Source organism: Monodon monoceros, unplaced genomic scaffold (assembly GCF_005190385.1).
Source record: "Monodon monoceros isolate NGI ecotype Baffin Bay Population unplaced genomic scaffold, NGI_Narwhal_1 Super_Scaffold_10, whole genome shotgun sequence".
NCBI classification, from domain to species: domain Eukaryota; kingdom Metazoa; phylum Chordata; class Mammalia; order Artiodactyla; family Monodontidae; genus Monodon; species Monodon monoceros.
Genome location: NW_021703766.1, coordinates 56,723,189 through 56,784,136, shown reverse-complemented (window position 1 = coordinate 56,784,136; position 60,948 = coordinate 56,723,189). Strand labels below are relative to the sequence as shown.

General features: G+C 44.2%; 2 protein-coding genes, 2 long non-coding RNA genes and 1 pseudogene across 7 annotated transcripts; 3 read left to right on the top strand and 2 right to left on the bottom strand.

The window, feature by feature from the left end:
- Positions 1–4,295: 4,295 nt before the first annotated feature.
- On the top strand, positions 4,296–15,208 carry LOC114887778 (zinc finger protein 416-like). Of its 3 annotated transcripts, XM_029209646.1 has the most exons (5): positions 4,296–4,360; positions 4,874–5,071; positions 5,641–5,679; positions 6,106–6,232; positions 10,920–15,208. In XM_029209646.1, the coding sequence occupies exons 2-5, from the start codon at positions 5,039–5,041 to the stop codon at positions 12,488–12,490; spliced, it is 1,770 nt and encodes a 589-aa protein (XP_029065479.1). In that variant the 5' UTR covers positions 4,296–4,360; positions 4,874–5,038; the 3' UTR covers positions 12,491–15,208. The 3 variants fall into 3 exon arrangements, with proteins under 3 accessions (XP_029065479.1, XP_029065471.1, XP_029065487.1); XM_029209638.1 differs by lacking the exon at positions 4,296–4,360 and having other exon boundaries at positions 4,831–5,071; XM_029209654.1 differs by lacking the exons at positions 4,296–4,360; positions 6,106–6,232 and having other exon boundaries at positions 4,831–5,071.
- A 6,031-nt stretch (positions 15,209–21,239) lies between these two features.
- On the bottom strand, positions 21,240–31,314 carry LOC114887764 (zinc finger protein OZF-like). Of its 2 annotated transcripts, none has more exons than XM_029209617.1 (4): positions 29,902–31,314; positions 27,695–27,733; positions 25,624–25,750; positions 21,240–24,322 (listed from the first exon to the last, which is right to left on the bottom strand). In XM_029209617.1, exons 1-4 carry the CDS (start codon positions 29,977–29,979, stop codon positions 22,764–22,766), a joined length of 1,803 nt encoding a protein of 600 aa, XP_029065450.1. In that variant the 5' UTR covers positions 29,980–31,314; the 3' UTR covers positions 21,240–22,763. The 2 variants fall into 2 exon arrangements, with proteins under 2 accessions (XP_029065450.1, XP_029065458.1); XM_029209625.1 differs by having other exon boundaries at positions 21,241–24,322; positions 31,035–31,314.
- A 194-nt stretch (positions 31,315–31,508) lies between these two features.
- LOC114888003 lies at positions 31,509–36,968 on the top strand. The gene is made up of 3 exons (XR_003791681.1): positions 31,509–31,561; positions 36,339–36,435; positions 36,818–36,968. It is a non-coding gene; the product is annotated as an uncharacterized LOC114888003 (long non-coding RNA).
- A 159-nt stretch (positions 36,969–37,127) lies between these two features.
- LOC114888001 lies at positions 37,128–57,535 on the top strand. The gene is made up of 3 exons (XR_003791679.1): positions 37,128–37,336; positions 39,744–39,863; positions 56,448–57,535. It is a non-coding gene; the product is annotated as an uncharacterized LOC114888001 (long non-coding RNA).
- Positions 45,065–45,825, bottom strand: LOC114887963 (annotated as a pseudogene).
- Positions 57,536–60,948: the final 3,413 nt, after the last annotated feature.

Sequence of the window (60,948 nt, the reverse complement as noted above, 5' to 3'; positions counted from 1 at the left end):
ACAACGTATTCACCCTTTTGTTCCACTACCTTCTGCCATTTTTCAGGCAACTTCATAATTCCATCTTCTCAAAACTATTAATCTTTTTGAGCAAAGACCTGTTCCAGGTGCCTTTTACAGTCTTCCAAGGAACTGAAATTTTTTTCATTAAGAGAATTTTGTAAAGACCGAAATAAATGGAAATCCGAAGGTGCAATGTCTGTTGAATAGAGCGGACGAATCAGAACTTCCCAGCCAAGCTGTAACAGTTTTTTCCTGGTCATCAAAGAAACATGCAGTCTTGTGGTACCCTGATGGAAGATTATGCGTTTCCTGTTGGCTAATTCTGGGCGCTTTTTATCGAGTGCTGCTTTCAGTTTGTCTAATTTGGAGCAGTACTTGTTGGAATTAATCGTTTGGTTTTCCGGAAGGAGCTCATAATACAGGACTCCCTTCCAATCCCTCCATATACACATCACCTTCTTTGGATGAAGACCAGCCTTTGGTGTGATTGGTGGTAGTTCATTTCGCTTGCCCCATGATCTCCTCCATTCCACATTATTGTACAGTATCACTTTTCATCGCCCGTCACAATTTGTTTTAAAAATGGAACATTTTCATTATGCTTCAGTAGAGAATCACATGTGGAAATATGGTCAAGAAGGTTTTTTTGCTTAACTTATGTGGAACCCAAACATCAAAGCGATGAACATAACCAAGCTGGTGCAAATGATTTTCAACGCTTGATTTGGATATTTTGAGTAAGTTGGCTATCTCTTGTGTGGTATAACGTTGATTGTTCTCAGTTAATGTCTTAATTGATCGCTATCAACTTCAACTGGTCTACCTGACCGTGGAGCATTGTCCAGCAAGAAATCTCCAGCATGAAATTTTGCAAACCACTTTTTTTTTTTTTAAAGAGGATGTTGGGGGTAGGAGTTTATTAATTAATTAATTTACTTTTTTTTTTTTGCTGTGTTGCGTCTTCATTTCTGCGTGAGGGCTTTCTCTAGTTGTGGCAAGTGGGGGCCACTCTTCATCATGGTGCGTGGGCCCCTCACTATCGCAGCCTCTCCTGTTGTGGAGCACAGGCTCCAGACGCGCAGGCTCAGTAGTTGTGGCTCACAGGCCCAGTTGCTCCGCGGCATGTGGGATCCTCCCAGACCAGGGCTCGAACCTGTGTCCCCCGCACTAGCAGGCAGACTCTCAACTACTGCACCACCAGGGAAGCCCCTGCAAACCACTTTTGACATGTTCAATCAGTCACAGCACCTTCTCCATACACTGCACAATCTTTTTCTGCATTTCAGTTGTGTTTCTACCTTTCTTGAAATAATAAAGTATAATATACCAAAAGGTTGCCTTTTTTCTTCCATGTTCAATATTCAAATGGCTACACAAAAATTCACCAATTTCGATAAGTCTTTCTTAAAATGCATACTGATACGACAGCTGTCACATAAAATCTAACAACATTGTTTCGAATGAAGTTAAAGACAACTAAGTGCTACTATAGCCATCTTACAGAAAAAAACAAACGAAATTTTTAGCCCACCCATTATTTTCAATATTTTGCTTCTACCACCCCAGCTTAAAAAAAAAAAAATCAAACCAAATGGAAAATGTGTATCCATTGAGAAATAATCCCCCATTCCCCTCTCCATCCAGCCCCTGGAAACCTCTAATCTACTTTCAGTCTGTACAAGCTTGTCTATTCTAGATATTGCTTACAAGTGGAATCATACAATATTTTTCCTTTCATGTCTGGCTTTAATTGTTTGGCATGTTTTGAAGGTTCACCATATTGTGGCATGTATCAGAACTTTATTCCTTTTCATGACTGAATAATATTCCAATGTATGAATGTACCACATTTTTAAAATCTATTCATGTGTTAATGGACACTTCAGTTGTTACCACCTTTTGGCCATCGTGAATAATGTTGCTATGAAAATTGTTGCACACGAATGTGTTTGAGTGTCTGCTTTCAATTCTTTCAGGTTTCCCAAGGAGTGGAATTGCTGAGTCCAGTGGCATTTCTGTATTAAGTTTTTGAGGAGCTGCTAAACCGGTTTTCATATTATTATACTGTTTTTCACATTGCAGCATTTTACATTCCCATCAGCAATGTGCGAGTGTTCCAATTTCTCCACAGCCTCATCCCTACTTGTTATTTCCCCTTTTCCCCTCATAGTCATCCTGGTAGATGTAGACTGGTATCTCACGGTTTTGATTAGAATTTCCCAGGTGTATAATGATGTTGACATTTTACTGAAAAACAGGAGTATTTTACTCCTGTTTTTATTGATCCTTTATTTTACAGTAATTTACTCCTGTTTTTCATGATCCTTTTCCTCCATTTTCCCCTCTCTTCTGGCCTCCCATCAGTGAACAAACATGGACTGATACCAACTTTCTTAACGGGAAAACTCCCTTTCGCCCACCACCTCCTTAACGCTTTATCTGTTCCATTTTCTGAGGCTCCCTGGCTCCTCTTCCCCCGTGCCCATCCCAGCCGCGCTTGCAGCCCACATGTTAAATTCCTTTCTTCATAGTGTCTCTTCTATTCCCCAAATAAGTCAGGGAAAGCCATCTTTCTTTCTGTGAGTAAACTGCGCATAGCAAAACTGATTCCAACAGGATGTAGGCATATCCTATTAGGAAGAGAGGTAGTATATAATATGACTTGAGCCTGTCATTTTGGGATTTTCCTCCCCTCTTATTCAGCTCAAAAATTAATTTCCCTAACTCCAGTAAGTCTCTTTCTAGAAGGGGCTCCTACTCAAATCATATTTCTTCCAGCCTTTAAATTATTTGGAAGTTTCATGCTGTACTATGTGGATTTCCATGCAGTCAAAGCTCAGGGCAGAGGAGGACGATTGAATTCCTGTGTGGACCTGACCGAAAATGGTATGTGAGCAATAAAGATGCCTCAGAAATCTGCATGGGTCACCAAGGTGTCTGGAAGAAAGCTAAACTGTGCCTGTTCAGCGTGAGACTTCACAGGGATGCACAGAGAACTGCGGCTAGGGCTGGGAACCAGCCGGAGATTGCACAGGCTGCACAGCGCCGGTGATATTAGAATCCTGACCGACCAGAGTGGGGATACCTCCCTGAACACCTTAGGTGGTCAGTGGAGACCCCAGAAAGGCTTCACCTAGGAGTAACAGGGTGCCCTAATATATATGCTCCTACCCTGGTCAGGCAGCATTGCAGCAGCTGGTGGAGGGGCAAAGAGGGAATGAGAGCAGCAACGATCCCCTAGCTGCCTGCATTTAGGCTTTGACGGTGTCCTACCTCCCCATAGGGGTTTCCTAGTCTAGGAATTCTCTTCAAGTACTTTACAACCCTCTCTTTTAATAACGGGATGAGTTATGCTTCAGCAGAATCGCGCATTGAATTGTGTCGCTTTTCCAGACACCCCGACTCTGGGAAGACGTGCAGGTGGGGGCGATGGGGGAACCACTGCCAGCCTACCCCATCCGCAGCAGGGCCTCCCTCAGAAGGACCCTGGCCCAAGCGCAGGCTGGTCTAGGGTCCTCCCTGTTCTCCACGCTGGGGGGGTGGTTCTGTGACAATCTCTCCCTTCTCCCGTGTTCCAAGGGAACGCCGTTAGTTCTTTTCCTCCAGGAACAGATGCACTTCAAGGCAGCGAAGCCATGTGTGATCTGAGGTCGCATCTTGGAGAGGACAATGAGGCCTAGGCACAGTGGGTGTGGCAGGAGGGACAGGCTGCAACTCCGGACGCTACAGTGCCCGCTGGCTGCGGGCTCACAGTGACTCAGGCAGAGAGGAGGGGGGCGCGGGAGCCGGAGGAGACATCCAGGGAGAGGGGGCACCTCCGTGGACGTCTTTAATGGCACCCCCCTTGGGGTTGAGTCTCCATTCCTGGCCGCAGAGTCTGCGGTCCCCCCTTTTCACCTAAGGGCCGAATCCCAACTTTCACACGCAGCCGCCAGGGGGCGCCGGCCGGTCCAGGAGAGATGCGGGCTACGAGTTGCCCTGGGGCCTTTCACCGGGGGAGAGCAGGGAGCTGCAGGGACGCTCAAAGGGCCTCCAGACCCCGCGGAGGTTCCCGGGTTCACCAGAGTCCTCCTGGGAAGGGTCAACCTGGAGCCCCCTGACGGTCTCCCCCGGCCCCTCTGGGCTTCAGGCGCGAGGTCTCTACTGCTGGTCCCAGGACGAAGGTCCTCAGCCCTCCCCCTACAGAGGTCAAGCGCACACCCCGGTCGCCAGCGACAAGTCCGCGCTGCTCTCCGGAAGCCGAGTCCCCGCCTGACGCCCTTGAGGCAGAGTCTCAACTTTTCGCCTACAAAGTCAACTCCCGACCTTTCCAGGCGACACCCCAGGAGGCGCAGCCAAACCTGCCAACCCTGATCTGGTCAGATCACGAGCCCGTTTTGCGGTCAGGGGTCGGAGAGGGGTGGGAGCGGCTCTCACACCAGGGAGGGAACTCAGGACTTTTCGCAAAGGGTTCTGTGTCTTCCCCCAACCCCCGCGCCGGGGGAGACCTCCCATGTAGCCCGCGACCACCCGGGTCAGCGTAGGGGTTCCCATATGGGGTCGAAGCGTCGCCGACCCCTCATCCGGACATTTTCCGGGCAACCTCCGTACAGGCCCACAGGGTAGACCGCCGCCCGGGCCATAGAGCCCTAACACGGCCTCCGGGACTCTGTGATCTCGGTGTGGGCGCCCTCCTCTGTGGCTGGTGGGGCCATGGGAACTACGCTACCCACAATGCCGGAGGCCGAGGGCCAAGACTAGCAGCCAATGAACGCCCGAAAGCAGGGCGTTTTTTCGTTCGGACCAGAGGATGTGGGTGGGACTTCCGGCGCCGCTGTTGTGGCAGTCACTATGGCTGCTCCAGTGTCCAACAGCGATACGGGTACTTTAGGAGAGCGGAGTCAGGATCGGGGTGACCAGAGCGAGGAGGCTTTAGAGGAGAGGTTGTCCCCACTGCACAGCGGCGAGTCTGCAGAGCCGCGGCGGTAGATGACGATTGTACACGAGTTCCGTCTCTGTCGCCCACCACCTAAGACCTCGCTCCTCCCAGACTCCGATGGCGGCGGCCGCGCCGAGGGACCCGCCTCAGGTAAACGCTCGTCCTACGGGCCTTGACCGCCCTCACCCCACCAGACACTATAGACCCAAGTGCGGGGCGCCTGCTCATGTCTATGCAGTATAGATCCCTGTGTCCAGAAGAGTGAGGATCTCATGGGTGGAGTCCCCATATCTAAAAAACAGTGTGATGAGATGTTGGGAGAGTGTTACAGGCAGAGGGACCGGTTTATGTAAAGATGTGGAGGGGTGATTGAGCCAGAATCATTCCCACTTGGAATGGCAAGTTGAGGAGTTTTAATCTCAGGATGGTATGGAGGGTTGTGAATAGAAGAGGCACATGGTGTGACTTAGGCTTTTCAAATTTTCCAGAAGTTGCTCAGAGTAAGAACAGACTGGAAAGAGGATGAAAACACTGAGCCACAGGGCGGTTGAGTTTTTATCCAAGATCATACAGTTGTAAGAGCACGAAGAACAGAGACTCAGAGATAATGCAGTCATCCCAGGTCACCTTGCTCCAGGGCTGGACAGGGGTACAGGGAGACCTGAGCCTACTGAGCCTGCCATGATTACATCCCTCTAATGACCTCCCTCTTCCTACAGACTCCCATGACTACAGAAGTGCTTATGGACTGTACAAAGGTGAGTGGAGGATATTCCAGGCCTTCAATGGTCCTGACCAACCCTTTGTCTCTGGGATTGTGTCCTGGGATTTTTCCAGTCCATGGACCTGGAGACCCTGAAGAAACCCCAAGCCCACATTTGGTTGTCTCTGGGAGGCACAATTTGGGACTCCAGGGGAATTACCTGACAAGAGGACATATGCCCTAATGCCAGGCTCAGAGTTTAGATGGCGTCTCCCTGCCCACGTGCTTGTTGTTGGTGTGAGCAGACACAGTGATCTTGATACCATGAGAAGAGAGCAGGTATCTGAGGCCCCAGGGCCTGATATTTCCTCTAAGGTGGGAACACTGGAAGGAGGATGAGCAGGGGACGGATGTCTGGGTGAAGGAACTTGGGTCCTAGAAGAGAAGTTGATCATGGAATGATCTGTCCTCATCCTGGCAGGGCTGTGTGACCTTTGAGGACGTGGCCATTTACTTCTCGCAGGAGGAGTGGGGGCTCCTTGATGAGGCTCAGAGACGCCTGTACCACAAGGTGATGCTGGAGAACTTTTTACTTACAGCCTCAATGGGTAAGGCCCTCACCCAAGGGTCCTGGTCTCTATCTTACCTTCTGTCCCCCAGAGGCAGCCCTGCCCTTTCCACAGACAGACCATGGGCTCTGCTAACTTCCCCACTTTCTTGGCATATGTGTTGTGGGTACCAGTGCTGAGCTGTGTGCACTGCCCGCCCCAAGTAGTTCTAAATCCTGTTGCACCAAGCTTCCAGGGAAGGATCTCGGATTTAGGAGTCTTGCAGTCAGCCTAAAACAAAGCATCTCACCTTGTTTGCCCTCACCCTGGCAGAATGAATGTGTCCAGATCCATGACACCTGGTGTCCCGAGTTCTGATTGAGTCGGTAATTTTAATAATATTTATAATTAGTATTTAACAATATGTATATATGATATATAATTTTTACTGATGTTAGATATGGGGTCCTGATGGATGGGACCACAATATTATAGTAATCCACCATGAGGCACCTTTAATTTTTCCAGATTTAAGGACAGACATAATTGGGCTTTAGAATGGAAAAGCAGTGAGGATAATCACCCCTTCATTTATTAGATTTTCTATAGTAAGTTTTAATCCTTGAAGGCCCTGTTTTAACATACATTGGGCTATATTACCTATTTTAACTGGGTGGCCTGTGAGGTACCATTTTATTAAGCCAATTTGTGTCAAAGACTTATGTTAATTTAAAATTATTATTCAGCATGTTAGAGCAGCTGTGCCCAATATGGGATAGTTTTGGGTGCTATGACATTGGAAAATTTAAGAAAGGCTACAGTTCAAGTGAGACATACCTATTTTTCTCTGTTTTGTATTTAGTTACATTCCTAAGAGTATACAGTTATGGTGTGTAAAAATAGTGTAATCCTGGGATTTCCCTGACTGTCCTGTGGTTAAGACTCTGTCCTTCCACTGCAGGGGGTGTGGGTTTGATCCCTGGTCGGGGAATTAAGATCCTGCATGCTGTGTGGCCAAAAAAGTAGTGGAATCCTCACATATAATTTGAGCTCCACTAATAATTACGTTTACGAAGTTTGACCATTGGTCCCTTTTAGTAAATGTTAAAAGTTATTTATTTATTTATATTTAAACCATTATACTTAAACCATTGTACTAAGGAATGATTGACATTTAAAAAAGTGTACACATTTCCTGGATACAACTCAATAAGTTTGGGAATAAGTATATATCCTTGAAACCATCACCACCATCAAGACCATAAACATATCCACCGCCTCCCACCTCTTTATTATTATTATCATCATTATTAATTGGTGTGTGTGTGTGTGTGGTAAGAACACTTAGGTTGCTTCCATATCTTAACTATTGTAAATAATGCTGCAATGAACAGAAGGGTGCATATATCTTTTCAAATTAGTGTTTTTGTTTTGTTCAGAGAAGTACCCAGAGGTGGAATTGCTGGATTGTATGGTAGTTCTATTTTTAATTTTTTGAGGAGTCCCCATATTGTTTTCCATAGTGGCTGCAACAGTTTACATTCCCACCAATAGTGCATAAGGGTTCCCTTTTCTCCACAGCCTCACCAGCACTTGTTATTTGTTGTCTTGGTAACAGCCATTCTAAGAGGTGTGAGGTGATACCTCATGTGGTTTGATTTGCATTTCCTTGATGGTTAGTGATGTTGAACATTGTTTCATGTGTCTGTTGGCCATCTGTATGTCTTCTTTGGAAAAAAGTCCATTTACATCCTCTGCTCATTTTTTAATTGGGCTGTTTATTTGTTTTCTTTGATATTGAGTTTACATGTAATTTTTTTGGTTTTTTTTTTACATGTAAGTTTTTAATCCATTTTGAGTTGTTTTTGTGTATGGTGTAAGGTAAGGGTCCAATTTCATTCTTTTGCATGTAGATATCCAGTTTTCCCAGCACCACTTATTGAACAGGCTACCCTTTTCTAGTTTGTATTCTTGGCCCCCTTCGCAAACATTAGTTGACCATATATGCAGAGGGTTATTTCTGTGCTCTCTATTCTGTTCCATTGGTCTATGTGTCTGTTTTTATGCCAGTACTATACTATTTTGATTACTGTAGCTTTGTAATATATATAATTTGAAATCAAGAAGTGTGATGGGGCTTCCCTTGTGGCGCAGTTGTTGAGAGTCCACCTGCCGATGCAGGGGACATGGGTTCATGCCCTGGTCCGGGAAGATCCCACATGCCACGGAGCGGCTGGGCCCGTGAGCCATGGCTGCTGAGCCTGTGCGTCCGGAGCCTGTACGCCACAACAGTGAGAGACCTGTGTACAGCAGAAAAAAAAAAAAAAAAAAAAGAAGTGTGATGCCTCTAGGTTTGTTCTTCTTGCTTAAGAATGCCTTGGCTATTCAGGGTCTTTTATGGTTCCATATGAATTTTAGGATTTTTTTTCTACTTCAGTGAAAAATGCCATTGGCATTTTGAAAAGGGTTGCATTGAGTCTGTAGATAGCTTTGGGTAGTATATTTAAGAATATTAATTTTTCCAATCCATGAACAGAAGACCTCTTGCCATTTAGTTCTGTCTTTAATATTTTTCATCAATGTTTTATAGTTTTCAGTGTAAAGATCCTTTCACCTCCATGTTTAAATCTCTTCCTAAGGGTGTTTTTTGTTTTGTCTTTTTATCATCATAAAAGGAATTGGTTCTTAGTTTCTTTTTTTTTTTCTTTTTTTTTTTTTTTGCGGTACATGGGCCTCTCACTGTTGTGGCCTCTCCCATTGTGGAGCACAGGCTCCGGACGCGCAAGCTCAGCAGCTATCTGATTTTTATTCTTCTTTCTATTAATGTGGTATATCACATTTATTGTGTTTGCTGAAATGTCTTTGCATCCCAAAGGTAAATCCCAGTTGAACATGCTGTATATACTTTTTTTAAAAATAAATTTATTTATTTATTTATTTTTGGCTGTGTAGGGTCTTTGTTGCTGTGCGTGGGCTTTCTCTAGTTGCGGTGAGCAGGGGTTACTCTTCGTTGTGGTGCACGGGCTTCTCATTGTTGTGGCTTCTCTTGTTGTGGAGCACGGGCTCTAGGCACGCAGGCTTCAGTAGTTGTGGCACATGGTCTCAGTAGTTGTGGCTTGTGGTCTCTAGAGCTCAGGCTCAGTAGTTGTGGCACACGTGCTTAGTTGCTTTGTGGCATGTGGGATCTTCCCAGGCCAGGGCTCGAACCCGTGCCCCTTGCATTGGCAGGCAGATTCTTAACCACTGCACCACCAGAAAAGCCCTGTATGATACTTTTAATGTGCTGTTGAATTTGGTTTACTGTATTTTGTTGAGGATTTTTGCATCTATGTTCATTAGGGATATTGGCCTTTGATTTTCTTGTGTTGTAGTGTTCTTATCTGACTTTGGTGTAAGGGTGATACTGGCTTTGTAAAATGAGTTTTGATGTGTTCCTTCCTCTTCAGTTTTTTTGAGGATTGGTATTAAATGTTTCATAGAATTTACCAGTGAAACCATCAAACACTGGGATTTTCTTTTGGGGGAGGTTTATTATTACTGATCCAATATCCTTACTCATTATTGGTCTTCTTTGATTTTCTATTTCTTCAAAATTAAATCTTGGTAGGTTGTATATTTCTAGGAATGTATCCATTTCTTCTAGGTTATCCAATTTGTTGGTGTATAATTATTCATAGTAGTGTCTTATGATCCTCGTATTTCTGTGGGATCAATGGTAATGTTTCCTCTTTCATTTATAATTTTATTTATTTGAGTCCTCTCTTTTTTTTCTTAGTCTAAGAGGTTTGTCAATTTTATCTTTTTCAAAAAAATCTTAGTTTTGATCTTTTCTATTGTTTTTCTAGTCTCTTTTTTGTTTATTTCCACTTTTATCTTTACTGTTTCCCTCCTTCTGATAACATTGTGCTTAGATTGTTCTTTTTCTAGTCTTTGAAGTGTGAAGATAGTGTGTTTACAATCTTTCTTTTTTTCTTAGTGTAGATATGTATCTGCTATAAAACCTTCCCCTTTTAGAACTGCTTTTGCTGGGTCCCGTAAGTTTTGGTATTTTGTGTTTCCATTTTCATTTGTCTCAATATATTTTTTGATTTCCCTTTTGATTTCATCTTTAACTTATTGGTTGTTCAAGAGTGTGTTATTTAATTTCCACATATTTGTGAATCTTCCCATTCTCCTCCTGTCATTATTTTCTATGTTTATCTTATTTTGGTCAGAAAAGATACTTGATATGATTTCAGTTTTCTTAAATTGGTTAAGACTTGTTTTGCAGGCTACCATATGATCTATCCTGGAGAATTTTCCCTGCACTCTTGAGTAGAGTGTGTTCTGTATTTGATGAAATGTTCTATATATGTCTGTTAGATACATTTAGTTTATAGTGTTCAAGTCCACTGTTTCCCTGGCCGTGAAGGTTTTTTGTTTTTTGGGGGGTTTTTTTTGGCGGTACGTGGGCCTCTCACTGTTGTGGCCTCTCCCATTGCAGAGCACAGGCTCTAGACGCGCAGCCTCAGCAGCCATGGCTCACGGGCCCAGCCGCCCCGCGGCATGGGGGATCTTCCCGGACTGGGGCACGAACCTGTGTCCCCTGCATCGGCAGGCAGACTCTCAACCACTGCGCCACCAGGGAAGCCCGTGAAGGTTTTTTAAGATGTCAAAACATCATATTATACAGAAAGCTTAAAAAAGAACATGATTAATACTCTCCCACCATAATCAGCATGATTCACAAATATTTCTCTTCTTTCAGTTTGTTTGCATGGAACAGAGAAGAAAGAGACACCTTCTGAGCAAAATGTTTCCCTAGAAGTTTTGTCACAGGTCAGGACTCCAAAGGTAGGTCCAATCAGCCAGAAGGCTCACCTCTGTGAGAAATGTGTCCCAATCCTGAAAGACATTTTGCACTTGGCTTGCCTACCTGGGCAGAAACCATACTTGACTGGGGCATGTGCAAACCTACGACAGCTTCAGAAGCATTTCAGTGCAAAGAAAAGTGACATGGATAGGGCATCATTTGTAAAGATTTGCATATTCCATGTGTCAGGGCATCCCTTCACCTGTAGGAAGGTTGGAAAGGACTTCCCAGCTACTTTGGGTCTTCTCCAGCACCAGATCACTCCCACTTGTGAGAAACTCAACAAAATCACCAAGTGTGGGGAGGCCTTTCATGGTAGGAAAAGTCATTACAAGTTGTGTGAATGTGGGAAAGCTTCCAGCTACAAACAGAGTCTTGTTTACCACCCAAGTGTCTCTACTAGGAAAAGGGTTTATGAGTCTAGCAAATATGGGAAAGCCTTGCGCTGTAAGTACTCACTTGTTCAGCTCCAGAGAGTCCACACTGGAGAAAGGCCTTATGAGTGCAGTGAATGTGGAAAATCTTTTAGGCAAAGAGCCACCCTCATTATACACCAGAGAGTTCACACTGGAGAAAGGCCTTATAAATGTGGCGAGTGTGGAAAATCCTTTAGTCAGTGCTCCAATCTTATTGAACACTGCAGAATTCACAGTGGAGAAAGGCCTTATGGGTGTGAGGAATGTGGAAAAGCCTTTGGGTGCAAATCCAATCTTGTTCGGCACCAGAGAACCCACACTGGAGAAAAGCCTTATGAGTGCAGTGAATGTGGGAAATTCTTTAGACAATGCTTCACGCTTGTTCAACACTGGAGAATTCACACCACAGCAAGGCCTTTTGTGTGTGTCCAGTGTGGGAAATCCTTTAGCCAAAGAGCCACTCTCATTAGACACCAGAGAGTTCACACTAGTGAAAGGCCTTATGAGTGTGGGGCATGTGGGAAAGCCTTTGGATCCAAATCCAAACTCAATCGGCACAACAGATGTCACACTGGAGAAAGGCCTTATGAGTGTGCTGAATGTGGGCAGTCTTTCAGACAAAGCTACAGCCTCGTTGAACACCAGCGAATTCATAGTAGAACAAGGCCCTTTGAGTGTGGCCAGTGTGGGAAGTCCTTTAGCAGAAGAGCCATCTTCACTAAACACCAGAGAATTCACACTGGAGAAAGGCCTTATAAATGTGGCAAGTGTGGGAAATCCTTTAGTAGAAGCACCAGCCTTATTCAGCACTGCAGTATTCACACTGGGGCAAGGCCTTATGAGTGTGGGCAGTGTGGAAAATCCTTCAGGCAAAAGTCTGTCCTTATTCAACACCAGGTAGTTCACACTGGAGAAAGGCTTTATGAATGTGGTGAATGTGGGAAATCCTTTAGCCAGCACTCCAGCCTCAATCTCCACCGAAAATTTCACACCAGGGAGAGGCCCCATGAACACAGGAAGTATGGGAAATCCTTTACTCCAAACAGCTAACATTGTTTAGTACAAGGAAGTCCACACTCTGAGAAAGGCCTTAGACCTCAAGGAATTGCTGTCTCCTCATTCATTATAATAGCACTAGACAGCTTCTGTGAGGGAGCCGTCTGCCTTGAAATTGAACCTCATACCTCCCACTTTCCAGAGGGGTGAAATTCCCAATGAGTTCCAGGGACCTGTGAAGCTTACAGGAGCTACATTCCATGTTCTAAACTCCCCAGGGCCCTTGTCAGAGTTACATCTCTGATATTTTCTCTGGTAGAACCCACCTCACCTCTCCTGCCTTGCACAGTATTTCATTGGTCACCCTGATGTGCTAACACAAGGCAGATGTCTGTGCTCTCTCCTATTCCCTGGAGGAAATCTTGAGTAGTCTGTGCCCTTACATTTTCCTATTTCCAGTTGATTAAGTATGAGTCTGACCCTTCATCAAAATTGTTGGTTTCACATGACATTTCTGGTTGATATTCCTGCCTCAAAGTCACCAACTGGTAATTGCCTTGCCCCCTCCCCCCACCATTGCTCTGGTTTGTGTAGCAATAAAGGTCTTATTGTTTAATCTACCTTTAATCTCAGGGGTTGTATTCACTGCGGGGGGTGGGTGGAAAACAGAATTGGCCTGTTTGTATGAAGGGATGGGTCCTCAGCCTCTTGTGCCTCAGCAGGGACAGTATAATGACAGGAGAATAGTTTTCATTCTAGTTTTAGCCTAATTTGCATTGCTCCCCAAGATCTCCTAGGAACTAAAATAATGCTTTGTGGTCCTAATTTGGGACCTGGCAGTCTACATATTGTATGACCACAGGTTACCCTGAGGAGGGGTCACTTATTTTGGCAAGCTCCAGGGCCTTTGGGACTGCCATGACTTTGTCTCATATTCCCAGAGGGTGTCCTATAATGCCCAGCACTGTTGAGGGGAAGCTTTTCAGTGGGTTCTACAAAGGAACCAAGTGTCCTGATGTTCATAATTCTGTGGACTGGTATCCCTCCTCACACTACAGGAGCCGGTTTTCAACCATACTTGGTAGTAAAATCCTGGGTGGGATTAATAGTCAGTGGAAGAGCATGCAGCAAATTAAATGGAGTGTGCCTCTTCTAATGTGCGTCCATAAATCTTCCAGTGACTATGGCTGTGAGGAATCACAGACCCTCCAAAGGCTGTGTACCTCCTATAGCTGAATTCATTGTCAGCAAACAATCTAAAGGTTTTGTGAATTCTCATTGTCTTTCTGGGCTGGTCAACTCAAGTCCATTACTGTAAAGGCAGGGAAATGAGAAGAGAGAATGGAGATCCTGTTGTCCAGGGATGTGACTTTTGTGGTCCAGCCAGTGGTCCTGTTGTCCCAGACTGCAGCGGCCTCCATTGCTTGCCCATATTTCCAGCACTGATTCAGGGCTGCCCTTCCCACGGAAAGGGAAAAAATAGAGTGGAGTCAATATTGAGTTGTTAAACTTTCTGGTTTCCAGAAAGAGGGGGAGGTCCAGATTTTTTTTATTTTGAACGATTTGTTTTAGAAACTTTATTGAGGCATAATTGACATGCAGTAACCTATACATATTTAAGGTATATAGTTTGAAAATTTTTGCCATATGTATAAACCCATAAAACCATCAGAATCACGATAATGAACATAACCATGATTTACCTCATGCCCCTTTACAATCTCTCGTTGCCCTTCCCAAGCCTACAGGAGTCCAGTGATTTACTGCCTTCAACAATAAATTAGTTTGCATTGTCTAGAATTTTAGTTGAATTGAAGTATAAAAGTGTTTGCTCTTTTTTTTTTAATATTTTTCGTACTGCCTAATTATTTTGAAATTCATCAATGTTGCTTGTATGAATAGTTCATTTTTTTACTGTTGAGTAGTATTCTTGTCTATGGATATGCTACTATGTGTTTATCCATCCATCTGCTAATGGGCAGTTGGGTTGTTTCCAGTTTGGTGTTGTTAGAAATAAAGCTGCAATGAACATAGGCATACAGTTCTTTATATGAATATGTGTTTTAATTCTCTTGTGCCACTACTTCAGAGTATGTGAATGTTTCAATATTTAACAAACGGCCAAATTGTGATCTAAACTGGTTGGACCCGTCTGTGTTCCCACCAACAGTATATGAGAGCTCCTATTCCTCCACATCCTGCCAATACTTGGTATTGTCAGTCTGTTTAATTTTAGCTGTTTTAACAGGGGTGTAATAGCATCTCACTGTGATTTTAATTGCAGTTCTCTGATGTTCATGATGTCCAGCATTTTTTTCCTGATTATTTGCCACTTGTATATCTTCTTTAACGACTGTTACTACCAGTTGCTTATTTTGAAATGGATGTTGGCTGATGTTTCCTTTTCCATTAATAAATAAAAGACATATGTCTAACAAAGACAGGTGTTGGAACTTCACTCATTCCTCAGCAGTGATGTGTCATCTTTACTAAAAGGAAGTATTATTTTTGAATACTATCAGAATATTTTCTCAATTGTTTGTTGCTATTCTGGGAGTGTAACACTCCCAGAGGCTATATACTTTCAAGCGTTGTCTACCTTCCTAACATATTCTCCACCACTTTCGTAAGTCTAGCCATTCAAATAAACAAGGCCCATTTTGTAGAGTTTTTGTCCGTTTTTCTGGTGTATCTATGCCCATCCTGGCCAATTTCAAGTTGCCAAAAGGATGGCACTAAACATGGATTTGGGAAGAGTGTGCAGTAGCACAATATTATAATGTATTTCCACCATGCTGATGGAGTGGTCACAAATAACCTCAGGAATATATATGAGTAAAACATAGTAAAATAATTTGGAAATGACAACTCTTTTTTAAATTAATTAATTAAGTAATTGGTTTTATTTATTTATTTTTGGCTGCATTGGGTCTTTGTTGCTGCACACAGGCTTTCTTTAGTTGTGGTGAGTGGGGGCTACTCTTTGTTGCAGTGTGCAGGCTTCTCATTGCAGTGGCTTCTCTTACTGCGGAGCACAGATTCTAAGTGCTTGGGCTTCAGTAGTTGTGGCACGTGGGCTTCAGTAGTTGTGGCTCACAGGCTCTAGAGCGCAGGCACAGTAGTTGTGACACATGGACTTAGTTGCTCTGTGGCATGTGGGATCTTCCCAGACAGGGGCTCAAACCCATGCCCCCTGAATTATCAGGCGGATTCTAAACCACTTCACCACCAGGGAAGCCTCAACCCCATCATTATTGATCAACTCATGGCCATTCTTGTTTCACCTGTCCTCACGCATATAACTGGGTTGTGTTACTTATAATCCCAACATCTTGTCATTCAATGCCTAATCTCCTCAGAATGTACTTCCAAAACGTAAGGACTCTTTCATAATCCTAATAACTTTCAGACAAAATTTTGAGTTGTTAAAAATATATTTTCAGGACTTTCCTGGTGGTGCAGTGGTTAAGAATTCACCTGCTAATGCAGCGGACACGGGTTCTATCCCTGGTCTGGGAAGATCCCACATGTGGCAGAGCAACTAAGCCCATGCACCACAACTACTGAGCCTGCGCTCTAGATCCCATGAGCCACAACTACTGAGCCTGTGTGCCACAACTACTGAAGCCCACGTGCCTAGAGTCCATGCTCAGCAACAAGCGATGCCACCGTAATGAGAAGCCCATGCTCTCTGCAACTAGAGAAAGCCAGCGCACAGCAACGAAGACCCAGTGCAGCCAAAAATAAATAAATACATTTTAAAATATATATATTTTTTCAGTGTTCAGTTTCTTTTTCAATTTTCCCAAAAATATGTTTGTTCTTTAAGGCAGTCAGATCCAAAACGGATCTATGTGACTTTTAGTAGCTGTATCTGGGAAGTCTCAATTCACTTATAGATATCACTTCATTTTTTAAAATTCTTGGGCCATTCATTTGTTGAAGTTGCTCTGTCATTTGCCCATCAGAATTTGCCATGTTCTGGATTTGGGGTGTGCGTGTGTGTGTGTGTGTGTGTGTGTAAGTGTTCTCTGCCCTGGGCTGTGCTGTGCACGGTCCTTCCAGCGCCCCAAGTCCGCGCTGGAAAATCACCAGCTGGGGGCTCCCAGTCAGTCAGCCTAGCGCCCTGGAGGAACGAACCTCTCTCACCTCCCCAGCTCGGACTTGCGCTCCCCCAAGAAGCTTACCCCACCAGGTTCCCCGGAACTGATGATCTTGTCCACAAAACGTGCCCCCTCCACGCGTCTCCGGAGCCCCACCTCAGAACGAGGCTAACGATCTGGTCAGACATCCTTGCATGCAGCTTCCAAAAATTCTGCCGGAATTTGACAGTAACACTAATATCCTCACCTAGGCCGAGAAAAATAATAAATGCGCCGTTTCCATTTAAAAAGTTTAACAAAACAAAACCCAGCATGGAAGTCGTTTATCCTAGTCTCTTATTTTGGACACCCCCCGAATTTCTGCTTCCATACGCAGTGACAATCCTAGTACTGCTCGGGCCCGGGGGCTTGGGGCGAGGGGGTGAGGGTCTGCTTCCACCGTTCGCACTGAATTAGGACTAACATCGGAAATGGGGGTCGGGGCGCATTCCTTCCAGGACCGCGGCTTACCCCCTTGCAGTCCTGGACCTGTTTCTTCTATACATGAGACCCAGAATTGTTCCGGCTCTCTCCCTACACTGGCAAAAAGGCGCCCCCACCAGGCCCGGGGCACAAGGGTCCGCCTTGAACACGTGCGAGTGTCCGGGGAGCTCTGCGCGGCCCTGTCTGCCCCGTCCTGCATCTTCTGGCGGGCTGTACCCGGGAGCGGCTCCCGCCTGCTCCTCCCCCAAATTAGGTAATGCCCAAAGGAGGTTACGTCAGCAGGCTTCACGGACGTTCCTTGCCTTCTTGGGGGAGGTCATCCCCGAATTCGCTCAATTTGCGGGCTTCACGGGACCCTAACACCCCATTACTTAAACGCTTCTATAATAGAGGAACACAGGCAGACGGGCGGCAGGGGCTGCGAGAGAAGCGAGGGCGGCCAAGAGGGCGCAGATGTGTCCAGGCCTGCACGCCACCCCTCCGGCGCCACGATGGTTTACCCCATGACGTAAGGGCTCATTCATAAACACTGTTATAAAGAGTGGAGGCGGTGCCGGTTGCTCCCGCCTCTGGGCTGCTAGCTCCTCAGGCGGGGACTCAACCGCCGGCCTGATGGGCAGGGACCGCGCCCCGCCCCGGCCCCGCTCCAGCCGCACCTTACCACCACCCTGAATTCTTCCGCCTTCAACGCACGCCACGCTTCAACGTCCGCTACCGCCTGGCGTGCTACCACGTGCTGTCCTCCCGCTGCTGCATCGCTTTCCGGGCCGCGGACGGTTCCTCCTGCTGTCACTTCCTGGCCGAGTCCTCCGGCACTGGCTCTCCCGACCATGCGCAGGAAGGCTGAGCTCGCGGGACTCGCGGTTCGGCGTCCCTCCTTCGCCGGGTAGTGAGGCTGTCCCGGCCGGAGCATCCCGGTCCCGGGAGCCCTGGACTTGCTGGAAGCGCACGCACGCTTGTCCCGGTAAGAATGGTCCCTTTTCCGCGCCGGCTGTTTCGGAGCGCTCCGGCCCGCCCGCTGTGGCTTGTGTCCGGCGGGAGCCGAGCAAACGCGTGCCAAGCAGAGACTTGCTCACAGGACCCCGGCTCCCCGGGGAGGCGGCAGAAAGTGGGCGCCCTCCCTCCGCTGGCAGCCTGGAGCAGGCAGGAGGGGCGGAGAGGAGGGGAAGCGGGCGGGTGGTAAGGCGGCTCACCGATAAAAAGCGAGTTCACTCGGGAGACTCTTGAGGGGCTCCTGCATCAGAACAGAAGTCGGGTACATTTATAAGAACCCCCTTTCGAGCCGGTGATGCTGAGGGAATAACGGGAACGCAGTCGCAGGATGGAGGAGAAAGGCAGTGCGCGGCAGAATTCTTGGGAGGAAAGGGGGAGACCTTCCAGCCAGGATGAGGGGCATATAAAAAGAAATGAGCAGTCCAGGACAGTTTCTCCTCCCTCTCACTCCACCTGTATCCAGAACCTGCTTGGTCCCCTCAGCTTTCCCCTTCTGTTTCCTTCTAGGACTTGTGCACAGACCTGGCCGGCTCCAGTGCCAACCTCATCCCAAGGGTGACTGCCATCCGGACCAGCCCAGACCTGCAGTGACTGGTACGGCCCACTGAGGTGTTCTTGGCAGCCCCGTCACACAAGATTCCCCCACCCATACGGAGTTCTTCTGGCCTGGATGGGGGTTATCCCATGAAGACCATGGCAGGAGGCAGAACTCAGGGCGTTGGCAGGAAGGGCAAGGTGGAACAGGTGAGGAGTCGGTGGGCACCTTCTCTCTGTAGGGAGGGCTTGGGTGGCAGCATTGGAGGAGATGGGGGCACGTGGATAGAATGAGGCCACTGATGGAATTCACTACACATCCTGAACTGGCAACCCTGGCTCAAAGCCCTTTCCATCCCAAGTCAGACTCTGATAGTTCCACCCCAAGAAATAGCCTAATAGTTTATTCTTTAGTAGGTTCCTATCATGCTTGTAGACTGGGCTCTCCTTTCACTTGCTGAGGATCTTGTAAAAAAGAAAAATTTTCGTATCTATTTTAATACTTTTGTTTGGTATGTGTATTTTCTTAAACAATGTCTTTTTATGGTCATATAGTTGATTTACAATGTTGTGTTAGTTTCTGGTGTACTGAATCGCTTTGCAGTACATCTATCAAAATATGTAAAATATATTTTACAAAATTATATATGTAAAACATATTCTCTTTCAGATTCTTTTCCATTGCAAGTTATTACAGGATAATGAATATGGTTCACTATGCTATACAGTAAATCCTATTGTTTATCTATTTATATATAGTGGTGTGTATCTGTTAATCCCATACTCCTAACTTATATACATCTTTATCCATTCATCTATAGATGGACACTTGGGTTGGTTCCATGCCCTGGTGATTGTATATAGTGCTGCTATGAACATAGCGGTGCACTATCTTTTCCAATTAGAGTTTCTCCAGATGTATGCCCAGGAGTGGGATTGTTGGATATGACAGCTCTTATTTTTAGTTTTTTAAGGAACCTCCATACTGTTCTCCACAGTGGCTGCACCAATTTAATTCCCACCAACAGTGTAGAAGGCTTCCGTTTTCTCCAAACCCTCTCCAGCATGTATTATTTGTAGATTTCTTGATGATGGCCATTCTGACCAGTGTGACGTGGTACTTCATTGTAGTTTTCATCTGCATTTCTCTAATAATTAGTGATGTTGAGCATCTTTTCATGTGCCTGTTGGCCATCTATGTACTGCCAGGGAATTCCCATTTTGTCCATTTCTCAATTGGGTTGTTTTTTGTTGTTGTTGTTTTGTTAATTTTATTTTTTTGTTTTTTTTGTTTTTAATAAATTTTATTTTATTTTTGGCTGTGTTGGGTCTTTGTTGCTAAGCACAGGCTTTCTCTAGTTGTGGTGAGCAGAGGCTACTCTTCATTGTGGTGTGCAGGCTTCTCATTGCACTGGCTTCTCTTTGTTTTGGAGCATGGGCTCTAGGTGCAAGGGCTTCAGAAGTTGCAGCATGCAGGCCCTACAGCACAGGCTCAGTAGTTGTAGGGCATTCATATTTGATTTGATATTAATTTCTTCTGCTTTCTCTGGATTTCTCTTTTCTTTTCCTAGTTTCTGAAGGTGGAATCTGAGTTCCTTGATTTGACACATTTTTTTCTATAAGTGTTAAATGTGGGATAAATTTTCCCTAAAGTACTGCTTAAGAAAACGCCAATAGGACTTCCCTTGTGGTCCAGTGGTTAAGAATCTGCCTGCCAATGCAGGGGACACAGGTTCAATCCCTGGTCCAGGAAGATCCCACATGTGGTGGAGCAACTAAGCCCATGTGCCACAACTACTGAGCCCACACCCTGCAACTACTGAAACCCATGTGCTCTAGGGCCCACGTGCTGCAAGTGAGCCCATATGCTGCAACTACCAAAGCCCTCATGTCTAAAGCCTGTGTGTGCTCTGCAACAAGAAAAGCCACCACAACAAAGAGTAGCCCCTGCTCGCTGCAACTAGAGAAAAGGCCATGCACAGCCACAAGACTCAGCGCAGCCAAAAATAAATTTAATAAATTAATTTTAAAAAGAAAGAGAAAAGAAATCATTAATAAAAGGAATGCCCTGGTGGTCCAGTGGTTAAGAATCCACCTTCCAATGCAAATGACGCAGGTCAAATTCCTGGTCAGGGAAATAAGATCCCACATGCTGCAGGGCAACTAAGCCCATGCACCTCAACTACTGAGACCACACACTCTGGAGCCCATGGGCCACAACTAGAGAAGCCTGTGCAACTAAGAGCCCATGCACCGCAATGAAAAGATCCCACATGCTGCAGTGAATATCCTGCTTGCCACAACTAAGAGCCAATGTAGCCAAATACATTAAAAACAAAAAAACAAAACAGAAAACCCCAATAAACTGTTCCCTGCCAGGGCTGCTCCAACCCAGCTACCCTTCCAAGGCACTCACCAGGGAGTGCCCCTTGTCTGGGCCTGCTCCAGAACAATAAGCAGCTGTCCTCCTTTTATTCTAATACGAATATTTTAATAATCAATCAAAGGTATAGTATTTCTAATAGCTCTTTTAAATAAATTTATTTATTTTTAATTTTGGCTGTGTTGGGTCTTCATTGCTGCATGCAGGCTTCCTCTAGTTGCAGCAAGTGGAAGTTACTCTTCGTTGTGGTGCTTGGCCTGCTCATTCTGGTGGCTTCTCTTGTTGCAGAGCACGGGTTCTAGGCATGCAGGATTCAGTAGTTGTGGCACATGGGCTCAGTAGTTGTGGCTCATGGGCTCTAGAGTGCAGGCTCAGTAGTTGTAGTACATGGGTTTAGTTGCTTCACAGCACATGGGATCTCCTTGGACCAAGGCAGGTGGATTCTAAACCACTGCACCACCAGGGAAGTCCCTCTAATAACTCTTTGTAGATGTTTATAAGATCAAGAAGGATTGCTTCTATCCTTAGTTTAATATCTCTCTAACTGTAATAGCTATGAAAAATTCAGAAATTGAAAATTTTTTTTAAAGTTTCCATTCACAATATCATTCTATGTAGAAAATACCTGGGGATTTTTAAGTTATATGAGACTTATAAACAGAAAACTAAAAAACATTGCTAACAAAAATTAATCTAAGATCTAAATAAAAGAAGAAATATCATGTTTATGAATTGGGACACTCAGTATGCCTTTCTAAATTAAAGATTAAATGCAATTCCAGTCAAAATCCTAGTTGGTTTTTGGGATGTTCAAATTCACAAGTGGATTCTAAAATTCAATGGAAAGGCAAAGGACTAAGAATGGCCATAACAACTTTGAAAAAGAAAGTCCAAGGAGTACATGACCTTGATTTCAAGACATATTATAACAACAAATTATTCAACACATGAAAGGATTTGCATAAATAAAGTAGATAAATGCAACAGAAGATAAAGTTCAGAAATAAACATATACATATGATTGACCTTCAATGAGGATACAAAAGCAATTCAGTGGAGAAGGTATTTAAGTCAGTATCACTGCAGCAACTGGGTATCCATATTTTAAAAAGAACTTCCAAAAATGAACTAAATATGAATCATTTACATCAATTAAAAAAACTAAACTTTAAAGTTTCAGAAGGAAACATAGAAAAACTTCTGTCTTTAAATTTGGGAAACATTTTTCATTTATTGATAGAACACCAAAAGCATAAGCAGTAAAAGAATAAATGCACAAGTAAGACTCCATTAAAGCTGAAAACTTTTTCTCTGGAAAAGCTACTGAAATGAGAAGGCCAATTCTGGATGAAAATAATGTCAGATATTTCCATTAGAGAACCTTAATCAATAATCCATGAAGAAATGTCAAAACTCAGTAATTAAGATGACAAATCATATAAACAGAAATTTCAAAAAACTATGAATGAAATTATCACATGAAAAACCACTCAACATCATGTCAATAGGGAAATACTAGTTAAAATCACTAGATACCACTATACATCTCTTACATCACTGAAGTTAGAAAGCCTGACCATACCAAGTGTTGATAAGAATGTAAAGAACAAGAACTCACGTTCTGGTGCTTCTAGTAAGACTGTAACAGGATACTACCAGTCTACGAAAGTTTGGCTCCACGTAAGTTAAATTTTCACTTACTCTATGACACCTACTCTATATGCTGCTAGATATTAACTCAAGTGAAGGAAAGCTCAACTCTGGAGGGCATTTCTCCAGTGTGAACTTTCTTGTTTTTTATGAGCCTGGAGCTGCCTGCAAAGAACTACACTCAAGGTTTTCCTCTAGTATGGATTCCCTGGTGGGCAATAAGACCTCTTCTATAGACAAAGGCTTCTCCACATTCACTGCACATATAAGGCCTTTCTCCAGTGTGGATTCTCTGGTGGACAACAAGACTTCTTCTGTAGACAAAGCCTTCCCCACATTTATTGCATGTGTGAGGCCTTTCTCCAGTGTGGATTCTCTGGTGCTCAAGAAGACTTGTTTTGTAACTGAAAGGCTTGCCACATTCATTGCAATTAAAAGGCTTTTCTCCAGTGTGGACAGTTTGGTGCCGAACAAGTGAATACTTGAGCTTGAAGGCTTTCCCACACTGATTACACTCATAGGGTTTTTCTCCAGTGTGGATTCTCTGGTGCTCAACAAGTTTAATTTTGACCTTGAAAGCTTTCCCACATTCACTGCACTCATAAGGCCTTTCTGCAGTGTGAACATTTTGGTGTTTACTGAGGGCAGAGCTGCTTGTAAAGAACTTCCCACATTTACACCCATAAGCCTTTTCTCCAGTATGACTTCTCTTATGCACAACAAGACTTCCTTTGTAGACATAGGCTTTTCCACATTCACTGCACATATAAGGCTTTTCTCCGGTGTGGATTCGCTGGTGATCAAGAAGCCTTTTTTTGAAGACGAATGACTTCCCACATTTGCTACACCCATAAGGCTTTTCTCCAATATGGATCCTCTGATGCACAAGATTTTTTTTGTAAAGGAAGGGCTTCCCACATTCACTGCTCTTATGAGGATTTTCTCCAGTGTGGACTTTTTGGTGCCTAACAAGTGTATCCTTTTGAAGGAAAGCTTTCCCACATTGATTACACTCATAGGGTCTTTCTCCAGTGTGGATTCTCTGGTGCTCAACAAGTTTATATTTGTGGGCAAACACTTTCCCACAATTAGGGCACTCATGAAGCCTTTTTCCTGTGTGAACCTTCCTATGGTGAGTAAGACTGGAGGTGAGTCTAAAGAACTTTCCACAGTCACTGCACTCATAAGGTTTTTCACCAGTGTGAACTCTCAGGTGCTCCATGAATTTATACTTCTTACTGAAGGCTTTGCCACATTCATTGCACTCATAATGCCCTTGCCCAGGGTGAGAGACGTCCCTGCTCTGCCTGCTTCTACCTGGGTGCTCTCCATCGTGGGACGGCTGGTGATAGGGAAAGCCCAAGCTGCTTAGGAATGCCTTCTCAACCTCTCTACATGTGAACATATTGTCGGGTAAAAAGACTTTGCAGCTCGTCATAAGCAAGGCTCCATTTTCCTCGCTTCTGAGGTGTTTCTCTTCACTGGGCTGCTTCTGGTGATGTTGTAGGTGAGAAGTGAACATTTTCCCACAGGCCCCAGAAGAGGATGGTTTCAGCCCAGAATGCACTCCTTGGTGCTCAGCCAGGTACAAAACATATTTCTCTACCAGGGCACCCGTATCCGAAGTAAGAGTCTTCAGGATAGATGGGTCTGGATTTGGATTCCTGTCTTGTGTCACTAGTTCTACAGAAACACATTGTTCAGAAGCGGCCTCCTCAGTACCTACTGCACACCAACACCCTGAAAGCACAAAAATGCTGATAAACTGTATGGAGACGTTGGTGGTACAGGAGTCTACTACAAATCTGTGCATGACACATGTAGGTATAAGCCCATGGGCTTGTTATTAAAACAAGGGAGGAAGGGTCAAGTGGTAGAAGGGGATACTGTGCAATACTAGGGCTCTGATGGTCACAGAATAGGAAATGTCTCAAACCCACAAGAACACAGGATACCAGGATGTCACGCCGTGCTGGGAGGAGAGGCTAGAACAACTCACTCCTCAGCCAGTGGCTTTCAGCAGGACTTTCTGGTGGTGACAAGGGTCAGCTCTGTAGAATGTGTGTCTCAATCCAGGAAAATGCAATTACACCTGACTATCAGTGTTCAAAGACAATGTAAGTAAACATGTACCTCTCATGATACATTAAGGATATGCATATACAATATACAAAATACATAAAATTGGAGAACAGTGCAGACAGGGGGAAAGGAGAGTTTTGGAGGACACTAAGGTGGAAAACAGGAGTCAGAAATCACAGTAGAAATGAAAAGTGGGCAAAGTGTCAAAATGGGGAGAAGTGGAAGAAAGAAATGAAGTATGAGCATGATGAGTCTTGACGCTGAAAGAGGAGAGAGCAAAGGATATTTCCCTGTAGGATTAGAACTCATCAATGATATCATGCCTTCCTACAGCTCCTGCTCACCAGGCTCAGGATGCAATTAACCCTCGTCCTATGACTACAGAGGGGCCTACCTCATCAGGCACCCAGGGTTGCCTCCACCTCTCAGCTCAGGCTGGGTGACTATGAGCCCTACCAGATCAAACTCCTCAGAGGAAAATAGGACCATTAGGAGAAAGACACTGGCCCAGAGTGAACCAACCAATGACAGATTTCAGGAAAAAAAATGTATCACTAGAAGAACCTTAAGGAGTCTTGCAAAAATAATCTAGGGTTGACCACAAATGCTGACCATGTAAGTGTCTGTAATTCCTGACACAGGCAGTGCAAAAAAAAGGGTTAGAATGTGTGACACAGATCTTGCACACATCTGAACAGTCAACACACCTAGCAGTGGCAAAGCTAAGTGGCATCAGCTGGACAGGCTTCAAGCCTCTGAGACCAAAGACTTCTGTCAAAGGCTTCAGAGCTTATGGTACAGGGCTGAACACACAGAGAGTGGGGGAACGCAGCTCAAGTGCCAGGAAATCGGGGAAGTAAGCAATGTCCAAGGTCCAGTCTCGGAAGGATGGAGTGAGCCATGCAAAAAGAAGGGCAGAATCCCATATGGGGCAATGGTGTGGGAACAGGGGTCCTTACCCAGGGAGGCTATAAGTGACAGGTTCTCCAGCATCACGTCACAGTACAGGAGTCTCTGAGCATCGTTAAGGAGACCCCACTCCTCCTGGGAGAAGGACACAGCCACATCCTCAAAGACCACATGGCCCTGTCATGAGGGGGACAAGTGAGTTCACAGCAGCCTCTGCAACCAGGACCCCAGGTCATGGTCGTCTACCCCAGTGACCCAGCTCAGAGGACACACCAGGTCCTCATGTCACAGGAACCTGCTAGCATTACATCATTCAGTTAAAACAGAGAAGGAGACAAGCAGTCTCACAGATGCTTTGGGCCTGCCACACAAAACCCCAGCCACTCTCCTCAGAGTCGACTCTCCTGAGATCAAACAGACCACCCCACATACAATGACACTTGTGCTCAGCCCCCTGGAGTAAAGTGTGGGGATAAAGGCCCTGAGTCCATGCTCACACTCCCTCCCTCTCCATTGCCCAGCCCTGCAGGGTCACAACTCTCTCACGTGCCCGACCGTGACCCCCACACCACCACCTCAGCCTCAGGCCTTCGGCACCTCATTCTGTTCCCCACGTGCCACCCAGAAGGTGGTGCTTCCCCAGGCCTCTGCAGGACCCGCTACTACAGGTGGTCCCAGCACTGCTTTCCATACCCCCACAAGGCCTTGGTCCCTTTTCCCACGTCAGCACCCAGACATTGTGCGGGGTCAGATGCCCGGAGCCCTAGTCCTCCACAGTGTCCCACGTGCTGACCCCGCAGCACTCACCCCTTCCTCTCTCTGCTCCTCTCATTCCAAGCCCCGCCCCCCACCCCCCAGCCCAGCCCAAGACCCTGTCCCAGCTGCGCTCATCTGCCCTCAGCTGGTCTGTCATCCAGTCTCACATTCTTCAGGTTCCAACCACAGTCATCACAAAACTTTGAACCTGTGGAGGGGAAACAATGTCCCAGGCCTTACCTCCCTGTCATCTGACCTCCATTCCTGCTTAGCTTCTGGATCCATACCTTATCGACCCTTTTGAATCCTGTGCCACGACAAGGACTTCCCCTGAGGCCACTTGCACCTCCCACACACTCATGGTAACTGCACTGCCTCATCCATCTTAGTGATGACAGCCACCCCTGTCCCCGTGCCCAGGGAGGTGAGACAGTCCACGGAGAACACCCTCCCCACCCTACAACTTTCATGGCATGCACACACGACCTGAGGGCCTGGAATCTGACATTGTCCACATGCCATCCACCTGCTAAGGGGTATCTTCAATCCTGAACCCCACCTTCCCTGAACTCCAGGTGTGTTTCCAATGGCCAAGTTGACACCTCCTGTGAGACACCCCGGCAATATCTCAGACTCAGCATGGGAACACGGAACTCTGGAGAGTCCGTCTGTCCATTACTCCTACTTTTGACTTCCCATCTCAGACATGGTGTCCCCACCATCACGTAGAGGCAAACATCCTGGGGTCATGTCAGACTACTCTCTCTCATCCTGTACAGCAGAAAATCAGGTGTACCACAAATGAGATTGAGAAACTCACCTCCTCTCCTGCTACAGAGCCATTGCCAGGATCTAGCCACAATCGACATTCACCAGGACGGTGCCTTCCACTGGACCCCTGGCTCCTTCGCACCCCCCACCACCACCACCGTCTTCTTCCTCTCGGCAGGCAGAGCAGCCTCTTCAGACCCAGCGTCAGATCACTTCCCTCCTCTGCGGCCAACATGGCACGGACCCACCCCTTCAGGAGAGGCCCAGCTCGTCAGGCTCCCATCCCAGGAACGACTCATGACTTCAGTCTTTATCAGCCCAAGTCATGGGTCCTGCAGTTCCCTGAACACTCCCCTCTCAGTCTCATCTCCAGGCTGTGCCCAAGGACATGTCACCACTTGACCTTCTCCACTGGACACATGGGAACACCTCTGTACAACTTCTGGCTTTGATTAATGGTCCTGTGCCTGAGATGATGCCAGGGCCCAGACCTAAGGACCCACAATCCCAGGACAACACTGTCTCCTATATCTGTATGTCAGGACTAGGGGTAGCGATGATGTCTGGGTAGGTACTGGGGCTTCTTCCACTTACCTGTCCAGGGACCATAAATGCTGCTGCCACCATGGGAACCTGTGAAAAGAGGGAGTATCTGAGGTAAAGGTGATTATGGTGAGGATGTAAAGGCTGAGCTGTTTCTTCCCTTCCTTTTCCTGGACATGAGTCATCTGAGGCTGACCTCTGACCTCAGATCCTCACTCTTCAGAGCTATAGCTTGACAACTCGATAGCCTTAGACAAAGACTCAACGTCCTTGGGACTTCCCTGGCAGTCCAGTTTTTAAGACTTCAATCTTCCACTGCAGGGAGCCCGGGTGCCATCCCTGGTTGGGGAACTAAGATCCCACATGCCGTGGGGCATGGCAAAAAAAAACCACCCACCCTCTTTGAGTCTCAGTGTGTTCATGTAAACGGCAAAACTTAGGATGTCTATCTCATAATGTGTACATACCAAATGCATTATTACCTCTCCCATGCTAAGATTCAGCTATTACAGAACACAGGATTAGGATTTCTATAAATGTTTTTGAAAATTAGGTTTTTCTTACATGTCTCTCAAGGCTTTCTGAGACAAAGTATCTTTTTTCAACCACCAACTATCTAATTTTATGACACCACCCTGGTGCCCTACAATTCATTCCTATTATTACACTACCTGAAATTAGTAATAGAATCCACTGGTTTAAGGCATCAGGCCCATAAACTGCCCTCTTTTGAGAAGCCAGTTCCGATCCCTGGTCCCCAGGCTACCAGGACTCTGTCCCACTTAGCTACAAATTCAGGGTTTCCCATAAACCCCTCCTCGGTTTTGATAATTTGCTGAAATGACCCATGAAGTTAGGAAAACACTTTTCTTACATTTTCTGGTTTACTGTAATGTATACAGTTTAGGAACAGTCAAATGGAAGTGACGTCTACATTAGGGTGGGGGAGGTAGAGGGCATCAGGGGGTTTCCAGGCCTTTTCAGTACATGCCACCCTCCCAGCACTTCCACCATTTCAATGTGTTCACCAATCTGAAGGAACCTTGAACTTCATTGTTCAGCAGTTTTTATACCTAATCTCCAGATCCTTAGGAGTTGCCGGGTAGGTCTGGGAGTTGAAACTTCTAATCACTTGTTTTTTCTAGAGAGCAGTCCCATCCTGAGGGTATCTGGAGAATCCACCCTATGTCACTTCATTATAATAAACTTCCACGTGATAAAAAGGGCTAGTTGTGAATAACAAAAAACAGTCCTAATTCCCAGACAATTCTAAGGGGTTCAGAGCTCTATGTGAAGAACTCAAGACAAAACCTAAACATATATATATTATTATAACACAGATATATATTCTCATTTTAAGCAGTTATTACTTGCTTACACAAGATTAACTTGCTAAATCTATACATTTTTAACCTTGTAGTTTCCTGGGAGAGCTGAGGCACGTGTGCCCTTGACTGGGCCTGGGCTGCTCCACCAGCATGGCTGACCTTTTTCTGACTCCACAAGGAGTGGGCAGTCGGCTGAGTGTTCAGAACAGTGAATCTATACAATCTCAAAACTCCTTCTCCATCTCCATCTCAGGCAAGGCTCCTTACTCCTTATACCCTTGCTTCCCCAGAAAGCCCTGGAACCACAGGACCCTCTCATCTTCAGGCAGCCTCAGAAAGTCCCACCCCGTTTGCCCTGCTCTCCAGCCCCAGGTCTCTCTACTTTCATCTGAGGTCTCCTTGCACAGAAAAGTGACAAGACTTTCCCTCCTAAATTTGAGTCCAGACATGGCCAGAGTCCAGGACTTAGGCTGTCACCACATGGACATTGCTGAGCTAGCGACCTCCTCCCCCAATTCCAGATTAGGGACTCCAGCAGCCCCTGTGTCACAAATTGGCCCTGACTGTTAACTCCTTACTTTTTTTTTTTTTTTTTGGCTGCCCCACACGACTTGCAGGATCTTACTTAGTTCCCCCACCAGGGGTTGAACCCAGAGCCACAGCAGTGAAAGCACCAAGTGCTAACCACTGGACCACCAGGGAACTCCCTCCAAAATCAAATTTTAATCTCTCCCTGACATGTCTTCCAGATGCTCAGCCAAAAGAAAAACTTTATTGTCCTTTACTCTGTCCTTTTGCTTAGAACAATATTCATTGCCAATTATCTTGCAGATTTATTATGAACCTTATTATTTGTATTCCTTTGTAAAAAATTAATAAACAGAAACCTCAGTTAGAGTTGGCACACCAGAAGGGGGAGCCCTCACTGACCTGAGACAATAATAGTATCCAAAAGGAAGAAGACGACTCTCTTCTCTCCTGGAAAGGACTCAGGCAACGAAAAGCCATGGACTCTTTGGTGACTATAGCCCTTCTAACTTCCTTCTTTAATCTCTATAAAAGTGTTAGTTCATCATGGCCGCACATCTCAATTGCAATTCCCTGATGATCCCGAAAAAAACTCATCTTTGCAGAAGAAATAGTCAGGAGGCTATTTGTTTCAGGTCAATAACTTCCATAGGCACCACTCTGGTCCAGAAACCAACTTACTCTCTGGAGTGGAATGCACTAGGCTCTCCCAGGTCTCCCCTGCCTCCACCCTCAGCTCCCCCTTCCCAGTCTGTTCTCCCCTGAGCAGCCTCTGAAATACTTTAAAACTAACTCAGTGTGTCTTCCTGATTTATTCACAACCCTCCATGACTTCCAGAATGCCGACTGTTGGGCCAGAAGGGCTCATATGACTCCTCCATAATGCCACGTCTCTGAAGAAGGGACTCCAACCCCAGGTTTCCAGAATGTTCCCGGTTCTTGTGACTCTCCAAGGATTTGCACGTGCCAAGGCCCCAGCCTTTAACACTCTCCACACGGCCTGTCAGAAATAGGGCCACCACACACGCACACCTAAAGTTCTGGAGACAGGCGCCTGAACCGCAGTGCCCTGAACAGGAGTCCCTCATTGGAGGCTTGAGGATTCGGGTCAGGATCTGGGGGACCCAACAGTCACCTGGGCCGTGTAAGGTCCCTTGGCCCGGGTGAAAGGAGGCCCGGGGGGGGGGTAAGAGTAAACATCGACCAGTATGAGGTAGGAGAGGCATTGGGACATAACGACCTCACCTGTTCTGGGATCAACAAGAGACTCTAACTTCCTGCCCAGAAAACAATGGGGCTGACGGGAAGGGAAAATGGGCTTACGCCCCACAACAGACCAACCAACACCTGGCCCTGCTGTATCCTCACCAAATAAGGAATTACCCTGTATAGCAAACCACCCCCTCCCCTTGCAAGCCGCCTTCTGCTTTTACTCCAATAAAAATCCCCCTCATCCAGTACTGGGCGCGACTTCTCTGACCCCTTTCTCTCGGACCAGTGAACCTCGTCCGGGAGCGCTTCCTAATAAAGCTCACTTGAAGCTTTCCTCTGTTTCGCGGTGCCGTTTGTTAAGATCCGACCTTACAGGTCGGGTCTTGTAGCGCGCTGGTTGCCGTAGGACCCGTTGAGCGCGGCGGGATAATGGTGGTAATGTGGCCCGAATATTCCGGAAGCAGGTTCCGCATCCCGCTCACTCCCGCGGAGTGTGGACGGCGTCCCCTCGAGCTTTTTCCAGTTTCCGTTACCTGGGCTGCGCCTAGTGATCTAGAGCTTTGGGTCCTGCAAACGCTGCAAAGACCCCAAACCGCCGCCAACAGAAAGACACCGGAAGTTCCGTCCCCTCGTATTTCACAATCCCGGAAGAACCTCTGTTTGGGGCCTTCATTGGTGCGGAGAACAAGCCGATCCGCGCACAGTCTTCTAGGTAATGTAGTTCCCCTCAAGCCACCGAGTGCGGTGCGGACTAGACCCACCCCCAACCTGTTTGGGCATTAATGGGCCAAGTAGGTGCGGGAAGGACAAATTAAAAACGCGTCAAGGGATTTCCCTGGCGGCACAGTTGGTAAGACTCCGGGCTTCCACTGCAGCGGGGCGGGTTCTGATCCCTAGTCAGGGAAATAAGATCCCCCAAGGTGCATGGCGCGGCCAGGAAAAAAATGTATTTACAGCACCTGAAACTAAGGGAACCTTGTAAATCGACTATATTTCAAATTAAAAAAAAAATTAAATAAAACACATAAAATTAGACCCAGCAAAGCCTGTATCCATAACATTTATAAAATTCTGCTTTAGCTCGTATTTCTCAGCATAAAGCTTTATATAGGATTAGAAAAAAATGCATTCCAGTTGTGAAAAGACTGAGACAAGCCACAGTCCTTATTTGTTGTTTTTGTTTCTTTATGAAAATCTTGGAAGAGTTTTCAAGTAAGAAAAATCAATTCAATAAGATTTTGGAATGAAAAAGGGAATTATATGCAACAAAATATCTCGGTGTGCTTCATTATTGTCTAAAATAATAACTACATAAAGTTAGATAACATTAGTCTATCGTTGATACTGTCCACCTCAGTAAACCTGAGAGGCAGTAATCAAGCACAACATATTTACTTGGGATCACAGAATTGCAATTCGGGACACGCATTCAAGTAGCAACCCAAAAGGTATTCTGCTAGGGAGTAAAATACAGGGGATTTTAAATGCAAAGAGAGTTTTGTATTACAGAATTTTAATTGGAATTGGAGACAGAAGCTAGTCTTGGTTGAACGGGATTGTGTACTAAGACTATCACTAGAGGGAATTAATAGTCCATTAGTGTGACAAGTTGCAAGTGTTATTGCAGAGTCCTTGGAATATTTGCAGGTTGGCTCAGATCAAAAGTTCATGGTTTCACCAGGTGGGGAGGTGCAGGATGTCCACTAATTAATAGCCTCCCAGCTCCACGTTAAAACCCCTTGACATCAGTGATTCCATTTTATTTCACATTCTACAACACTATTAATTTGTCATGTCTTGCAGGAGTTCTCAAAGCAAATATAAAAATTTTCACAGCATATGCACAAACTATATGATAATAGCAGGCTTCTTTTATTTAAAAAAAATTAAAATTGAAACAAGAAAAAAACACTTTAAGAAGATATTGAGCTACCTATAATTTTAAAAGAGTTAAAATATAAATAATAAATTCAATAAGTACTACTATTTTTTTTAAGTTCTACAAATTAAAAAGAGGAAGATTTAAAACCTCACTGCCGGCTTGCATGATCTTAGTTCCCCACATAGGGATTGAACCCAGGCCCACGGCGGAGTCCTAACCACTGGACCACCAGGGAGCTACTGAAGGCAACATTCTTTTTCTTTTTTTAATTTATTTATTTTATTGATTTATTATATTTGGCTGCACTGGGTCTTCGTTGCTGCGCGCAGGCTTTCTCTAGTTGCAGGGAGCGGGGGCTACTCTGTTGTGGTGTGCGGGCTTCTTGTTGCGGTGGCTTCCCTTGTTGCGGAGCACGGACTCTGGGCACGTGGGCTTTAGTAGTTGCAGCATGTGGGCTCAGTAGTTGTGGCTCACAGGCTTCAGTAGTTGTGGCTCGCGGGCTCTAGGCGCGCAGAGTCTGTAGTTGCGGCTCACAGGCTTAGTGGCGCCACAGCATGTAGGATGTTCCCGGACCAGGGATCGAACCCGTGTTCCCTGTATTGGCAGGCAGATTCTTAACCACTGTACCACCAGGGAAGTCCCTAAATTTATTTATTTATTTATTTTTAAATTTTTTTTATTTTTTTTCCGTACGCGGGCCTCTCACTGTTGTGGCCTCTCCCGTTGCGGAGCACAGGCTCCGGACACGCAGGCTCAGCGGCCGTGGCTCATGGGCCCAGCCGCCCCGCAGCATGTGGGATCCTCCCGGACCGGGGCAGGAACCCGTGTCCCCTGCATCGGCAGGCGGACTCTCAACCACTGCTCCACCAGGGAAGCCCCCTAAATTTATTTTTAACATAAGCCCCACCATATAATTTTTCCGGCAAATTTGTTCAATATATTACCCTTTCCCCCTTACATGCCTTTGGCAACTTTAGAGGAAATAAATTGACATTATTAGGGTTTGTAAATATCTACATTCTCTACGCTTTCCCATTGTTCTAAAGTTAGTGTAGATATACAGTAAATTCTTAAATAAGAAGAAAAATATTTTCATATTTCTTGTTTTCAAAACATCCTTCATTCTGCTCAGCCAGCTGGTAAGTGTCTGTGTCCAGCCCTAACTCAGATCCTAATTCTGTTCCGAATGCCCATCCACCTCCTCAATCCAAAGCGTCCACTTGAATGTCTCAAACACACCATGAACTCATCATGAATAACAGAAATTCATTCCCAATTTCAGTGAATAGTCTTGCCATCCAAACAAGTTTGAAATTCAGATTCATCCTTTGGCCATAATACTCCACACACAATGTTAAGAAATTGTGACTGTATCACATAAGCCTGTTCTGATGTCTGGGTGTCTCTCTTTTGTGTTTGGTTTCCAATGTTATTAGCGTTTCTCTCCAGGTACCAAGTTTCCATGCATCTTTTATCTATTGTATTTTTAGCTATTTTATCTATTGTATCAGCATGCACTGATGTCGTTGATTATTTTATAAGCTGTTGAAACATTTCACCTACTTCTACTGCTATTTCTGCATTTATTAGCTAGAAATCCTCTGTAAAGAAGAGTTTTTCCATAATCTTCCGTTCAGTTACCTCAAAATACAGTTTGTAAAGATCAGGGAGGCAAGAGCTTGATCCCTCAACTCTATTTAGCAATTTTACAGGATAATTATTTGGACCACTAACATCATGCTCAAACAATAATGAAATGTTTATCTCAGGGATAAGGTGCCCCTGTTGCACACATGCTAAGACTGTGATCGTGGTAGCCACTCTCCTAGTAGGAATAAGCATTTAGTAAGTGGCTCTTCTTTTCAGATAAGTCTCTTATTTTATTTTATTATTTTAAAAAATGTTTATTTATTTATTTAGGCTGTGCCCTGTCTTAGTTGCAGTGCGTGGGATCCTCGTTGTGGCATGTTTAGTTGTGGCATGCGAGATCTTTTTTAGTTGTGGCATGTGGGCTGTTAGTTGCAGCTTGCGGACTCTTAGTTGCGGCATGGGAACTCTTAGTTGTGGCATGCATGGGGGATCTAGTTCCCCGACCAGGGTTCGAACCCAGGCACCCTGCATTGGGAGCATGGAGTACCCACTGGACCACCAGGGAAGTCCATCTTATTTTATTTTATTATTTATTTATTTATTTGGCTGTGCCATGCAGCAAGCAGGATCTTAGTTTCCCTCCCAGGGATCGAGCCCATACCCCCCACATTGGGAGTGCTGAATCTTAAGCACTCGACTGCCAGGGAAGTCCCAGATAAGTCTCATATTTTAAAATTAATTTTATCTGTTTTAGTCCATTCGAACTGCTGTAAGAAAACATCATATACTGGGTGGCTTATAATCAACAGGCATTTATTTCTCACAGCTCTGGAGGCTGGAAGTCCAAACTCAAGTTTCCCATGGATTCAGTGTCTGGTGAGAGCCCACTTCCTGTTTCATAGAAAGCCTCCTTTTTCTTGCCATGTCCTCACATTGTAAAAGCAGTGAACTTTCCGGGCCCTCTTTTATAAGGGCACAGTTCCTTTCATGAGGGTAGAGCCCTTCTGACCTAACCACCTACCAAGTATCCTATGTCCTAATATCATGACATTAGGCATAAAGTTTTGAACATAAGAATTGAGGGGAAAACAAACATTGAGACCATAGCAGTATCTATTTCAGGAAATTGAGTTAGAAATATATGGAAAAAATAGTTGGACTTGCTGGGGTTTCAACAGAAACACTGAGATGTACTCATGCAGGAAAGAATTATTTTGTGTGGGAAACGGGCAGAATACCACATCATCTACTTCCTACTTGGCATCCTGACAGATATCATCCATTTCCCCTGTCATGATCTTGGCTTAACTCTTTTTTAATTGTTCCTTGATTGCACATACTGAAGCCTACAAAATTATCTCTGAAGCTTTGAGCTACATAGAGTTGAAGAGCAGTGCAGTTTATTGGGAATTCCCTGGCAGTCCAGTAGTTAGGACTTGGCACTTTCACTGCCATGGCTCCAGGTTTGATCCCTAGTCGGGGAACTAAGATCCCCGAAATCCGTGCAGCCCGGCCAGAAAAAAAAAAAAGTATGCAGTTTGTGACTGAGTGACATTGCAGTGTGTGCATTCAGGTTTTCCTTTGTGTTCCTGTTGGCTGAATGCAGTCTACAAAACAATATCTCCCTTTAAAGGGAATACCTCTTCAAAAAACAGAGGGACAGAATAAAGTTGCTTGGATAATAACATATGCTTAAAATTATAATTTATGTCAAAGCACCCTCATTTTAAAAAAATCTACCCTATATTTTCCCAACTTACTTTTGATGAACTTCATCAATTTATTTAAAAGTTTATAGAAAAGATTTCACTACTGTCCATCTTTTTCAGGGACACCAACCTCTTCCTCCCCAACATCCCAGTAATGGCCATGTGTGAAGCCCTTTCTCTCTTGACTCTGAGCAAACATACTGAAACTGAGAAAACTGATTGTAAAACTTCCATCCACATGTATTTGAAAAGGAACAAGATAATGTTTATTAGTTTGCGGCTATGAGTGAAGGTACTTTGTATCTGAGTGATATCATACCATGTGTTAATCCCCCATATGGTGAAGAGAGAAATAAGTCCCACTTGTGGGGTCTTTATGGAGCACTACAACACAGTTGTGGAAATTGTACCCTTAGAGGCATATAAAGGATTTATTATATTCACAGGTCCTAGAAGAGACTGGCATGCCACCCCACACAGGAGCCATATAGGAGGAGCACCTGGAGAGCATTCTCAACAAAGCAGAAGAGTGGGGCCCCCTAGGTAAGTGCCATTACTGGGGATCAGGGCAGAGTACCCAGGCAGAAGTCATGGGGGGATTTCATTGGTGGGTTGGAATGTCACTAAGTCATGGGAGGACAAGAAGGGGAACTTGAGTTGGGGCCACAGCCTCATCACTCTGGTGTACCCAGTCACCCGGGGTGGGGTGGTGGGGTGGGGATGTGCTCATAGCCAGTCTGTGGGGATGTTGAGGCAGCAGAATACGAACATTAAAAAATTTACAATACAGTATGTCCACTTGTTATGTTCCGAGCATCTTAAGTGACAAGATGCAAAAAACACAACAGGGAAATCTGGATCGTTCCCTTTAGGAACATCCCATGCCTCGCCTCCTTCATTAGAGCCTCTGCATTTCCTTTGCCAGCTCCTCTCCAGGCCTCTGGGCCCCAGGCTCCTAGAAGAAACAGACACACCCTCTCCCGGCCGGCTGCAGAACAAGAACTACGCTACCACGTGCGCCACAACCAGAGAAGCCCGCGGGCCCCAACGAAGACGTAGCGCATAATGAATGAGTGAATAAATAAAATATTTTTTAAAAAAGAACCACACTACCCAGCAGGCTGTGCTTTGCGGGATGGCTGTGAGGGCCGGACTGATGGCGTCACAGAAAAGGGGCGTTACTGGCTCGCGTTGTCAGGGGCGGGACTTCCTGCGCCGGAGGAGCGGGCTTTTCTTTGTGGTGAGGCTGGTGTGTCCCCACCCACTACGAGCTCTTCCCGGGACTTAGGGACGGAGCGGGGAGGACAGCCTGGAGAGCCCACCTGTGCCTTTGTACGACCTGGGGGAGTGTCAGCTAAGCCCGCTGGACCCGCCGGTCTCCGGCGCCCTCATGTGGCCCTACGCTCCCCGCGGTGCGATGGCAGCGCTGGTGACCCCGGCGCAGGTGAGTGGAAGGTGCGCCAGGCCACGCCCGCTAGGACCCCACCACGTGGCCGAGGCGCGCTGCTGTGCAGGATGGTGGTGTCCTGTGAGTCGTCACCTTGTCCTCCCCAGGGCATTGTTTGTCGGAGCCTCAGGATGGGGTCGCTTGTGCTCCGGGTGGGAACCCAGGTTAGGAGCTTCACGCGGAGGGTCCCATTTCTGTCAGTCAGTGGGACGCTGTGTGGTAGGGAGAGATGTGGTTTCTCGAATCTCCCTGACCCCATACCGCTGGCGTGGAAGGACCCGCAGGGAGGAGCGCAGACCGCACAGTCCGGAGACCTTTCTGTGTGTTGCGGCCCCGCCCCTTCCCGAGTCTAGGACCTTGAGCAGCTTTCCCTGTTGCCCTTGGTTTCTGTTTTCTCGGGCACAAAACAGGAATATTAAAGTTCCTCCAACTGGGTTTGAGGGAACTAGAAAAAGCACATGGGTGACGTGTATCCCCCCGCGTCCAGCACGGTGCAGGGAGCATCGCTCTGGTTTTCTTTCCACGGAGGTTCCTCTTGAGCCTTTGTTGATGTTAGAGGCTCATTCCTGGGAGAATCTGACCCTTGGGCTTCCCAGCTGTGTAACCTCTACAGAGATAAGGGCTGGGGTGGGGAAGAGGCAGGAGTAGCCTGCAGCAGCTTGGGGATTGCAGCCCTGCTAGGATAGAAAAGGTGTCAGGAGGGACAGGGCGCCCAGAAGGTCAAGGAATTTGTCTTTCAGTTTACAGCCAGTCGAACTGGCTTCCCACTGAATCTGTTTTCCTGTTTGAGGTTCAGTTACATATGATAAGTGGTGATAGTGTGCAGGAGTGTGGTGTCCCTTTGGACATGAAAACACAAGAGGTCCTGGGTAATTCCATAGCCGTGACCCTGAGTACCCTCATCATAGTCCTGATCGCTGTCAGGACTTGTCTTATTTGTTAACTTCCCATTCACTTGGCTCCTTCCTCACTTTATATCAGACTCACTCCAGTGTGCTGTCCTGAAAGAGGCTTTTCGTGGTGCCCTGTCTAAAGCAGACTGTAACCTCTTGTCATCTCGCGCTATTTTCTTGACTTTGGAATCTTTGGGTCCCTGTGACATTGTCTTGCTCATTTATTTAGTTGCTTGTTTAGGCTCTCTTCCCAGCCCCTGAGCATGAGCACCTGTTGCTGCTCAGGACCTAGAACAACAGCCTGGGCTTATAAAAGGTACTCAACAAATGGTTCAGTGAATGAATGGGTCTCCCCCTCAGGTGCCTGCCTCACACTTATAATAAATACAGTATTTCTCCCGACTATGTATGGCCCACAGTGCTCTCTCTACTTGATCTGCCCCTTGCTTACCCCCAAGATTTTTTCCTTCCATTTTTCCCTCACTCACCGCACACGGCCAGGCAGTCCTGAACTTGTAAAACTCCTGCCCAGTTTCCAGCTTCAACTTGCACTTCTCTTTGCCTGGGGCCCTGTTCCCAGATCTCTGCAGGACTATCTCTCCCCACCCTTCCTGTGCATCAGTGTCACCTCTTAGGATAGTCTTTTCCTGGCTGTTTTATAATAATTCTGGCTAAGGTACCCCTGCCCCCACCTGCCAATCTTCTGGCAACTCTGTTCCCGCTTTTACTGGATGTTCAATTCCCACTTCTGCTCCTTAAATTTGAGGTTGTGGCTGATTTTCTAGAGCTGCCTGGGGCTCAGACCTCTGGCTGTGACACGGAGGTGATGATGGCATTTACCTCATGGGCCGTGGGAGGATTAGTAAGAGTCACAAAATACATTGAACACGTAACTGTGCTAGGCAGTCCAGCATCTCACATGTAAACATTTTCTCTTTAGTTCTCCAAACGGCCTGGTGAAGTGGGACTGATTTTTCTATTGATGCAGAAATCGAGGCTTAGAGAAATGATGGGATGTCCTCCCTGTGGTCGCACTGGCAGGAAGTGTCGAATTCCAGAGTCTTGATTCAAACCCTGGAAGTCTGGCTCCCGAGCAAGGAATCTTATTGTGTAAAGGCCTCAACTTGGGGCAGGTGCACTGTGAGGACCAGGGAGGCTTAGGTGCTATCACTTTGCTGTTACCATTGTTGGAATTATCATCATGATCATTTTCCCAGAGCACTTAACATCTCTCCCCAGTCCTCATGGAACACCACTGTCTGTGTCACTGTGCCACTGTCTGTGTCATCTCCAGTGACTTCCTTCATGGGAGGCTTTTCTCTCAGCCACAATTGCATTATGTCTCAAGGTTGCATCTGCTTCCCCCTTGAGCTCAACACAGAACTTGGCGATCCAGAGGCCTCGGTGATTCAAGCCTGGGTCTCTCTGCATCTTCACCAGCAACAGAGTGACAGGGTTGATCCCAGCCAAGTGCACAAGGCCAACACTACTACCTGTGTTTGACTCTCCAGGTGGTGGTGACCTTTAAGAATGTGGCTGTGACCAAGAGGAGTGGGGACAACTTGACCTGGACCAGAGGACTCTGTACCAGGAGGTGATGCTGGAGACCTGTGAGCTACTGTTCTCACTGGGTAAGTGCTCAGCTCTCACACCTGTGGGGGACCCCACCCACCTTGTTTCTGGGCTGATCAGGAAGGACACAGGAGTCACCTTTCCTCCTCCCCACAGGCCCTGCAGTTTTCTGGTCCCTTCTCCTGCCTGGTCTCGCTGTGTCTGTAGCAGTGATTGGTGGGATAGAAACAAGGTCCTTCTGAACACCAGCCCCCATCCCAGTGCCCAGCACCCTTGGGCCGCAGTCTGAGGTCCCTGTTCCTGATTCCACAGGAAGGAAGCTGACTGGCCCAGCCTGCTGAAGTCAGGTGCCCCCACAGCCCAGTTAGCAGGGCTGATCTCAGAAGAGAGGGTGAGTCAGGCAGACCCCTACATGGCATTTGTCATCAATGCCACCCAGGGATCTTCCTAAACAGCACAATCTTGGTTCAAAGGTCCCTGGTGTCTACATGATCCTCACATGTTTCCTGTGGCCTGGGCAGATTGCTATGTGGCAATACTTGGAGGGCCAGGGAAAGATTCCCCAGGAAGCTGTATAGGCTCTGAATCATCAAACAACAAATAGGACTATTTGTCCCATGGCCTGGATTGATGCGTCAAGGAATCAAGGGGTAGATATGTGAGTGGCACCACTGACAGTTATCCATAGAGAGGCACTAGGGAAAATTTTTGCTTCCTGTCTTCATGAAGCACTGATTGTGTAGAGGTCTTAGTTGCAAAGGGAAGAGTGCTTTCACTACTGCAGTAGAATGATTCCATTGTCCTGGAGAGTAACACTGCCAGTCTGCCACTTGCACTACTTATGCTTCTGAATCAACAGGAAAAGTAAGAGTTACTGTGCTGGCTCTGGTGATTGAATGTGATTATCAGGTGCAAATTGGACTATACTTCCCACTGGTACTTGCACAAAGGAAGTGTGTGTCTGGAATGCAGAGATCCCTTAAGATGTTTTGTCATGACCTATGGTAAAGTCAATGGAAAACTATCCACAACCTACTTCAGGCAGGACAACTCATGGCCCAGACCCTTCAGGAAAGAATGCTTTGGTCACCCCACCAGGGAATAAAAAATAATCATTCGAGGGCTTCCCTAGTGGCACAGTGGTTGAGAGTCCGCCTGCCGATGCAGGGGACACGGGTTCGTGTCCCGGTCTGGGAGGATCCCACATGCCGTGGAGCGGCTAGGCCTGTGAGCCATGGCAGCTGAGCCTGCGCGTCAGGAGCCTGCATGCCACAGCGGGAGAGGCCACAACAGTGAAAGGCCCCTGTACCGCAAGAAAAGAAAAGAAAAAAAGACCATTTGAGGTGCTGCTGAGGACAGAAGGAGCATGGAATGGATTGTGGAAGAGCTACATATTAGTTAGCTCATGTGACCATTAACAGAAGTGAGGATAGTAATCAGTAATGTCGTGAGTAATTCTTCCTAATTTTTTTTTTTTTCGGTACGTGGGCCTCTCACTGTTGTGGCCTCTCCCGTTGCGGAGCACAGGCTCCGGACGCTCAGGCTCAGCGGCCATGGATCACAGGCCCAGCCGCTCCGCGGCATGTGGGATCCTCCTGAACCAGGGCACGAACCCGTGTCCCCTGCATCAGCAGGCGGACTCTCAACCACTGCGCCACCAGGGAAGCTCCAGCCAATATCTTTTTCTTCCTTCTTTCACGCCCTTGTCAGTTAACAGATGATGTGTTGACTTCACATCACAGTATTTAAGTATTGTTAAATTTATATCATAGTATTCGTTTATAGGATATCAAGGAGGAGAGTGAATGTTACCCAGGGAATCTGTCTCCTTTCTGAAGAAAGAGTTATTGTATTTTTGGTTGTACACAGGATAGTTGTATCATGACCTTGTTGTTGTCTTTATTTGGAGATAAGGAGTGGTTTAAGTTTGTATGGTGCCAAGTTGACAAGAGGTGAACTTGTGATGATTAATTTTATATATCAACTTGACTCGGCTGTAATACCTGAATATAGTTCAAATACCAGTCTAGATTTCACTGTGAAGCTTTTTTTTTTAATGGAGTAAATACCTATATTTTTATTTGTAATTTTTAAATTTATAGACCAAACACATGTGCGAAAAGAATGGCCTCAATTTAATGGCATGTTGTCCCTTAAAAAAGTAGAAAAATAAGACAAAGCCAAATTAAGCAAGACTTTGGTTCAATATTATACTGGAAATTTTAATAAAACTAGACTTCTATTCAATATTGAGATGGAGGTTATTGTCACAATAATGAGGCAATAAAAAGTAAAATTACTCACATTGTTAAGGAAAAAATAAAACTGATCTACGGAGAAAACTCTATGGGATCTCCAAACAAAGCATAACCCAGAATAAACATATACAATGGAATACTACTCAGCCATAAAAAAGAATGAAATTTTGCCATTTGCAACAACATGGATGGACTTGGAGGGTATTATGCTAAGGGAAATAAGTCAGATAGAGAAAGACAAATACTGTATAATATCACTTATATGTGGAATCTTAAAAATACAACAAACTAGTGAATATAACAAAAAAGAAGCTGACTCACAGGTACACAGAACAAACTAGTGGTTACCTGTGAGGAAAGGGAAGTGGCGAGGGGCCATATAAGGGTAGGGGAATCAGAGGTACAAACTGTGATGTACAAAATAAGCTACAAGGATATATTGTACAACACAGGGAATATAGCCAATATTCTATAACTATAAATGGAGTACAGCCTTTAAAAATTGTGAATCACTATATTGTACTCCTCTAATTTATATAATATTGTACATCAGCTATACTTCAATAAAAAACAAAACATAACATTAACCAAAAGACCCTGCTAGAACGACTATCTGAAGCTTGAAGAATTCAAGATCCATATAAAAGAAACCATTCTATTTGCAATAGCAATAAACAGTTGAGAACTTCAGATCCCCCCTCCCCGCCCCAAATGTCTGTGTTGAAATGTACCAGGGACTTGTTTTAACCATGCACTGTGAGACATGCAGACATGGAAGTTACTTTGAAGAAGGACACTTACACCGTTCCCTAGAAACAGGAAGCACAGCATGTCATACTGGGCCGCATATGCTGGACCTCCACCTTCTGCTCAGGAGGCAGTTCAAGAAGAGCATGGCTCACAGCCTTGAAAAATTCTGGCAGACTTTGGGCTTCAGGGGTCATCCCTAGTTGCCACCCAGAAGAGGACCTTCACCCAATCATGAGGCACCTTTATGGCATTGGAGGACTTCCAGTCACCAGAATTGGGATAAATGAATGTCTGTTCTTCATAAATCACCCAGTCTATGGTGTTCTGTTATAGCAGACCTATAAGACTAAGAGAGACAGTTTGAAATTTTTCAGCGGGCTCCGTTTTGGAAGGGTGGACCCTAGTTGTCCCGTACCTAGCTCTGGTATAGGTACCAGAGCTAGGTACGGTATAGGGCAGGAAGGATTATTGGTTTGGTGTGTGAGTTTGATAAGGTTATGGTTGGGGGTGTGGGCTCCAGATTGGTCGGTTTGTGTATAATAAGCATGCTTATAGGGGAGGGATTTTTTACCTGCAGGAATTAACTAGCTCTGAGAGGGAGAGCCTTGCCAGGAATAAGGCCCTAAAGGCCAGAGTAGGAAAAATACAAAAAAATAAGAAAATATAGTCAATACAATTAAAATTTAGCATACCATCCGATGTAGAAAATACATGCAAGATGGGTAAACAGAATTTTAAAAATTAGAGAAAAAAAATTAAGACCCAAGTAAAAGGAGAGATATCTCACATTTACGGATTGTAATGCTCAATATTTCCTTCTAAATTGATCTATGTGTTAAGTGAAATCCAAGTCAAAATCTCGGTAAGCTCTCTTTTTTTTTAAATAGAAATTGCGAAGTGGATTCTACAATGAAAATGCAAGTGCAAAGGACCAAGAATAGCCAAACAACCTGGAAACAAGAAAGTGCTAGCATAAATACAAATAGATAAATGTAAGGGAATAGGAGGTCTAGAAATAAACATACACACAACTGATCAGTTGTTTTTCAGTGAAGGGACAAAAGCAATTTGGTATAGAAAGAATGATTTGTTAGATCAGTGTGCGGTAGCAGTTGGGTATGCAATTGGGTATGCAAAGAGAACTTATAAAAATTAAATAACTATGGATCATAGACATATATAGAAAAACCTAAAACTGCGAGAGTTACAAAATACTGGGTTGGCCAAAAATGTTGGTTCAGGTTTTTCGGTAGCATCTTACGGGAAAACCTGAACGAACTTTTTGGTCAACCCGATAAAACAGGAACACAGGTTTTGACCTTTTGTGGAAGTCACAAGCCCTACGTCCTCTCCAGTATTGCATGTGCTGACTCTACACCAGTCACACCTTTTTTCTATCTACCTCCTCTCATCCAAAGCCCAACCCCGCCTCTCCCACCACAGCCCAAGAGACTCCCAGCTGGCCTCATTTACTCTTGTCCTTTCCATTGTGGTTTATTACAAGATATTGAATATAGTTCCCTGTGCTCTACAGTAGGACCTTGTTGTTTATCTGTATATAGAGTTTGTATCTGTTTATCCTAAGCTTCTAATTTACCCCTTCCTCCACTCCCTTTCCCTTTTGGTAACCTTAAGTTTGTTTTCTGTATCTGTGAGTCTGTTTCTTTTTCTGTTTTTTTTTTTCTTGTAGAATCTTTTATTTCAGTGATTAAAAGAACGCACTAAATGGAAACTATGCTGATTTACATTAGGCATGCACCTCTACCTGAAACTGCTGTTAGTTTTTGAGTGGCCTAAATCTTTATAACTTATTTTTTCATTTAGGCACATCTTTCAATTTTTTTGGACCCCAATATACAGGGTAAGTTAACTTCTTCCTTGTGGCAGTTTAGTATGAGAATTATGTTCACTGGCTAGATTCCTTTAACCAAAGGCCTCTAGACTCTCAGGTTACCTGTACTAGCTCAAGACTGTACTTTATATAGATATTTAAGTGAATCACAGTATAAGGGAGAGAGATAACCTAGAAAGGTGAAATGTACTGTATGAATATTCAATACATCTTTTTTTCCAGCACTGATAGTCAAACACTAGATAAGGAGGGCTACAGTCAAGTACCAAGTTACTCTTTCCCCTGCTGCTGCCCTTTCTGAGAGATACAAAGACGTATGTCGATCTCTCTAGAAATCTGAAACGAATCCACACAAATAACAGATTATTACCTATGTGGTCCCACTATCAAATTATAGAGCAGTTCCCCTATTAAAATTGTAGGGAGCAGTTAATGGGACTATGAGAAAAGCTTCATCCCACATACAGTAATATATATCTAGTAGAATTTTCCATTCATCTGTCATTTGTTTTCCCCAGATTAGCATTAAAAAACACAACCCCAAACACATTTGACCCTCAAACACCCCCCCCACAAAAAAATTGGTCTTTGTTCATTCTCAGATGACAGGATGTCCCAAGAGTGACAAAGGTGGGAGCCGATCCCCCACCTTTTCTTCAACCATCCCATCAACTGCTCTTCATTTCTTGAACTACCTTCCTTTTCCAAAGAGGTAATGCTGAAGTCAGTCAGAACAGCTTTCTGAGAAGACTGGCTTGGATTTCTGGGTCTGTTCCAGTCGATTCAAGTTGAATTGGCTTGTATCAATGAAGCGCCCAATGCAGTTCACAAAACAGGCCTCAGCCGGACTGTCCAACTTTGGCCCAGGCTTGTCTGTGCACGTTTCCCAACAAAGTTTCGTCATCTGGCGCACCAGCTGCTGGAAGCGCGGCTTCTGAGTCTCTACGTCCATGAAATGCTGCAGCTGCCAGTCAACCGAGCCCAAACCCACTGTGGAGGAAGATGAGGAGGAATCCATCCCAGCGCGGCCACGCGTGCCGAGACGAACTCCGCACCAACTCACCAACCTTCACGTCTGCTTCTGTTTTGTTTTGTTCGTTAAGATTTTTTAATATTTTATTACCATTTATTTTTGGCTGCATTGGGTTTTCGTTGCTGTGCACAGGCTTTCTCTAGTTGTGGTGAGTGGGGGCTACTCTTTGTTGGGGTGCGCGGGCTTCTCATTGCGGTGGCTTCTCTTGTTGCAGAGCATGGGCTCTAGGCGTGCAGGCTTCGGTAGCTGTGGTGTGCATGCTCAGTAGCTGTGGTTAGAGGGCTCTAGAGCGTGGGCTCAATAGTTGTGGCTCACGGGCCTAGTTGCTCCGTGGCATGTGGGATCTTCCCAGACCAGGGCTCGAACCCGTGTCCCCTGCATTAGCAAGCAGATTCTCAACCACTGTGCTACCAGGGAAGCCCAAATTATTTTAATTTTTTTAATGAAATTTTAAAAGAGTTGTTTTCTTACTTTCCCTTTCTGATATTTCATTGTTAGTGTAAAGAAGTGCAGCTGATTTCTGTGTGTTAATCTTGTATCCTGCTACCTTGCTGAATTCAGTTATCAGTTCTAGTAGTTTTTGTGTGGAGTCTTTAGGGTTTTCAATATATAGTATCATGTCATCTGCATATAATGAGAATTATACATCTTTCCTTTCAATTTGGATACATTTTATTTCTTTTTCTTGTTTGATTGCTCTGGCTAGGACTTCCAATACTATGTTGAATAGAAGTGGTGAGGGTGGGCATCCTTGTCTTGTTCCAGATTTTAGCAGGAATGTTTTCAGCTTTTCACCATTGAGTATTATGTTGGCTGTGGGTTTGTCATAAGTAGCTTTTCTTTTTGGCTGCATTGGGTCTTTGTTGCTGCGCGCGGGCTTTCTCTAGTTTCAGTGAGTGGGGGTTACTCTTTGTTGCAGTGCATGGACTTCTTATTGTGGTGGCTTCTCTTGTTGCAGAGCATGGGCTCTAGGCACATGGACTTCAGTAGTTGTGGCACACGGGCTCAGTAGTTGTGGCTCGCAGGCTCTAGAGCACAGGTTCATAGTTGTGGCGTACAGGCTTACTTGCTCCGCGGCATGTGGGATCTTCCTGGACCAGGGTTCGAACCCGTGTACCCTGCATTGGCAGGCAGATTCTTAAACACTGTGTCACCAGGGAAATCTCATAAATAGCTTTTATTATGTTGAGATATGTTCCCTTTATACCCACTTTGGTGAGAGTTTTTATCATGAATTGATGTTGAATTTTATCAAATGCCTTTTCTGCATCTATTGAGATGGTCACGTGGTTTTTGTCTTTTCTTTTGTTGATGTAGTGTACTACATTGATTGATTTACATATGTTGAGCCATCCTTGTGATCCTGGGACGAATCCAACTTGATCCTGCTGTATGATCTTTTTTATGTGTTGTTGGATTTGGTTTGCTAATATTTTGTGGAGAATTTTTGCATCTATATTCGTCAATGATATTGGCCTGTAATTTTCTTTTTTGGTGGTGTTTTTGTCAGGTTTTTGTATCAGGGTGGTGGTAGCTTCATAGAATGACTTTGGGAGTGTTCCGTCCTCTTCAGTCTTTTGGAAGACTTTGAGATGGATTGGTGTCAGTTCTTCTTTGTATGTTTGGTAGAAATTGACCTTATTTACTCTTTAGCTAATCTATCATCCAGTCTGACACTCTTTAGGCTTCACCAGGAGTTATCACAAAACTCTGAGCCTGTAGAGAGGAAAGCAGCACCAGGTCTTATCTCAGTGTCATCTGATTCCATTTACTGCTTTGCCTCTCAATAAATCTCTTATTCTCCTCCTTGGAATTTCGTGTCACTCCTGGATCTTCATCTGAGGCCAGCTCCCGCACCACATGCACACACACACACACACACCTCTCCCTCTTTCTCTCTCTCTCTCTCTCTCATGGTCACTGTACTTCCTAACCTGTCTTAGTGATGATGACAGCCTCCTCCCGCACCCCCTACACACACTCATGCAAACACACACACTCTGTCTCATGGTCGCTGTACTTCCTAACCTGTCTTAGTGATGATGACAGCCACCACCCCTGTCCAGGGGTCCAGGCAAGTGAACCAGTCCATGCAGAATACCCTCCCTTCAGCCTTAATGGCATTGCCACATAACCTGTGGGGTGTTCCTCTTAAGTCTGACATAGTCAACGTGCCAATCTCCTGCTTATGGGTATCTTTACATGAACCCCCTCCTTCCCTGAACTCCAGGTGTATATTTCACATGCCCACTTAACACCTCCACTTAGAGGTGCCTGCAATACCTCAGACTCAGCATGGTGACACCTAACTCCTGATAGTACTGCTGGTAATTACTTCTGCTATTGACTTTGTATCTTTCGCCTAAAGCCAAACTTCCTGGATTTATGTGAGACTTCTCTCACCCTTACAGCAGTGATCATTCCTACTAAAAAACTCAACCTAATACTACAAGCAACTTCTTAGAAAATATTTGGACATAAAGGTAAAAGTCTTTAGGGACTTCCCTGGTAGTCCAGTGGCTAAGACTCGGTGTTCCCAATGCAGGAGGCCCAGGTTCGATCCCTGGTCAGGGAAATAGATCCCACATGCAGCAACTAAGAGTTAGCGTGCCACAGCTAAAGATCCCACACGCAGCAGCTAAAGATCCTGCACGCTGTAACGAAGATCCTGTGTGCCGCAACTAAGACCTGACACGGCCAAGTAAAATATAAATAAATATTTAACAAACAAAAAGGTAAAAGTCGTTACCTCATGCTGGGAATGAAGCCAAAATAAAAATTTTATGGCTACAATACTAAAATGATTATGGTACCCTCCCAAATAATTCAAAATAGAAACAATATTCCGTTGGAAAATAAATTTTTAATTAATGCAAAAATGTAATTTCCATGAGGGAGAGAAAGATTGCTATTTATCCAGTGATAGGGGCAGTGTCTGGCAATAGCAAGCACTCCATAAATAAAATGATGGGTACAGATTTCCTGATTTTTTTTTTTTTTAGCCACGCCACATGGCTTGTGGGATCTTAGTTCCCCAAATAGGGATCAAGCCCGTGCCCCCTGCAGTGGAAGTGGGGAGTCTTAACCACTGGACCACCAGGGAATTCCCTTCCTGATTCTTTCTTGAATGCCCCATTCCCCTGTCCCTGCTTCCATCCCAGCAAATGCTTACCTGGTTTTGTGGGCAATCCAGCCATGATTGGCTGGAGCCAGGTCAGTATTTGTTAATTGGATTGCACAGAACTGAAGAGGGGGTGTACCCCATACCACAAGATCACCTGAGGCGGGGATGCAGTGCCTACATCAGCCCCATCTGGGCTGGAGCTGATCTCCATGGTTACAAATAGAGCACAACGTGTGTTCCTGTCCGTTTTAGTATTGTGGCCACAAAATTTTTATTATAGCTTCATTCCCAACGCTTTTGAACAAAAAAATTTGTTGGACTTTTACCTTTATATCCAAATATTTTGTAAGAAGTTGCTTGTAGTATTAGGTTTGTGGGAAAGAGAAGATCTGGGGTGTAATCTACCCGAGACCAAATTTCTCATTGTGCTGATCACTGTTTCTGAATCCTTCTCCCCTTGTTGTGTCCAGATATTTAGAATGAATAAGTTAGAAGGCAGTGGCGGTACAGTCATGTGCATTGATGTCTGGGCAATGGCTGTCTTTCTCACATAGCTAAATTACAAGAGTAAGTTTGATCATCATGAATCACTGGGGTGGGGGGGGCTGTTCATTATACACAGAGGCTGCACCTACTGAAAACAGCCTAAAATGTTATTTTCTCTTTCCCAAATTTGCCACTTCATACCCACAAATAAAAGACTTAGGCTGTTAGCCTTTACAAAGATTTAAAGAACATTATATAATTTCTAAGTACCCATAAAATATAATAATATATATTCACCTTGCTTGGATGAGGGCATTCATTCATTCATTCATTCAGTAGATATTTATTGAACACCTAGTATGTGCCAGGCATTGTGCTAGGTGCTCAGTGAATATTGATACATGAAAAAGAGACCAAAAGTATATAGATCTTAAACAAGTGTAAGAAGGGGTTTCCCCAAAGTCCTTGAAGGATTTGACTTTGCTATGCATGTCTTCCTGACTTCTGTCCTCTGCTCTGAGCACTACCCTTCACCACTAGACCCACTTCCACCAAAAAAAGACTACTTCTGCATGTTGCCAATGGGTTGTGCATGACAATGGGCAGTATTTATGTAGGCAGTACAGACAGTAGCTTTTCACCTAATGTAGCAATAACACAATATTAATCAATGGGCACTGCCTTCCATAGCGATTGAACAAATGCTTGACGTGAGTCAGGTCTCTTAATCCAAAAGCCACAGAGAGAGTGCAAAATGGGAAAAGTCTGCATCTGAGAAGGAACACAGCTAAGGAAAAATGAATTTATTTTCAATTTGGTTTAAATCAGGTGTGGGATTCTACCCTCCTTTTGGATCCCCAAATAGGAGAATCTTAGCACATAGATAATCACAAACTGTGTGAGAGTTGAAATCCCTGTCCTGCTGGAAGGCAGCACCAGGCTCACAGAGGCACACATCTGTCTCAAAGTCACCCTGCCCTTTGCAAATGGCAAAGATATCTTCACATGTTCTGATTTCCCCTTATTTCAAGGCTACATCATGTGAACTCCATTTAAAACAATGTGATTTTGCACTTCTGTAATGGATACCATGAACACATTGAGATGTGAGAGTATGGGACAGGGTGGGGGCAACTTTCTACCAGTGTGCAGAAACTAGGGAACAGCTCTGAGGCTCAGGATAGGAGAAATAGGTACATGGCCCCAGAGGCTTAAACCTCAGTCCTTGAAGGATATGCCCCTACCACCATTCATAGAAGTCCTAGCCACAGCAGCTAGGCAAGAAAAATAAAAGGCATCCAAATTGCAAAGTGAGGAAACATTGGAATCATAATGGAGTAATTATAGTTCAGGTGTACAAAACGGATTGGGAAGACTATTGAGGTTCTAGTCTCAGACACATCCCTGTACCACTGAGAACTTGAACTTTTTGTGAAGTACCAAACCCCAGGACACCTACAGTTATATTTAGAACAACACCTGCTGGGTGTAACTTTATGGTCTCAAGGTTCCCCTTTGTCAGTTCAAGAACTTCAGACCCCAACCAATGCTTGTTTAGCAAGCACTCTTCTTGCCATCTCTAAATAATTCCTTACAAACAATATATGGAACTAACTGCCTTTGCAGTTTTTTGCCTGTATAAGCTTCCTCCATTTTGTAATCCAGAGGAACATAGTTCAGGTGCTTCTTGAACCTGTGTCTCCCAGGCTGTAGTCTAATAAACCACAAATAAATGCCTCTTTATTTCAATAAGGTCTCCATTTCTGAAATTTAGGTTAACATTGCTCGGTGTAGTTGGTATTACCCAGTGTGACCTCCAGCACTTCTTCAGACTTGGTGTTGGCATTCAGTACCTACATGGACCCATTGCGTTTAGCAACCTTTTCACTCACATAAAGACTGCAGAGAGTCCTCCTGAACCCAAAACTCTCATTTGGTCAAGGTTTAGATCATAAATAAAATTGGGTGTCTCTCAGTGTTAACTTTAGTCCTCCCTTTTGGGAGTGGAGTTTTTATGTTTGTTTTATTTTGTTTTGTTTTAATCTGTGCCACTTGGTAGGAGATTCGGGTTTCAGGTTTCTTTTGATTTTGATGAGTACTCAGAATAATGCCAAGTTCTCATTCAAAACAAAACAAAACCCTGTCAGCTTTGTGTTTAACACCTATGGGCCCTCATCCTGTAACGACCTATCTAAATGGGTCCATTTAACCTGGTATGATTTTAAATTGCCCTGGCCAAAATGGGAAGATTTTGAAATTCCCAAATTTGTCAATCTTCATGCATGCCTAGAAAAAAATACCAGAAACAGAAAAATTAATGGAAAACATATTTTTAAAATTTATTATTAAAAATAACAAATAATAAAATGCTGCACACAGGCTTTCTCTAGTTGCGATAAGCAGGGGCTACTCTTCGTTGCGGTGCACAGGCTTCTCATTGCGGTGGCTTCTCTTGTTGCAGAGCGTGGGCTTCAGTAGTTGCAGCACGCTGGCTCAGTAGCTGTGACGCATGGGCTTACTTGCTCCGTGGCATGTGGGGTCTTCCCGGACCAGGGATCAAACCCATGTCTCCTGCACTGGCAGGCAGATTCTTAACCACTGTGCCACAAGGGAGGTCTCAGAAAGCATGTTTTAATTGATATTTAGAGGCCTCTAAACATAATACTGAGGAAATTGCTTCCCTCCAAGCTGTAATTAAAAATTGACTCAGGCTGTTTATAAACTTAAGAAATCATGAAATTCTTTACCCCACTCCCATTCCCCTCCCAATTCTGCACCTTCTTCTCCATTCCTTTACGCACCTCTTTCCAAACTCCCTTTTTATTTAACTTACTCCCTCTCTTCTCTTTCTCCACCAGACACCCTCCTCCTCCTCCTCCATCAGTTAACACTCCTGAGCCTAAACCCCACTCAAACCCCCTGTCCTGGCAGCCCCTATTAAAACGAAGTCCACCTGAACCTTTTATTGTCTTTGTCCCATGGAGTAAACGTGAACTTAGGACTATAGCTAAAGAATTCTGTGATCCTTTTTGGACCTCATTTCCTTTGCCAAACAATTTAATCTTGTTATTCAAACCTATGAACCAAGCTATTCTGGTCCTAATCAACTTATACACATGCTGGTAAGGGAAGGCAGAGCAAAAGAATGGCTTAATGAGATGGATTGGAAAAAACCTATAGAAGACTTCCAAAAGAAAACAACTGAAGATCAAGATAGGGCCAAAGGCTTAGCCAAAACCCTTTACTGGTTATTCCAGAAGTTTCCCCAAATATTACTGATTGAAACATATCCAACTGTGTACTCAAAACATAAGGAGCCTGTACTTGAATCCTTTGAAAGGTTTCAAAAAACTTTCAAACAGTATTCAGGGATGGAAGATGTTAATACCAACTCATGAACGGTTTAGATTAAGAACTTGACACTTTAGTTAGAAGGCATCAGTGAAATTGGGCAGCCATGGATGCCCGTGATTTATGCAGTTTGGCACAGCATCTGTCCAAGGCCATACAAAAATAGCCAAGAAGAAGGCTACTCAAATAATGAGTTTACAGCTTCAGCAATTGACTGGCCAAAAAAGGCCAACACGCCTCCAGTCTTACAATGAAAGACCCTCCAACACAGAAGGCCTTCAAAGGTACCTTTGCTATTATTGCAAAAAAAGCCTGGGAATTTTAAATTCAGAAAATCACTCAGAGAGAAAACAAAATCCTGCTAGCCCTTCTCCAAACAAAGGTCCTATGCAACTTCCTTTCTGTCTCACCTAGGGCTGCTCCAAGGAAATACCTGGGGTTTCTCCCTTTCTTCTCACTAACATTCTGGAGAAATTGAATTCACCATTGTTTTAGAGCAGACAGAGCTTTAATTCATACGGGGTACCACTCTTTCTGTTCTCAATCCCAGCACTTTGAAACATTCTCTTCTGTGGAGTACTAAAACAATTTCAATGGTGGGAGTTTCTAAGAACCCTATGACTGTTTTTAAATCTCAACCCACTCCATTCCAACTTGGCCCTGTCACAGAGACACATTCCTTTCTCCTTCCTTCCACTCCTGTACACATCCTCAGAAGAGACCTCTTAGAGGTCCATAATGCACATGTTTCCTTCTCACAAAAGGGGGAAATGTTTTAAATCTGGAAGAACATTCCAATCAACAAGGCCCTAATGACACAAATTTAGGCTCTGCATGTGAAGCTGCCATCATTTTTCTCACATCAGTCATAACCCCAAGAAAGAATGAACTTGTACAAACACTGCAGTCTCAAATCTCTGTGGATAGAGGGAAAATTCATTCAGCAACCCCAATCAAAATAGATGTAGACTCATCTTAACCCCTCCCCAACATCAAGTAATATCTCCTCAAACAGGAACCTATAAAAGGAATTCAACATATCATAAAAGACTATATTAAACAAGGTCTAGTGATTCCTTGCACCAGTCCTTGCAATACCCCCTTCCTCCCAGTTAGAAAACCTAATGGAAGAGGCATTTTGTTCAGTATTAAATAGCCATCAATAATATAGTCATATCCCGCCATCCTGTAGTCCTTAATTCCCATATCCCTTTATTTGCAGTTCCCACAGACAGCAAGGTTTTCACATGGCTGATTTATGTGGTACTTTCTTTGTTATGCCAGTGGATCCAGACAGCCAATCCTTTTTTGCCTTTACTTGGAATGATCAACAGTACACTTGGACAGTATTGCCCCAGGGATATACGGAGAGTCCTATTTACTTTTCTCAGACCTTAAAATCATACCTTGCAGATGTTACTTTCCCAAATGACTTCACTTTACTCCAATATGTGGATAACTAACTTCTTTGCTCTTCAGGCATGCAGGCTTCTCAAAAAGACAGCCTCTAACTACTTGAGCCTGCATTATAGCAAAAGATCAAATTGTTAATATTTATACTGATAGCCAGTATGCTTTTTTTTTAAAAAAAAAAAAACAAGAGACATCAGCCACCATGTCCCCCCCTTTTTTTAAATTTTATTTATTTATTTATGTCTGCGTTGGGTCTTTGTTGCTGCGTGGGGGCTTTTTCTCTAGTTGTGGCAAGTGGGGACTACTCTTCGTTGCGGTGCGTGGGTTTCTCATTGCAGTGGCTTCTCTTCTTGTGGAGCATGGGCTCTAGGCGCACAGGCTTCAGTAGTTGTGGCACACGGGCTCAGTAGTTGTGGCTCACGGGCTTAGTTGCTCCACGGCATGTGGGATCTTCCTGGACAAGGGCTTGCACAGGACAAACTATTAAGAATAGCCAATATATATTGGACCTTCTGGAAGCTATTAAAATACTAAAACTTCTGGCCATTATAAATATCTCAGGTTAGTCAAGGCTTGGTTCAAAGGAAAGGAAATAATTTAGCCGATACCGTAGCAATGACTGCTGCTCTCTAACCCACTTCAAAAAAGCTTTAATTATTACCTAACCTTATGTTAGCTTACGGGATTTACTGGCAGAAACCTAAAACAATGTTTCTCCAGAGGAACAAGACAAATCTTATACCAGGGATGTAAATTTTGGGAAGATCATAATTTATGGTACGGGTCTAACAATACTCCAGTTTTGACTCATAGCCTCCAGGAACATATTATTGAACATACATGGGGGCCCAGATAAAATGATACGTGCAAAACAATGCTACTGAAAACCATCCCACAAAATAGCCACTGAAGTATATTTGAAGTGTAACCTTTGTCCAAAACGTAATCCAGGTAAACCCATCCATTTCCCTAAAGATTGTTTTCCTTTGCCTTCAGGACCCTTTGAGGTATGATTAATGGAATTTATCCAACTGCCACTATCTCAGGGATATAAATATGTAGTTGTACTAGTATGCATGTTTTCTCACTGGATTGAAACATTTCCATTTTGCAGGGCTATAGCACTTTTGGTAGGCAGAATTCTTTTGGAAAAAATAATTTCTACATGGAGTATTTCATCTGAGCTTCATAGTCATTAAGGAACTCATTTTACAGGGCAAATTATTCAGTCAATCTGTAAAACTTGGCCTTTTATTTCCCCCCCAGTATTTCCACTGCCTCTATAATTCACAGTCCTCCGGGCTAGTGGAACTTACATATAGAGCCATTAAGGCTCAATTGGCTAACAAGACATGGAAACAACCTAAATGTCCATCGACAGAAGAATCGACAAAAAAGGTGTACATATATACAATAGAATACTAGTCAGCCATAAAAAAGAATGAAATAATGCCATTTGCAGCAACATGGATGGAACTAGAGATTATCATACTAAGTCAGAAAGAGAAAGACAAATATCATATGATATCACTTTTATGTGGAATCTAAAATATGACACAAATGAACTTATGTATAAAAACAGAAACAGACTCACAGACATAGAGAACAGACTTGTGGTTGCCAGGGGGGAGAAGGGGTTAGGGAGGGATGGATTGGGGGTTTGGGATTAGCAGATGCAAACTATTATACAATATATATTGAATAGGATGGATAAACAACAAGGTCCTACTGTGTAGCACAGGGAACTACATCCTATGATAAACCATAATGGAAAACAATGTGAAAAAGAATATATATATATATATATATATATGTATAACTGAATCACTTTGCTGTTCAGCAGAAATTAATACAACATTGTAAATCAAGTATATTTCAATAATAATTTTAAAAAGACTTAATTGGCTAAACTAGTTGAATCTTTTAATCTACCATGGCCGGAAGCCCTGCCCCTGGTATTGCTCAGCCTAAGGTCTACCCCCTTTGGTAAACACCGACTTTCTTCCTTTGAAATAATTATGGGAAGAACAATGAAAATATATAATGCACTACATAAGCCCAATGTGGTTAAAGGAGACCTCTTAACATATTGCCAAGAATTAACTAAAAACATTAAAGCTTCATGCTTACTAGTACTAGAATCTTTTATAAGTGAGTAACCTTTAAAAAAAAAAGAGTTCCCAGGAGACAAAGACATTAAAGAAAATAATTTACAACCAGGTGATTATATTTATTGGAAAAGACACCTCCCTGGAGATGCTTTGAAACCTCAATGGAAAGAGGTTTTTAATCAGGTATTAACAGGTTGTTCACTAAGCCATGTGCAGCAAAAACTTTGGTGTTCAATCATGGAGTCACGTTTCTCATTTTTAAAAGGCTACCAATCCTGAGTGGACCTCCCAACCCATTGATGACCTTCGTCAGAACAAGAAAAACTTCCCTGGGTCAGAAGCAGATGACATCTGAGTAGACAGCTCATCGCAAGAGTCGAGACCAGTCCTGTAACCCCAACTTTGTTGATAGTTTCAGACTGTTTTTCTTTTTGTTAACTGAGGTACCTATACACTTGAATTTGTCACACTGAGGGTCAATAAGCCTTTTTACCCCTTCCTCATGTTTTCTTTAATCCTGATAATCCTAATATTGGAATTATTCATCTGTCATAAAATCTTTACCTTGAGGAATGACAAATTGAAATTGTAATGGTGTAATCATACTCAGGTATACAAAATAGAGTTGAGCAGCCATTGAGGATCAGATCTCAGACACATCCCGGCATCACTGAGAATTTGAACTTTCTTTAAATTGTACCAAACCCAAGGACACCATCAGCCATATTTAGAACACCCAGAAGCTTCACCCTTTTTGTCTAAAATTTCCCCTTGTAACTCTGCAACCATTTTGGACCCCAACCAATCCTTGTTAACAAGCAGCCTTATTTCTTGCTTGCTCCAATTATAATTCCTGACAGACAACTATGTAACTCACTATGGCCTTGCAGTTTTTGCCTTCCATTTTAACCTTTCTCCATTTTGTAGTATAGTAGAATACAATTCACATGCTCCTTGACTCTGTGTGTCCTGGACTAAATACATTTTGGGGGGTGGGGGATGGCTTGCGGGATCTTGGTTCCCTGACCAGGGATTGAACCCCCACCCTTGGCAGTGAAAGGGCAGAGTCCTAAACACTGGACTGCCAGGGAATTCCCTCCTGGACTACATTCTTAACAAACACCAAATAAATGCCTTTTTATTTCAATCAGGTCTGTTTCTGAAATTTCAGTTTACAGAAGGAAGAAGTAAAACTCACTATTTGCAGATGGCATGACACTGTATATATAGAAACCCCAAAAACTCCACCAAAGAACTGTTAGAGCTAAGTGAATTGACTAAAATTGCAGAATACAAAATTAGTACACAGAAATCTGTTGTATTTCTGTACACTAATAATGAACTGTCATAGAAATGAAGAAAATAATCCCATTTACAGTTGCATCAAAAAGAATAAAATATCTAGTAATAAATTTAACCAAGGAGGTGAAAGACTTCTAGTTTAAAAACTATAAGACACTGAGGAAATAAATTGAAGATGACACAAACAAATGGGAAGATGTACCATGCTACAATATCATGAAAATATACATACTACTCAAAGCAATCTACAGACTCAGTGCAATCCCTATCAAAATACCAATGACATTTTTCACCAGAACTAGAACAAATATTTCTAAAATTTGTATGGAACTACAAAAGACCCCAAATACCCAAAGCAGTCTTGAGACAGAAGAGCAAAGCTGGAGGTATCATGCACCCAGACTTGAAACCATACTACAAAGTTATCATAATCAAAACAGTATGGTCTTGTCACAAAACCAGACACATAGATCAATGGAACAGAGTAAAAAGTCCAGAAGTAAACCCACAGTCATATGATCAATTTATCTATGACAAAGGAGGCAAGAGTGTACAATTGGGAAAGGACAGTTGCCTCAATAAATGTTCGTGGGAAAACTAGGTAGCTACATGTGAAAGAATAAAACTAGGGGGCTTCCCTGGTGGTACAGTGGTTAAGAATCTGCCTGCCAATGCAGGGGACACAGGTCTGAGCCCTGGTCCGGGAAGGTCCCACATGCCGCAGAGCAACTAAGCCTGTGCACCACAACTACAGAGTCTGCGCTCTACAGCCTGTGAGCCACAACTACTGAGCCCATGTGCCATAACTACTGAAGCCCGTGTGCCTAGAGCCTGTGCTCTGCAACAAGAGAAGTCATCACAGTGAAAAGCCTGCGCACTGCAACGAAGAGTAGTCCCCACTTGACGGAACTAAAGAAAGCCCACGTGCAGAAATGAAGACCCAACACAGCCATAAATAAATAAATAAATAAATAAATAAATTTATTTTAAAAAAAGAATAAAACTAGACCACTTACACCACATACAAAAATAAACTCAAAATGGATTAAGGACTTAATTTTTTTTTCTTTTTCTTTTTTTTTTTGTGGTATGCAGGCCTCTCACTGTTATGGCCTCTCCCGTTGTGGAGCACAGGCTCCGGATGCGCAGGGTCAGTGGCCATGGCTCACGGGCCCAGCCACTCCGTGGCATGCGGGATCCTCCCAGACCGGGGCACGAACCCGTGTCCCCTGCATCGGCAGGCAGACTCTCAACCACTGCGCCACCAGGGAAGCCCCAAGGACTTAACTTTAAGACCCCAAAACCATAAAACTCTTTAGAAGAAAACATAGGCAGTAACCTCTTTGACATCAGTCTTAGTAATAGTTTTTGGATGTGTCTCCTCAGGCAATGGCAACAGAAGCAAAAATAAATAAGTGGGATCACATTAAACTAAATAGCTTTTGCACAGCAAAGGAAACCACCAACAAAATGAAAAGGCAGCCTATTGAATGGGGGAAGATATTTTCAAATGATATATCCAGTAAGGGGTTGATAATCCAAAATATATACAGAACTCATACAACTCTATATTTAAAATAAATTTCTTTTTAAACGGGCTAAGAAGCAGAATAGACATTTTTCCGAAGAAGACATACAGATGGCCAACAGGCACATGAAAATGTGCTCAACTTCATTAATCATGATAGAAATGCAAATCAAAACCACAATGAGATACCACCTCATGCATGTCAGAATGGCTTATCAAAAAGAAACAACAGGACTTCCTAGTGGTGCAGTGGTTAAGAATCTGCCTGCCAATGCAGGGGACATGGGTTCAAGCCCTGATCCGGGAAGATCCCACATGCTGTGGAGCAACTAAGCCCATGCGCCTCAACTACTGAGCCTGTGCTCTAGAGCCTGTGAGCCACAACTACTGAAGCCCATGTGCCTAGAGCCCACGCTCCACAACAAGAGAAGCCACTGCAATGAGAAGCCCACACACGGCAACAAAGAGTAGCCCCCACTCACCTTTTTAAAAAAGGAAACAAGTGTTGACCAGAATGTGGAGAAAAGGAAACCCTCAAACACTGTTGATGGGGATGTAAATTGGCCCAGCCACTATGGAAAACAGTATGGAGGTTCCTCAAAAAACTAAAAATAGAACTATCAATGGTTGAACAATTACACTTCAGTTTATTTGAAGAAAACAAAAACACTAATTTGAAAAGACATATGCACCCCTATGTTCATTGCAGCATTGTTTACAATAGCCAAGATATTGACAGGACCTAAGTTTATCAATAGATGAATGGATAAAGATGTGGTATGTATGTGTGTGTGTAGCTATGTATAACACACACAATGGAATATCACTCAGCCATAAAAAATCATGCCATTTGCAACAACATAGATGCATCTGGAGGGTGTTATGTTAAATGAAATGTCAGAGAAAGAAATACTATATGATTTTACCTCTATGTTGGATCTAAAAAACAAAACAAATGAACAAACAAAACAGAAACAGATTCATAGATACAGAGAACAAACTCATGGTTACAAGAGGGGAGGGGGCTGAAGGGTTGGACAAAATAGGTGAAGCAGTTTACAAGGTAGAAACTTCCAGATATAAAATGAGTGTCATGAGGATGTAATTTGCACATAGGAAATATAGTCAATAACATTGTAACCAGTGCTCAAACATAGTAACTGGTCTTACTGAGGTGATCATTTCATAAGGCACAAAAATAATGAATCAATGTTATACACCTGAACCTAATATAAACGTTAAAAAATAATGAATGAATGCAACAAAAAAGAAACCTCTCACAAATTTTCTTCTGTTGAGTGTTTTTTTTCTATTCAGCTCAAAATACTTTTTCCAGTGTGTTTTTTGTTTTATTTTGGTTTTGTTTTTTTAATTGGTGTGTGTGTGAGGAGAGAGAGATGGAGAGGAGAGGGAAATCAAACTAATACAGAAGGGATCTTCTTTTATCTTATATAATGCTTCTACAAAAGTGCTATTGCAAATGTCATGCCTCTTTGTCCCTTATAAAATACTTCCCCGCACATTGTGAACTGCTCTATGCACTTTTATTCATTGTTACATTGGTGTTTCTCTCTAGTGAAATAAGTCAAGAAAAAAAATATATAACGTTTGGGAAGGAATAAACACTTTATCACTAACCACCTTAATTATTTCCTCAAATTTCATCTACACCTGACTCCTACTATGGAGACCCAATTTACTATTGCAATTCTTCCCTACCCCCTATACTTTTCTTCACCTCTATGTGGTTCTTCTTTTCTCTTTCCCTAAGACCTATTATTACCGTCTAAGATACTATGTAATTTAACAACTTAGCACATTGCTTGTTGTGTGTTTCCCTTAACCAGAATGCAATTTCCATGAGGATGCATTTTTTTTACTTATTATGTTCTGTGCACTCATATATATCTAGGAATGTGCCTGACAAGGTACGCAA

Excerpts from the sequence above, each read along its gene's own strand:
- LOC114887778 (XM_029209646.1), top strand. The coding sequence starts at position 5,039 with ATGGCGGCGGCCGCGCCGAGGGACCCGCCTCAG. Across the intron at positions 5,072-5,640 it reads CGCCGAGGGACCCGCCTCAG|ACTCCCATGACTACAGAAGT; the intron begins GTAAACGCTCGT and ends CTCTTCCTACAG. Across the intron at positions 5,680-6,105 it reads TGCTTATGGACTGTACAAAG|GGCTGTGTGACCTTTGAGGA; the intron begins GTGAGTGGAGGA and ends TCATCCTGGCAG.
- LOC114887764 (XM_029209617.1), bottom strand. The coding sequence starts at position 29,979 with ATGGCTTTTCGTTGCCTGAGTCCTTTCCAGGAGAGAAGAGAGTCGTCT. Across the intron at positions 27,734-29,901 it reads GGATACTATTATTGTCTCAG|GTTCCCATGGTGGCAGCAGC; the intron begins GTCAGTGAGGGC and ends CTCTTTTCACAG. Across the intron at positions 25,751-27,694 it reads CATTTATGGTCCCTGGACAG|GGCCATGTGGTCTTTGAGGA; the intron begins GTAAGTGGAAGA and ends CCCTCATGACAG.